The following is a 60948-nucleotide window of genomic DNA, read 5'->3' as shown; positions in this document are numbered from 1 at the left end:
AAAGTACATTTACTTTGAACCTGGTATTCACAATAGCCTGTCACTTTGGATTCAAAGAGCTTAAACCGTCGCCTCCTGTTGCAGCAGATTGAAAACATTCTCGACACTACTCTGCCCCCTGCTGCTCAGTCGGAGTCATTGCAGCGCTGTGGTGACTGGTCGTTGCAGTACCACGCTGCGACCACTGGGTGGCAGGCGACGTCGACTGGTCGTCTGCGAGCAAAGATGGCGGTGCGGAAGAAAGACGGCGGCCCGAATGTAAAATATTTCGAAGCGTCTGACACCGTCTCTCAGTTTGATAATGTCCGCGTCTGGCTGGGGAAGAATTACAAAAAGGTACCGAGCGCATGTTTCGTAACCGCACACACGCACGCAGACACCGTGAGTGTGTGCTCTCTCCCGCCGGGCAGTGACAAAGAGGAGGGAGGGTGCTGCTGAGTCCAGCTGTTTGATTCAGTCGAGCCGGGGATACAAAAGGATGCTGAGCAAACAGCTGCGCCAGATGCTGCCGAGGACGGCGGCGTCCCCGTGCGGCAGCGCGGCTAAAGCGAGAGTAGAGCAGCGCACAGTCCGACCCGGGCGGGCGGCATTCTATGCGAGAAGTGGGTGACTTTAGCCGGGCAGCCTGCTAGCGAGCTAGTTAGCAGGCGGGCTAACGGCGCTGCAGCTCGGATCCAGATGTTGGCGGTGTGGCGCGCCGCGCTCACTGGAGCCGCGGAGCGTCTGCATCAGCCCCGAGCGCTGCGCCGCGGTTTAAACACACTGATGCTTCTAAATACAGTTCTTCTTAAAAAAAAACACACCATAATACTAATAATATAAAAATAATGATGATGATAAAATGGACGATATTCAACCCCCCCATCCCCCCACCACCCCCAAATCACATCAGATCACGTATTGCATTACAGCACTGTCTCGTGCTCTCAGGGGCAGAACTGAAAGCTGTTCAGATAACTACACACTGTAGTTTATTTCTGTGTGTGTGTGTGTGTTGACTGCTCCTCTGTGTTGCCCTCTCAGTACATCCAGGCCGAGCCCCCCACCAACAAGTCGCTGTCCAGCCTGGTGGTCCAGCTGCTCCAGTTCCAGGAGGAGGTGTTTGGGCGACATGTCAGCAACCCTCCACTCACCAAACTGCCTGTATGTACACTTTGCCCCTCCACACACACACACACACACACACACACACACACACACACACACACACACACACACACACACACACACACACACACACACACACACACACACACACACACACACACACCAATACAGCCACTCAAGTCAAGCTAAGCTCTTACTTACAGTTGCATCATTACCGGGGTTTGAATAAACTAACTTTTTCAGTCAGTGCATTGCCGTCTGTAAAATGGTGTCTGCTACAGCGTGAGCGATTTAAACAGAGTTTGAATTCACTGCTGTAGGGGAATATCTGGCTGCTGAATTGTCATCACATGAATCAATCCCCAGTGAGGAAGCATGAGTTAACATAAAGTGTAAAGCAGAGAGGGAGGGAGTCTCTGTTGCATTTCACTTTACTCCGATGGGAAACCTTGCATCTGCTGTGTTCCGTGTCTGCAGATGAAGTGTTTCCTGGACTTCAAGTCAGGGGGTGCTCTCTGCCACATTCTGGCTGCTGCCTACAAGTTCAAGAGTGACCAAGGATGGTAAGACTTTTCTTTCCAGCTGGTTTAGATGCTTGAGAAATAGACACAAATGAAAGTGATCATTTTGGAAGTCACCCGAGCGCTTAGGATTTTAGCTATGTTGCCGTTTCATGTGTAACTCCAGTCTAATTTCCTGGTAGGCGCAGGTTTGACTTCCAGAATCCGTCAAGGATGGACCGAAATGTGGAGATGTTCATGACCATTGAGAAGTCGTTGGTGCAGGTGAGTTTTCCAGATTGTTTTTATTTATACGTCAAAAATGGGAACAACGTGCACATCCAGTAAATCCTTTGATGGGTGCTGGATCAACAAAACAACATAAACCTTTCAAAAAAAGAGAAAATCTGCACATCTAAAGCTCATGTTACACATTATTTTGTATGCAGCTTAATCATATTAGAGAGAGTTCTCTCAACTCTGACTTTGTGAAATTGGACAGAAGTAATAACATTTTTATACATTTTCCAATAAATTAACATACATTCAGACCCTGCTTCACTCCACAAAACAATATTTCCACAGTTACCAATATTTACTGGTATCAGTTATTTTTTTGTGCGATTCATTTTCAGTCAGCTACATGTTTTCATGTCTCCTCTCGTCACGAGTGTCTGAGAATCAGGCTGCTTGAGCTTTTACAGATGGAAATAATGAAGGGCACCCAGTCATGTGACTTGACCAGTAATCCTACTTGATCAGTCCTGCTCTTACAGCACGAGATCCTCCAGCGCTCCTGATCTGATGAGCTCAACAGCACCTAGCACTAACAAGATATGTTACAGAATATATCAGCATTTATTAATATTTTACTACATGTATGATGTAGCTTTCTTCACAACAAAGCAGGCACTTCTCTGGTACATCCGTCCTCAGCCATCATAAGAGAACTATATTTTAAATAAACAAGGTACAAATGAATCAATAAATCAACCCGACCTAACAAAGAAATGACAAAACATGGTGCTCGCATTAAATAAAATACAATGTACATGTAAAAATACCCCGTTGGCCGCTTGTCTTCTAAAGTCTTTTGGAAAACCCTTTATGTCAGTTAAACAGCTTCTTTGAATTCTGTCAAACGACTCGTCCCTTGTGCATCGCCTAAATAAGCTGTAGCGGCACCACAGCTGTGCTAACAAAAGTTCCACACAAACATTGACTACAATTTTCAGTCACCTTTGTTTGTTTACCAAAAATAAATCACCCTAATATACAAATCATTGAAATCACAAGTTTGCATTTTGACTCTTTACATCAATTAAATTATTTATTTTCACATGAACTTAAACTCAATTAGGAAGTTATCTATATTTATAATGAGCATGTATCCAACGTGACCTACATATGATTCTAAGATTGTGAATGTATTTAATTAATTCATACAAGTGCGGTGTTTCTTCATTTCAGAACAACTGCCTGACTCGACCTGTCATCTACCTGAGTGCGGACATAGAACCAAAACTGCTCGGGAAACTGAAAGACATCATCAAAAGACATCAGGTGGGTTTTTTGTTTTTTGACAAATGCATTGGAGTCTCTTAATTAGTTAAAAATATATTTTTGTGTTGTTAAACTTGAAAAGCTGTTAAGTTTCCTTCTTCAAAGATCACATCAGTCATATGAACATGTGTTGCAGGGCTCGGTGACTGAGGACAAGGCCTCCAGCTCCCATGTTGTTGTGCCTATTCCTACCAGTCTGGAGGAAGGTGAGCCTTCACATGTTGTCTTCGAGTACAGCAATTTGTTGTTTGTTGTAATTCAGCTGATCCACGTTGTGCTTTGTAATTTTTTTCTTTTTGATCCAGAGGAGTGGGTGCGTCCCGTGATGAAGAGAGATAAACAAGTGCTGCTTCACTGGGGATATTTTCCTGACAGGTTTGTTCTGAGCAGCCATAAAACAATATGACCGACACATGACATTATTCACCTAACTGAGACACACTCAGTAGTGTGTTTGTGGTACTTTTGTTTTCTTCTTCCCCAATCCTGGTTTTCTTCACATTGCTCTCCCTGTGGTGGTTTTACAAGCTCAAACATGTAGTCATTCCCGGGGCTTGACATTTGACCTTGCCCCTCTCACATTATAGTTACGACACCTGGATCCCAGCCAGTGAGGTCGAGGCTGCGTTGGAGGATCCTCCGAGCCCAGAGAAACCCAGGAAGGTACTTGATTTCTTGTCACACTGTCCACGTTTTGTTATTATTATGCATCTTACATTCTCTCTTAAGTGCAACAATCACGACACAATTCTTTGGACAACGATAGGGTATTTTTGATATCACAAAATCTGCCACGATTTGATTCAATGTGATTCAGCAGCCTGCAATTGATATGAAATTTATATCAACTCCCAAAAAGCAACAAAAATATGATTCGACCAATTTATTTTAGTTCAGTCTTGACTTTACCTCCATTTAATTTGGTATAGTTGTTGCTTATTTTGCAGCATTTCATTGTGTCTGTAGCAAGAGCCTTTTTCTTTTTTATCCTCTCCCTCTCTGCTCTACCTTTCCTTCTCTTTAGTGTGTGGCTGTCCCATTTTCAGGGTGTCACATCTAAAAAAAATTGTACAGAGAAGCAGGTACAATTTCTGTGTGCATTGCTGACGGATGCTGTGAAGATGTCATTTTTGAAGCGTGCAAAGATTTAGAAAAACGTCTTTTCGTTGGTTACAATTAAAGATACAAGTCTTGTGTTTTTCTGGACAAAAGGAATCAATGAAGTTAATTTCATGCACCTCAGCTTTCTGAATGAAACAAACCTGTGAGGGGATTGTGTGCAGGCAGCGATTTGGCCATTGTTAATCATTTCATGTTTTTCTCTGTTTGCAAAACTGCTGCATGTTGGCGCTTGAAGCATCAAAGAAAAGTCAAAGCAGCGTCAGAAGCTCGTATCGTGTATTCAGAGCGTCACTTGATCGAGGTGCTCGGTGCTCACCAGGACATGATAGTGAAGGCAGTGAAGCATTGAAATAGTTAGAGCAGTATTTACACAACAATGAACACACTGGGTTAGTTCACTATCATCCTCCTGTCACTATGTTTGCTCACAGTGAAAACATCTCTTCCCTCAGACCAGAACTTCAGACTGATCAAATCCTAAATCAACTCAAATCTTTTCTTCTTTCTGTGACTTTTTCTCTGTGGGTTTTATCCAAACCAGAAATATTTTCTTTTAAATAACTGTTAAATGTCTTTTTAAAACATGTATGATCTAGTTTGTGTGTTGTCTGTCGGTGAAGCTCTGCTTAACTGTGTTAGAAGTTGGTGATATTTCACTTAAGCAATTACAGCAATAGTTTTAATATTTGGGGGTGCAATATGTGGTCTTTGTTCAAAGGTCCATGCCAAGTGGATTTTGGACCTGGACCAGTATAACGAGTGGATGACTGAAGAGGACTATGAAGTGGGCGAGGGCTGCCCCAAGAGGAAGAGGATCTCTGCCAAGACCCTGACGGATGAGGTGACCACACCCGACGAGCGGCGGGACAAGAAGCCCAGCAGTGCCAAGAAGAGGAAGCGTTCGCCGTCGCCCTCCCCCACCCCTCCACCTCAGGAGAGCAAGAAGAAGAACACTAAGAAAGGGTTGGTGACCACACCCGTCTCAACGCACAGATGTTTAACAATGATGTGATGCCTCAGGTGTTTGTTTTGGAATCTTTTAATAAATATTGTCCTGACAGACCAACAACCCCGTACACCAAGTCTAAACGTGGCCAGAGGGAGGAAGAACAGGAAGACTTGAGTAAGGACTTAGATGAAGCATCACCTGTTCCAGCATCTGAAGAGGGAAACGCAGCTAAGACAAGTATACAAGTCCACATATGTGCAAAATATAAACAAAAATCACATTGAATCACCATTTAATCCTATTCTGTAAACTAGTTGTCTGTCACTGGCTGATATACTTTATTTTTGCAGATAACACTAAGAAAGATTCTGATTCAACTCCTGTCAAGGGAGGAACGGATATGGGTGAGCAGAGTTTTTTTTGTGTCACCAACAATATGTTTACCAGTAACTGCTATTTAAAGGAAATGCTCCCATTTTGTGCAGTTAGCAAGAAAATCAGTGACCTGTTCATAATATTAGGTTTTAAGACCTCAATTTAGTATGTTTTTCCATCTAAGTGCACATTGTTTTTTGACATAAGAGAGTGCATGATAGATACTGGAGCTAAATTCTTTTTATGCACTAACATACTGGCCATTAAAACTGAGTTTGGCCCTCAGAACTCAGAATAAATCCTCTGTGTCATGTTGACAGTTCATTTTCTGTTTTATTTCACTTTTCCTTCTTTTGTGACTTTAACAGACGAGCAAGAGGATGAGTCCATGGAAACAACAGGGAAGGTAAGAGACTTTCTAAATGTGCAAGAAAATATTACAGTGTGGACAGTAAATCTATATATTATCTCAACTATGTGTGTGTGATTAAACAGGAAGAGGAGGAAGGCTCCCCGGGTGTCAAGGGAGAACCGGTAAAAGGCTCTGACCTTCATGAGGACAACGTGACTGAGCAAACCCACCACATCATCATCCCGAGCTACGCTGCCTGGTTTGATTACAACAGGTAAGATCATCATTATGTTTTCTCTACTTTTGAAAGTAATTTTACTTCACAGATGTCACTTAGTGTTTTTACATTTCAAACATGCAAAAAAAGTGAGACCTAAAATGTGAACCAGCTATTGTGTTGTGTGGTTGAAGAGAAAACTAACTGGAGATTTTTGAGGTGACTGGTAAAGTCAGAAATGAGTCATCAGCTGTGAGTCCTCACACTGTCATCGTTTTCCCTCCAGTGTTCACGCCATCGAGCGCAGAGCCCTGCCAGAGTTTTTCAATGGAAAGAACAAATCCAAAACCCCTGAGATGTAAGTTTGTGGTATCTTTGATGTTTTTTATCACAGATATTTATCTGAAAGTTTTGTCTGACTTGCAAAAGCAACCACAGTACCTCCTTCTTTTTATATCAAATTTTTGTGTCTACCTCTATCCTGTGGCAGTTATCTGGCGTACAGGAACTTCATGATCGACACCTATCGACTGAATCCTCAGGAGTACCTCACCTCCACCGCCTGCCGCAGGAACTTGGCAGGAGATGTTTGTGCAATCATGAGGTAAGTGAAGCCTGAATGTGACGAACAGAATATGTCAATGGAGTTTTATCAGTTTGTATTTACACAGTTGCATGTTTCAGTTTCTGTGAGGAACACTGTGTCTCTATTCCTGCAGAGTTCACGCCTTCCTGGAGCAATGGGGTCTGATCAACTACCAGGTGGACTCAGAGAGCCGGCCCACACCCATGGGTCCTCCACCCACCTCTCACTTCCATGTCCTGGCAGACACACCATCCAGTCTGGTTCCCCTGCAGCCTAAGACCACACAGGTCAATATACAATCATACACACACGCACAAATACTCACATGCACACTGATTTCAGGGTATTTTACATTTGTGGCTCTGTCACTTTTTACCTTTAGACTCCTGCTACCCAGCCAATGATGTCATTCCCAGATAAAGTGAAAGAAAAACCAGCAGATCTGCAAAACTTTGGGCTACGGACTGACATGTACAGCAAGAAGAGTGGCTCTGTAAAGGTACAAGTCCAACATTATGGATGGCAGAATGATTCTAGTTTTTTCCCCCCATATGAATAAAGCAGTGGTGATGTTTTTGTGTGCAGAGCAAGAGTACAGCAAGCTCCATGAGGGAGTGGACAGAGCAAGAAACACTACTACTACTTGAGGTACAAACAGTTCTTCAAATCAACAGTGTTACAATGAAACTACGAGTCACGAATACCTAAGTCAAAAAGGAACAACATGAAAATGCAGAGTTAGATCTTGTATTTATTTTCCTCAGGGTTTGGAAATGTACAAGGACGACTGGAACAAAGTGTCAGAACACGTGGGCAGCCGTACACAGGATGAGTGTATCCTGCACTTTCTGCGGCTGCCAATTGAAGACCCCTACTTGGAGGACAGCCCCTCGACTCTGGGACCACTCGCCTTTCAGCCGGTACCTTTCAGCCAGGCAGGAAACCCCGTCATGAGCACAGTGGCCTTCCTCGCCTCTGTCGTTGACCCACGTGTGGCCTCGGCTGCAGCTAAATCTGCTCTGGGTGAGAAGTTGCTTTTCATGCTGTATAGACAGCTTCTGTAAAAATGTCTTCTACAGAAAATACAGTGTGTTAATGAACTCATAGCATAACATGTGAAGTTGCTTCAATAATCAATCAGCGAAAGGTTATGAAACATGAATTAATGATTGTTATATTAACACCGGTAAAATCTGTCTGTGCCTCTCAGAGGAGTTCTCTCGTATGAAAGAGGAAGTTCCTGCAGCTCTGGTCGAAGCTCACGTGCGACGAGTGGAGGAGGCAGCGAGAGTCAGTGGCCGCCAGGACCCCCTGTACGGCCTGGAAGGAAGTGGGATTGCAGGAACTGGCCTGGAGGAGGGAGAAAGACCGGGTATGATGGACACATACACACCCATTCACACGTACAACATAGATACAACTTGTGACCCGACTTCTCTCTCGACCCCAGATGAAAACACTGATGAAAACAAGAACGACACCCAATCAAGTGAAGAGAAGAGAGAGCCCAAGGTATGACACACGTTCATTATAACACAGAATCAGTTTTCCCATGGCTCCTTCAAATCTTTGAAAGTTTGTGAATTTTGGTCATTGAAGTGCTTGAATTTATATATTCTTCTGCAAAAATGAAGAAATTTAAGTTCTTATGTTTCTTAATGGTTATAATTCAACTGAGGTATTACTACGAAGCTCATTGTGCTGTGTTCACCTCCCCACGCAGGACAGCAAAGATGGTGCGATTGAAGAAGAGGAAAAACAGGCAGAAAATGGGAAGAAGGAAGAAGAGAGAGGAAGAGAACCTGAAGGAGAGAGGGAGGCCGACAAAACAGAATCAGATATGGGTATGAAAGTGCATATTGTATCGCTCAGACACAAGAAATACTGTGTTTTTGTCAAATAACTTTTTTTCTTCTATTAGGTGACGGAGAGAAGGAGAAAGAGGGAAAAGAGGGAACAGAGGAAGGACAAAGAGAAGGAGAGAGTGAGATAGAGAGGAAGGCCAAGGTAGAGCGTGATGTTGGAGAGGGGAACCTGGCCACTGCTGCTGCATCTGCTCTCGCTGCAGCTGCTGTCAAAGCCAAGGTAAAGTCTTTGATCACAAGATGCCTGCCGCCTGTGTCCTTCATCATCAACTTTGGTTTCACCTCCTCCACTCTCTTCACAGCACCTGGCTGCAGTGGAAGAGAGGAAGATCAAATCTCTCGTGGCTTTGTTGGTGGAAACTCAGATGAAGAAGCTGGAGATAAAACTGAGACACTTTGAAGAACTGGAAACCATCATGGACAGAGAGAGGGAGGCTGTGAGTGATCGCTTCTGGGATATGAATCCTCAGTAGTCAGCCTTTTTACAGTCCAAAGCCTTTAACATATTTCTGTGTGTGTTTGTGTGTGTAGCTGGAGTACCAGCGGCAGCAGCTCCTCGCCGACCGTCAGTCTTTCCACATGGAGCAGTTGAAATACGCTGAGATGAGAGCTCGCCAGCAGCACTTCCAGCAGATTCAGCACCAGCAGCACAGCCAGGCCGGGGGCCCTCATTCCACTCAGCCGGCCTCAGGCGTGCAGCCTCAGGCCGTGGCAGCAAGTCAGCAAGCTCCCAGCACACCAGCACCGCCGCCGGCCGCCAGCCCCGCACCTCCAACGTCTTCTGCCCCAGCTCCAGAGTCCCAACCGCCTCAGAGTGCTCACACCTCGCCCCCACGTCCCCCAAGCCAGGCCCCGGCTTCCCACTCCAGCTCCAGCACTACACCTGTACTTCATGGTGAGTACAGCCTCACTGTCCTGACACGGTTCTAAATGTAATCACAGTGTTGCTGCTTTAATGGCACAGATACTTTCTTTATTTATACTTTCACAGTTACTCTCGTATCTGTGCAATATTCACTGTGCTATATTCATTCATATTCTATATTCATTTGAAAACAATTGTCTAATCAAATTGATGAAAATGACAAATAAACCAAGGTTACACTGATAATTTTGAAATGTGCACAATATCACAACTTCATGTAAAATTAATCAATCTGCTTCTTTTCTTTTGTTAATTGTTAATTAACACAAATTATTTTGAATGTTATCCTGAAGTTATAAAAAGCTATTTTAGAGCTATTGTTGAGATTTTTAAGAAAAGTCTCCTTTCCCCCTCCTCACAGAGCCCACCACCCCCCTCTCCGGGGAAACACTCCACCCTGCAGCTCCAGTCCCTCCACCACAGTGAGAGATCGACACATTTCCTGAGAATCCGAATGACTCTGACCACTTTGAATCCTGCCTGTATCATCCGAAATGAAGAAGTCCTAAACCGAAGGAAGAGATACATTTTCCAGCCTTTGTTTCTTTGTTTGTTTTTCCAACAAGACAATTGAAACCACCTCTACTAAAAAAGACCTTTTTAAATTGAATGGCCCAATGAAGAGAATCCGATCATCATACATGCAGAAGCTGTTCATCGCGCGGTCGACAGGACAGCACCATCTCACTTCATCATGTTTATGTCCGACACCAGAGATCCGGTGAGGGTCTCGCCAACATGCTGGCACTCAAGGAGAAGAAGAGAAAAGACTCATCTTGTGTTTTCAGTGTTTTGGAAGTTGTTGCATTTATTTTCCTGCAACGTTTTATCACAGCTTATGAAGTCTCACGCTTCATAACGTCTCCAGAGCCCCTCTCCCTATATTCTAGGTACTAATTCAAATATATGTAATAAGAAAATGCACTTTTAATATGTTTCCCTAGGTCTCGCTGAAAGACTTGAAGCATCCATGAAATTGAACTTTAGCACTTATAACAACATAATCCTTCTGTTGTCTTAAAATAGTTTTTCATACCGAAGGATTTGGAAACTTGATTGGGAATATTACTTTTTCCTCTCTATTTTCAATTTGTATTACATGGACAACGGTCACTCTACAAGTTCTGGACTAAAGGTCACATGTCTAAAAAAATCGAATATGTAATGAATGGAAAAAGTTGAAGTCAGAAGCCAGTTTGAAATTATCTGTTTGGATGCAGTTAGAAAATATGTACTGTAAACTGGAGTTTCTGTTACAAACACATCTTTTGTTGCCCTGTAATGAAAAATGTGGGAACTATTTTAACAGTATTAGGTCTTTAAAAGACCTTATTTTAGTAAATAACGTCCCTTTTCCACAGCACTTATTCATGTGTCAGTTGAGGTGTTGCAAACCTAGATGAACTTAAAGCATCCAGGTTGTAGTTTTGTGAGGAATGTAGGGAACAAATGACTGAAGGGGACGGTCCGGGAATAATAATGATTCTGTCTGCGACCACAAATATGTTTATGAATAATTTGACTTTGTCTTAATTGCTAAACCAAAATGTTTTTTATAATCATGAGATTTTATTGTGGCTGCTCGGGAATTGAAGTTATTGCAGCTTATGTTTTCGCTGGTGCATCATGGAAGAAATGTCAATGCTGTCAAAGAAAAAACAAGGGAGCTCGCACCTTAAACGGCTGACAATGGAGAATTGTGTCCTTAATATTTGCAACAATATCCTCACTTTTTATCCTATCGATTTTTATATTTTTTACTGTCCATTTTTCCATCTTCTTTCTTTGATACGTCAACAATGTAACTGTGTATTATTACCTTTGTATCCGATATTTACCCTCTCCGCTGTTGTGTATGATTCAGACAGGTCAGTCGGATCCGTCTGAGATGTGACTGTGAGCATGTGTGTATGTGAACGCATGCCATCGAGACCTGTAAACCATGTTACCATTCAGTTTTATTTTTAGTGCCATCCATCATGTGTGACCGGGGTTTGAAGAATTTAAAAAAAGAAGAAAAGAAACATGCTTCATTCTAGACGTGGCACATCACGTCAGCGCCATGAGATATAATTCAGTCAGGTGGTGAAACTTTACAGTTAACGTCCATCCAGCCAGTATTGCAGTCCTCACTACAGTCGTGAGCAGACATGGACTTCTTTTATCTGTGTTATTACTACATTGTGTGGATTTTGTGATATGAAATATGTGTCTGTTCAGTTTCTGTATGTTTTTCACTATGCTGAAGGTAGCAGCAATTGCATTGATTATTATATAGTAGAAATTGATTTTTTTTTTTTCCTCAGTAAATCATTACATTAGTGCTGACAGTTACTCTGACAGTTTGTATGGGAAGAAGGAAAAAAAAAAAGACAGAACAAAAGCGGTTCAGGTTTTAATTACAAAATGTTGGGGGGAAAAAATAAAGATGTGAAGAGGAGTTGCTGTGTAGATTGGTTTGTGCTTTTGTCCGCTGCTTCACACACAAATAAAAATCACACACAAGGAGATAAATGTGCAAAAATACAAAGTAGTTCCACAGTTTGTCAGGATGTTTGTATATTTGTTATATCAGTTTTACAAGGATTTGCTTTTGACATGTTTTCTGTAGATGCATCGGATCAGATCAACCAGAAACAGATTTTTTCCCTGCACACATTCTGATTTATCAGAGCAGGAAAAGCAGTTATGTTATTAATAACATTAACAAAGGCAACATGTGCTTTTCCTGCTCTGACAAGAATAATACATTTGTTGTTGTTCGTATGAAATCCTCAACTATGACGCTTCTCCAATTTGAAAACTTTTAATGAAATCAGAAGATAACAAAAAAATCCCAGCTCAAAGTCCTGTTAGCTGGTGAGGATCATACATTTAAGTAAACATTTTGAAAATGAAAATTCTCAAAATAAGTACTCAAAACTCCCCACAAGTACAATACTTGAGTAAATGTACTTAGATTACATTCCACCACATTTGTGGAAACTTGTTTTTGACAATTAGTGGCACAACTTGTTCATCAGTGACTTTTTACTCACTTACTCTTTCTCAGTAATCTCACTGTATTTACTGACTTTTATATTTACTTTGTCTACCCCTTTTATTTTCATTTATTTATATATATATATATATATAACATATTGCCTTTCAGATAGACTGAATATAGTTCATGATTATTACCATGTATGATACTATGTCATCTATATTTACAAATATTCTTTAAATGTTTTTACTACTTTTTTGTCTTCTATATATTTTAATACTGTTTTCATTAATTGTTTTTTAGGTTTTATTCACACCTATATAACCAAAATTTTTTCTAATTTCTCCCTTAAATCTAGAATGTTTTACCAATGTTACAAATATTTAACTGACACACACACACACACACACACACGACTTCATGTACCACTGCGTGTGTGATATCTATAACCTATGAAAAGACATTCGAACACAGACTTTTAGACAGAGAGACACTTAGTAGACTTTTTATTTAACACTGTTAAATGTAACATGTCACATTATCATATCCATCCAAGAAAATATTGACAAGACTGACAGTGGTTGATTGACAAAGATGACAGAGGTGAACTCATCGAGGGACCATCGCTGCTGATGGAGCCTGCAACACTGAATGATGCTTGGAAAATGGGATGAAAGGGTCTCGTCACATTGGACAAAAAAGGCACTTTTTAAATAAAATGTCATCTAAAAAAAAAAACTAAAAAAACACAGACTCGTTGGAGGTAGGAATGACGTGGATGGGGGGGAATGACCAACAATACAAAAACATGTAGGAATAAAATTAAAGCTGGACGTGTGTTTCTGAACCCCTCAACCGCTCATCACCATCCGCACAAGTTCTGTCAGGAGAGAGAAACACAGAATCTGAATTTAAACCCAAGGGGAATCGGATAGATACGAGACACAAGCTCAACATAATTCATCTCTAAGCGAGGATACGAGTTCTCTCCTCACCAGCCACAGTCAGCACATCTACTCAGTATTTGGCCTGATACTAACTTTAAAGATGAAAAACAGAGAAAAAAAGAGTAGCAGGAGGTCAAGCAAAACACAAAAATATAATCAATATTAAGGTGTAGAAGGAAAGCTGGCAGCAGTAGAACTGTCGAAACAAAAGTTAAGATTAGATTTTTCGCTGGTGATCGTCAGAAACATGCAGGGACGCGCGAGCTACAGCCAGGGGAGGCCGAGGGGCGCTGCAAGAGAGAGAGGTTAAAGGTCGACAATCAGAAAATGTAACTTCAGAGAACAGCACCAAGGCTCAGAGGCCACTGAATATAAATACAACAATGTACCTTTTTTTTTTTTAAGTTTAAACAGCAGCAGCTACATATATGAAGAAATCTGAGAAAAATGAGGAAGTTCTTCGTATCTGCTGCAGTGAGTTTTTTTGAATGAACATTGTCGTTGACTGTCACTGATGATGATGATTGGATTGTATTAATGTTGGTATTTATGAATATGTTGATGTCATGTTGATGGGTACCTTGCTGCTACGCTTTTCACTACTTCCACCACCATGAGACCTGGATGATGATCTGTTGCCTGTCCTATGCCATTCAGTTTCCCTCTTGAGGGCTTAATAAAGTATCTTCTATTGTATCACATTGACCATTCTGGTCCTGCTTTTTCCTTGTCTTCGTTTGACTGTAGATTTTAGTATGACACAGTTGGTAAGGGACTGAAGCTGACTGCTGGAACCAAACCTGACATTCTTTGGGTCAAAGAAAGTGACTGTTTCTGCTTCACTGCAACACCACTGCGAGCTGAGACATGTGGAGTCTGTCTGTGCTCTCTTGAGGCCCCTAAGCAGAGGTGAGTTCCTGAGCTGTTTCTACCTCAGAATCTGGAGATAAACATTGAGGAGAGCTCTCAGGGATCTGTTTATTCCCACTGTTCAGCCGGCAGTGAGACTACTGCCATTGAGACAAAGACTTCCGTTGTTTTGTGTCAAGTATCTCTATTCAACCCGTAGGACAGTACTATACTTGATACAGTCTGGTGCTGTTGTTTAGCCATTAGACATTTGTGTGGATTTTACCTTCATAGTTAATGCAGCCATTGGCGTCTTCATGTCCTGCTAAAAGAGTCTCCACCTCCTCTTCTGTCATTTTTTCACCTGGTGCACAAACAAGAATTTGAATTAAGGCACAATAAAGACAAGAAGGATTCTCTACCAGAGGCGAGGGCAGGCTTGATTTATGTTATGATAAGAAGCATGACAAGAAAACAGACCTGGGTCAGCTTTATTTACTTCTACTGTCTTCCAGAGGTTTGAGGTCTTACCTAGTGTGGTGAGGACATGACGTAGCTCTGCTCCCATCACTGTTCCATTTCCCTCTTTGTCAAACACTCGCAGTCCCTCTACGATGTCCTCGTAGGAACCTTGGTCCTTGTTCTTAGCAATGGCCTGAAGCATGGGCAGGAACTGTTCGAAGTCCAGCATCTTGTGGTTCATCTCTGCAGGTGAGTTAGTAACAGAGGGGAAAAATTAAAGTTAGGTAAATTCTAGTTTTTATGTTTATAAGCAACTCCAGAGCTGTAACCAATCGCAGCAGATGTGTATGATGCTTGTTTTCTCAGAATTTAGACAGATACTTTTCATTCTAAGCAAAAGCAGTGAATCCTTCCTTCATACACGTTTATCCTCTCAATGAAAAACTATAAATGCCATAACGTCTTTTGGTTGAAAAAATCTCCCACATACTGGCTCCAATCCTTAAACATTTTCACTTTAACTTTATAATAGTAGCAATTGTGCATCATACACACACCTGAGTTACAGTCAATATTAGAGCCACATCTCACTTGTCCCTCCGTGTTTGGTAAGAATAGAATAAGGCTTTTTTGGGCCGTGGGTCTTTGCAGGGCTATGACTTATTTATATTGCAAAAATAATACAGCTCATAGCTATACCTTTTAACTTGTATTATAACAAACCACTGCATTGTACAAAAACCTAACTCTAAACCGAAGCGATGATAATATAATAGTGGTTTGAACATGTCAGAGATATTTACCTTCTAGTTTGGGGTTTCCCAGAATTTTGAGCACCTCTGCATTGACAGGGTTCTGTCCGAGGGCGCGCATGACATCACCACACTGGTTGTAGGTGATCTTCCCCTCACCAGTCCGGTCAAACAAGAGGAAGGCCTCCTTGAACTCTGACATGGGGACACAAAGGGTTGAGAATATTAGAGGAGACGCTTCCTACAGATATTATGTGTCGTAGAGCAGCTGATTTCCCAGTTCATATATTGTTTTGACCGCACACACATGCAGGTAACTGTGCTGATGGTAGGCAGGTATAAGATCAGCTCATACTGTTTTGGTGATAATACACTGAATCATTCACCAAGACAAAACTAGCTGTGTGTAAATGACATTTCATTATCAGAAATATTGATATATATACCACATCCCACAACCTGCAGATGTTGGAATGACCTCCAGATGTTTATACCCTGGAAATAGGGTGGTGGATAGTCTCATCATTCACCCCTTTTAAAAATTAAATATTTAATATCACACTGTATTATCAGAATGCTCCTCTGAAATTTGTCTTGCGTCCGGATACGTACACTAACAACTAAAAGATAACCAAACAACAAATCAAATACATATAAACACTTATTGTATGAAGAGTTATGAATAAGTGGCTGCTGTGAAATTGATATTACCACTCCCTATAACATGCAGTGCTTGGGCCACACTGGGACACTGAGGAGTACTTTGAAATCAAAATTTGATTTAACAGTTTAACAGACTTAAGGTTGAGTTCCACTGTTCAGCCTGAATCTTCTGCTTGATGGCAAAATAAATATATTCCTAATATAAGACACACTTTTAGAATATGCACCGTGGAAACTTGACTCATGCACTCAACCCACAATCTTTGAACAGATGTGTAGCAGTCCACTGCAGGGGTGGGACAAAATATCGATTCAGCAATATATCCTTGTCCTGACTCATGAGATATGCTTATCGAAATGCTAGTGCCAAATACCGATATTCAGCTATTTTTTTGCCAGTTTTTTTACTTTACATTGGATTGATGGCAAATGTGAACACTGACAAGTTACAGTGTGCTTGTTACGGACGAAAGAGGCACAAAGATAAGACTTTAAATCCTTTTTGTACATTCATTCATCTCAGTTTTTGTCTAACTCTGTGAAACTGATACCAAATTGCAGTGAATAAATACATTTGACCTCTTTAGGGGTATTCAGTGTTCTTCTTCAGTTAGACACAGATATCATGACTTTGTTATCAGATCAAAATCCCTGTCACATGATATTATCGTGTATATATTATCGCCATGTATCGTAGAACTGTGAGCTACAGAGTCAACCCACTCGAACAGAGAGAGGACTGTGTAACACTAAGTACTATGGATTGGAAAAAACCTCCACCTCATCACCTGAGGCTTGTCTTGTCAATCAGCGGGGTGGGGGTGGGGACTGTTGAAGCAAATACCTTCCTCAAAAAAAACAAAAAAAAACCTGTTCCCACTCCTACAACAAGACTTCTTTTATGTTAATGAAAGACACTGAAAGAGTTGCTCTCCAGCATCTTTGCACTCTCCTCTCATCTGCTGTGGTTCCAGTGAGCGTCACAAAATTCAAAGTTTCAGTGTTTCCTCTGCCACGCCTCGACACAGCTGCACCACACACCCCGACTGTCTCAGGGCTGCTGACATGTCAGTGTGGAGCAGGTTGGTACCACATGGTGACGCTTTCACACTGTACTTGTAAAGTGTGAGTCATGGATAGCACAAGAACACTGATAAGACTTCCACCCCCACACACACACACATGTGTAGTGCAGCTCAGTCCGCTGGTGTGATGCCTTCAGGGATCCAGAGGTTTGCGGGGACATGTGTTCAGAGGTGATCGATACATTTCAAAGGATGATATCACATTATTACTAAGACGTGAAATAAACAATGAGACAAATCTCAGCATCGGAAGAAGACAACTCACCCGTGATCTGGTCCTCTGAGAAGTCCGACTGGTTGGGGCAGAGGTAGATGGAGGAGGTGGGAGGAGTGATGGTGAGACACACGCAGAAGAAGAAGAAGAAGAAGAAGAAGACGTGAGTTAATCCTGATTTAACTAAAGGATTAACGTTAGCACAGGCTAGCACACACACGCAGTTAGCTTAACGTTATCTGGGTTACACGGTGGTTACATCCACGAATGAAGAGCGATGTTACTGTGGATAAAACAACACGCACACACACGAGCCTGGAACAGACCTGTACTCACCATGTCTGTTGTCGGTGTTGTGAAGGACACACACACACACACGCACAGACACACACAGGAGAGTTTATCGTGGGCTCAGATGAAGACACCAGCAGCTCCTCTACATCCCTGCTGACGTCACTGCAGCCTGGAAAGACACAGCCAATCACAGGCCCCCATTCCACACAACCGCGACCCTCACCTTGTTTTTGGAGGAAACCATCGACAGCCTCTGATTCCATCATGTGCATTTATATCAATGTTAGTGATAAACATAACGGACCACAACACTTCAGACAGATACTCAGTAGAGCGCTCAGCTCAGCTGGAGCCCAACGGGCCCGTATGAAGCCACATTTAAATTCGCTGGATTTTTATTTGGATCCGCACCAAATTGCACAAACTCAAATTAGATCATTAAGATCCATGCATGAGTCTCTGAAAAATCAAGGAAAGTGTTGAAAAACTCCCCGTCTCTCAATGTACCAATCCATGGGTTCTTACTTCGGTCATGCACCACACACCCACACAATTTAATGGAAATTGGTTGATTGTTTTTTTCCGTAATCCTGCAAACTAACTAACAATTAAAGGTTCAATGTGTAGAATTTAATGAAGTTGAATGTTGCAGCTGAACACGCCTCACCTCACACCTCCCCTTCCAAACATGAGAGAGAACCTGTGGTAGACTTAAGTTGTCATAAAAACTCAAAAGATGTTTAGTTTGTCCAGTTTGGGCTACTGTACGAAACATAGTGGCCTACGTACAGAAGACCCGCTCCCAAATGTAAATATAAAGTATTTAAATATAAACCGCCCATTCTAGGGTTAAGAAAACAACAATATGTAAAATCTAGATGAAACACACGATTTTATATTTTGAATTTCTGCCAATAGATCCCTTTCCCCAAAATCTTACACACAGGACCTTTAAATTCACTGGATTTTTATTTGGATCCGCACCAAATTGCACAAACTCAAAAATTCAACATGAATATGAAAAATGAATGTGCATGATTTTTTTTTAATCAAGATCCATGTATTAGTCTTTGAGAAATCAAGGACGACGTTGAAAAACACCCCGTCGCTCAATGTACCAATCCTCCCCAAATTGTAATGGGTTCTTCCTACGGTCCTGCCCCACCCCTCCACAAAACTTAATGGAAATTGGTTGATTGGTTTTTGCGTAATCTTGCTAACAATAGAAGAAACCATTTTTTATATCCGTTTTGGCAAAACATGGGCAATTCATTGACAAGTCTGGGAAAACCCCAGCCAAATGATAAAAGCAGCCCCTGCAGCAAACACATTAATTATAAGCTTTTCTTTAAATGTTAATGCACAGTTACATTTTTATTTCACGTCTGGTCTCTACAACAGGACGATGATTCAAATCAAACTTTAAATTCCATCATGAACTACCTCTACAAACACATGAAGCTCTTATTAATGTGCCTGGAAAGTGCTTAGTTGGATTTGAAGGGATTTGAGAGGGTGGGATTCATCACACGCATGAACAATTGCAGTTAAATGTTTTTTGTGTTTATGCACCGTGCGTTAACAAGTGAAGAAAAGCTCATTTTCATCTGTTTGCTGCAGGTACTTCTGTTACCTTGGCCCAACCAAAACTGTAATTTCATCATTTGTATGAAAGGTATCAACAAAAAAAGCTGGACTCATAAACTTATCACCACCTTTCACTTAAGCAACATCTCCTTCAAATTTATCTGCAAATACATGTAAGGAGAAATCTACCAGAGAATACATACAAAAATATGAAAATGACATCCCGGTGGGTTGTTTGATTTAGAAGTTCATATGGACAAAATAATTAAAGCAGAGTTCACTGATTTAAAAAGAATGTATCAAGTAAAAAACATTTTCATTAAAAACATTTTATTGATGAACTGTTTGTTACAATGGTTGTAGTTCTTTTAAATGCATGGTGATAATCTGTGACTGTCTGAATGTTTAATGGTAAATTGACACTTTTCATATGAAATAAAGACACAGGACAAATCCCATTGGATAAATAATTTCCCTCCTCTCATTCTGTTTTCTCACTGGCTGCCTCTCCACACTGAAATCGGACAAAGTCTAACACCCGAGCCTGTTGACCCCTGAGGAACTGTGCTACTGTCCTGCTTGGGTCTCCCTGAAAGGTCTGAGGCAGCAGACGTGTCTCGCTTTCCCCGCAGGGCAGGTCATCCATGTTGCCCAGGGACACAGGGGCCTCTCCCACTATGTGCTGTCCCAGCTTCCGACCTAGGGTTTCACGGTCTGCCTCCTTTCCACCCTGGAATACGATCAGGGCACCGTACCTCCCCATGGCCACCTCAGTCTGGCTGCTCACACCGCCGTGCACATACGACCCGATGTGCCACTCAGCAGGGACACCAACCGTCACCGCCCGTTTCACTGACATGTTCTCGCCAAGGCGACCTGAGACGGAAGGAAGGGAAACGTGTTTTAACCATGAATGTCACAATAACATAACATGGAAAGCATTTTGATTAACAACCAAGTTGGCTGCCACTGATGTGGAGAGGTCTGTTGAATCCAAGGTGGAGAGAGTATTAAACAAAATGGACAAAGTGGACAGCAATTGATTAACTCATGTCTTCTTCTTCTATGTGTGTCTCACCATTACTCCTCCCACCCCCGACCTCCTCCATTTACCTCTGCCCCAACCAGTCTGACTTCTCAGACGACCTGATGATATCACGTATTAATAATGTGATATCATCATTTGAAATGGCTCAATCACTTGTGACCTTGTAGCTCAACACGTGACTGTTTACATCTCCCTGTCAGTCAGTGATTTGGGACGTTCCATTGCTCTTATTGGTTACACATCTGTTCTGATCACTGATAATAACCCTTGAGAATCGAAAAATGAAATGCTGCCTAGCAATTGTTTTTATTTTAAAAACACAAGCTTGGAAGTGCAGTGGACCAAATCAACTTGATTTCGAAAAGTGTTAAGTTACATCATCAGTGTTGAAAACCCAGTTGAAAAAAATGCTGTAAACGGAGCATGAGGGATTCAGGTTTTAAAACAAATAGCAAAAAAACTGGAGTTTTAGAGTGAAACTGAGAAGCTTCACTTTGAAGAAAACATTTTTCTTACTGACCTATGGTTAGAGCCACCTGGTCTGCAAGTGAAGCTCCTTCATTCGCACTGAGTTTACTCAACTCTTCTCCTGGCAGGACACTCTGAAAACAGATGCAATACGTTAACATTCACAGCGTAGGAAAAGTTACTCTTTTGGATATCAACTCGATATAGATATCACACTGACATCTGTTGCATATAAAAGCAAATCACACACTGTGAGCTGTGATCAGCTCTACTATTGTATATCTAGGATATTTCAGTATTGACATGAATATTCAGACACTTTGCTACTATGCTTTAAACAAATGCCTGCATCGAAGGTTCCTTAGAGCCACAGTGGCCCCTGTCATTCATAACTTATTTGAAGGTAAGCAAATAAGCATTTCTTTCAAAATGTCAAAGTTGTGCAACTGCATTGAGCTGCAGGCACTGAAATAGTAATCTGAACCTTCCCCACCCCACTAAAGCACCTAAATCACTTTATGTATGATTAACATTTAGAAAAAAGGGTTTAAGTACACTACCGTTCAAAAGTTTGGGGTCACCCAGACAATTTCGTGTTTTCCATGAAAACTCACACTTTTATTTATCAAATGAGTTGCAAAATGAATAGAAAATATAGTCAAGACATTGACAAGGTTAGAAATAATGATTTTTATTTGAAATATTAATTTTGTTCTTCAAACTTTGCTTTCGTCAAAGAATGCTCCATTTGCAGCAATTATAGCATTGCAGACCTTTGGCATTCTAGCTGTTAATTTGTTGAGGTAATCTGTAGAGATTTCACCCCACGCTTCCTGAAGCACCTCCCACAAGTTGGATTGGCTTGATGGGCACTTCTTGCATACCATACGGTCAAGCTGCTCCCACAACAGCTCAATGGGGTTGAGATCTGGTGACTGCGCTGGCCACTCCATTACAGACAGCATACCAGCTGCCTGCTTCTTCCCTAAATAGTTCTTGCATAATTTGGAGGTGTGCTTTGGGTCATTGTCCTGTTGTAGGAGGAAATTGGCTCCAATCAAGCGCTGTCCACAGGGTATGGCATGGCGTTGCAAAATGGAGTGATAGCCTTCCTTATTTAAAATCCCTTTTACCTTGTACAAATCTCCCACTTTACCAGCACCAAAGCAGCCCCAGACCATCACATTACCTCCACCATGCTTGACAGATGGCGTCAGGCACTCTTCCAGCATCTTTTCACCTGTTCTGCGTCTCACAAATGTTCTTCTGTGTGATCCAAACACCTCAAACTTTGATTCGTCTGTCCATAACACTTTTTTCCAATCTTCCTCTGTCCAATGTCTGTGTTCTTTTTCCCATATCAATCTTTTCTTTTTATTGGCCAGTCTCAGATATGGCTTTTTTCTTTGCCACTCTGCCTAGAAGGCCAGCATCCCGGAGTCGCCTCTTCACTGTAGACGTTGACACTGGTGTTTTGCGGGTACCATTTAAAGAAGCTGCCAGTTGAGGACCTGTGAGGCGTCTATTTCTCAAACTAGAGACTCTAATATACTTGTCTTCTTGCTGAGTTGTGCACCGGGGCCTCCCACTTCTCTTTCTACTCTGGTTAGAGCCCGTTTGTGCTGTTCTCTGAAGGGAGTAGTACACACCGTTGTAGGAAATTTTCAGTTTCTTCGCAATTTCTCGCATGGAATAGCCTTCATTTCTAAGAACAAGAATAGACTGGCGAGTTTCACATGAAAGTTCTCTTTTTCTGGCCATTTTGAGAGTATAATCGAACCCACAAATGTGATGCTCCAGATACTCAACTAGCTCAAAGGAAGGCCAGTTTTATAGCTTCTCTCACCAGCAAAACAGTTTTCAGCTGTGCTAACATAATTGCACAAGGGTTTTCAAGGGTTTTCTAATCATCCATTAGTCTTCTAAGGCGATTAGCCAACACAATGTACCATTAGAACACTGGAGTGATAGTTGCTGGAAATGGGCCTCTATACACCTATGTAGATATTTCATTAAAAACCAGACGTTTCCACCTAGAATAGTCATTTACCACATTAACAATGTATAGAGTGTATTTCTGATTAATTTAATGTTATCTTCATTGAAAAAAACAGTGCTTTTCTTTGAAAAATAAGGACATTTCTAAGTGACCCCAAACTTTTGAACGGTAGTGTATCTTAAATTAAACTGAGTTAGAGGTCCAGTGTGTAAGATTTAGGTGAAATTGATCTATTGGCAGAAATTTTAAATATAAAATAATCCTTGTGATGTTTTCACTAGTGTGTTTCATCTAAATTTTACATGTTGTTTTCTTTACCCTCGAATGGGCCCTTTATATTTAAATACTTTATATTTACATTGGGAGCAGGTCTTCTCTAAGGAGGCCACCATGTTTGTTACAGTTGTCTTAACTTGACAAATTAAATACCATCTGAGTTTTTATACAACTGAAGGTGACCACAGGTTCTCTTTCATGCTTGGAATGGGATGGGGAGGTGTGGGGTATTCAGCTGCAACATGCAACTTCACCACTAGATGTCACTAAATTCTACACACTGAACCTTTAAATAACTTTGTGTGACCATACCTTGATATATCCTGTCTGGCTTTTGGTTTTATTCTGATGGTGAGCCAAGGTGGCAAATGCCACATCTTTAACCAGCTGCTGGAACTTCTCATTGCGAGCAACAAAGTCTGTCTCACAGTTCACCTGCGTCAGAAACACAAGAAGAAAAACAAGAAAAATCAGAGTCTGCCAAAGTCAACCCTGATCAGCTGAAATGACGATGTCAGTAACAGCTTCTAGCAGCCTTACCTCCACCATAACTGCAGCTTTATCTCTTATAAACAGACCGATCAGACCCTCTTTGGCCTTGCGGCCCTCCAGTTTGTTTGCTTTGCTCCAGCCCTCCTTCTGAGCCTGCTCGTCTAGCCAGGTCTCTGCCTGAAAGTCAGAGAAATCAGTCACACACTCAGGAAAGCTGGTTGTTTCCACCTCTCCAGCCACAGTTATATTGTCTTATTGTCGGACACCTGAATTGTGAGAGCGGAGGGTGATTAAGAAGAGAGGCGTTACCTGTGTTATGTCATAATCAAACTTCTCCAGTGCTTTCTTGCAGTTAATGAAAGTGTAGCCGGTGTTTTTCCTCAGTTTCATCAGGAGGGCTTTGTCTACAGCCAGGAGCTGACAGCCGCTGTGTAAGGACTGTACATGTTGGCACAGGCTGACCTGAGGAAAACAAGATGTTACCCACAGTGTCACAAGCCTAGGGACAGAGGTTCAGTGTCTGTAGAAGACTCTGAGATGAACCACACCTCCTGCACAACTAATAACACTTGAAGACAAATATATCGCAGAGATGTCCAGCCACAGTAACGTCACATAAAGTGAATGAATTAGCAGGACACCTCATTGAAAGTGTCCCAGGAACGTTGGCTGGTAAATCCTGAAGTACAGCAGCTAACATGCAGAGCAGCTACTGGCAGATCAAACTGTAGATACAGCACAAACACCAGGACACAGTTTGAACCTGCTCACCTTCGTAACATCACGAGCTACTCTTCTGAATAGAAAGGTTAACGACATCATCACACCCTGTGTAAGTGAACGGGCTCATGTAAGATCAGTGTCATTGAAATCCACGCTGTGTCAGGAAGCCGTGAAGGGACAAACAAGACGATGTGCGGTGGTTTATTATCACTGCTTAGCGCCCCCCGCAGCACCGGAGGGAGTATAACTCTCAAGCACCTGTCATGTCCTAAAAATAGAAATATGAATACAAATCCAAATAAAAACGATAAATTAATTGTGAATATTAATATTGTGTTAGAGGCCTTTTTGTTACTTAAATACTTTCTTCAAATAAAAACATTCACGTCAAAGTGTTGCAGGTCAGTCTATGTGAAATGATTGTGAACCACTCTTCTTTGGGAACAACCTTTTATTCTTGCATTTGTTACCAGCTCTCAAATTACAATTAACAGAATCTTTTAACAGTGACACGGTGGTTTAACCTGAAATGATCCATATGATCAGTTAAAATGTATTAAAAAAAATGTATGATTAAAATGTGCCCTGCTTTCTCCATCTTTTCTTACTTGGTACAAAGTGTATGTGTGATTTTGAGATAGAAAAACACAACAACTCTGACAAACTGCACTGTCGGCTAATGCCAAGAAAAATGTGTAGTTTTCTTTTGTGGGTTAGAGAGAGAAAAGCACAGATAATTTCAACATTGTACTTTTTTCTTACATCTAAAGTCCTCTGAAAATATTGTGTCTTTGCATCTTGCCGCGTGGTATTTGTCATTCTACGAGAAACATGTGATCTCAACATGCTGGGACATTGACGCAGGTGAGCTATTCTGGGTTATCTGAGGTATCTTGTACAAACCCTGTGAAATACAACATCTGGGCAATGGGCGCCGACAGACTATCATTTTACTTTGAAAAACGGTCATTCTATGTTTGATTTCATTGCTTTACCATAGAATGCAATATGCTGTTAAATACACATTTTACTTTGATTTAAATGGATACATATTTATTTATGAACATAAATCTATTTTTAAAATGTAAAATGTCTGAAAATGCATTTGTTATCACAGCTCACACTTTGTCTTTGATCTTTTATCGATATATTGAAGCACCATCTGTTGCTGCAGAGCAGCTGTACAGTTTCACAGTGAAGACGCTTTTTTTTTTAACAAGTTTCCACCTTGTTTGGGTTTTGTTTCATGGATCCATAAATAAATAAACAGCAGCTTATGATTAAGAAATGTTTCACCTTATAGAATATTTTTTGTATTTTATCCAAATCAACTCTGAAGTTACTCAGACCTGTGGGCTGGGTTTAAGAGTCTTGTGTTTGCATTGGTCAGGTGAAAGTTGCTATAAAAGGGAGACCACAATAACCATCAGTCTGCCTTGTTTTCAGGATTGGCTGAGTCAGGATGAAGGTCATTGCTCTCCTCACACTTTCTGTGACCCTGATCAGTCAGGGATATGGCAGTAAGAGATTTATTCTGTTCTATTATCACCATAACCCATATTACAGGTTCATTAATAACTATTTAACATATGTAGGATATCACTGCATTGCTAACGTATTCAAATCTGCCCTCGCTGTTACCAGACTCCCTGGACTCGTGTCAGGGTCGGTGTGGTTATGGAACGGACAATAACTTCTCCTGTCAGTGTAACACATCCTGTGAGCGCTTCGGAGATTGTTGTGCAGACTACGCATCACAATGCAAAGGTGAGAGCCAGGAGCAGATTCCCGCTTTGTAATTACTCATTAACAAATTTTAGACTCCTGTAGAAAACATTTTATTTACCATTGTGCATCTTGCCTCTCATCATGTCTGCTTATTTTCTCTCCAGCTGGAGCCAGATCTTGTAAAGGCAGATGTGACGAGAAATACAACTCTCAGAACAAGTGCCACTGCAACTCCAAGTGCGGCCAGCACAACAACTGCTGCAACGACTACACAGACCTCTGTGAAAGTAAGACCGACCACGTTTCACCTGTTGCCCACCCCGTCCCACGTGCAGTCCTGTATCCTATCACTGTCACCGGGCCTCATAAGACACCTGGTGACTTTCACATGGTGGAAATCTGACCAGTCAGCAGTTTAACAATGAGACCAGTCTGCTGTTTGTGAAAATAACTTCAATCTTTAGTTTGTTTGTTTGTTCATTCAGTTTATCTGGTCATGTCACGCTCTAATTAATGTATATGTCTTGTCTTGGTTTGCAGCGGAAAATACATTTACAAGTATACATGATAAATATGAACACTCATGTTCTTGAGTACAATTTTGGTAATTTCTTACCATATAGTTGTACACCACTAGATTTCAGAGGGAAATATATGTAGTTCACACTACACATATTTGTCATTTGTAGTTACTAGTTATTTAAAGATATTTTCACATAAGAGACATGAAATACATTTCTAAAATATCCAATATTATCAAGGATTAAACTAGTGGTCAAGTATAGGGGTCAATTGTCATATTTCAGATGTCTATGACTTGTTAGCAGCAAAGAGAGATTCTCCCTCTCAACTTCTGAAATGGTTTCATCAGGTAAACAATTGTTTTAAGCTCAGTGAGGTAAAATTCACCAGTATTTAACAAAAAAAAGAGTCAAAAAAAGAAATAAAATTATCTCAAATTTGATCAGAACTTTTTTTTCTCGTCGCCCATCGTATTTACCTTGAGTATCTATCTCTTTACTTTAAGTGGACTATTTTTCATTGTGGTATTGGAAAATGTTATTAACTCAAGGATCTCATTACCTTCTCCACCACTGGAGATTATGCAAATAGCCTCCACTGGTCAAAACTTCATTCACTATGTGACCAGCAGGTGCCACTGTTGTACTATATAACATGTTGAACATATTTCTTGTTCCTCATCTTCACCTGCTCCCTCTGTTTTTAAAAGTAGTGGTAGATGCAATCAGATCTTTTTCTACAGTACGTAACATGGTTATAATGCACAGTAGTTAAGCTGGAGTGTTAGAAAAAAAACTTACTTAATTTAAGTGGATTGTTTAAAAAGCAGAAGTACTCAATATAGAGAGTGGCCCCTTTTAGTGTGTATTATAACTACCATATTACTGTTTTAGTGTTACTTTCCACCACTGGTAATTCCACTTTGGGTACAGAAAAGCATAAATCACCATCATATTTAACCTTTTTTATCTTTATTTTCCACAGGTGATGCAGGAGGTGGCAGCAGTGTGATCACTGATGCTGATATCAAGTCCGTCTCTGAGGTGCTTTATGCTCTGGACTCAAACAAGGCCACAGCCTCAGAGCTGATCATTGACCCTCAGGCTTTGGTGCACAACTCTCAGACAAGCTCGCAGACAGATCTCTCCTCTCGGCCGTGAGCAGACAATCTTATTAGCACAGCATCCTCTCATTGGTCCTCTTGTTCTTGATCTAGATTTATTTAGCTTCGTTTCTGTGTCATCTGGGGTTTGTGCTTGCACTTCCAGCTTCTTCCGCTACGTGGACGGGGCGCTCCTCTCCAGACCCACATATGCTGCTTTCCTGGCTGTCTTGGACAACTACCTCAGGATGACGGGACAGGCCGAGGTCTTCGGCCCGCAGCAGCTCACTGAGCAGAAGACTTTCATCAAGGAGGCCATGTCCAACACTGAGCTGGGCAGGGAGCTGTTTGCCTTCCTTTACACAAAGGGTAATAGGTCCATGTATAATGCTGATTCAGCACTGCTCATATGGTGCAGGGTGATGTTATTGCTGTAGTATTGTGAAGTCCAACACTATGTGGCCACCTTCAGACGAAACTGAGAGTGCACCCCCCAGCCCAGTACCTCACATCACCCATACTACTGATAAACTAAAATAGCACATAGCAGAGTCAATGTCAATTTTATTTATTTGGACACACTTAAAACAACTTGATTGACCAAAGTGCTTCACAAGTATAAGGTACAACAAGAAGACAGTGACACGTAATACATCAGAGTACAAGTAGTAAAAATAAAATAAGAAATACAACAATAAAATAAAATCAGCTGAGACATAAACGTTTTCAACTCGAGGAGAAGGCCAAGAAGAACAGATGTGTTTTTAGTAAGGATTTGAAGTGTGCTAGAGAGGGGGCAGATCTAATGTGGAGAGGTAAGCTCTTCCACAAGTTTGGTGCCACTACTGCAAAGGCACGATCACCTCTGGTTATGAGCCTCGTTTTAAGTACATCCAGGAGCAGCTGAGTGGCTGATCTCAGCTCTCTAACTGGAGTGTGAGTATGGAGAAGTTCAGCCAGGCGGTGCCAGTCCATTTAGAGATTTAAAAGTTAACAATAACATTTTAAAACGAAAAAAAAGGCTGCATACCTCTGGCCCAACAGTGCCCTTCAATTCAATGAAGCTGCACCAAATTGTACACAATCATAGATATCAGTCCTCTTGATTTAATCAAGATCCATGAATTATTTTATCTGGGAAATTAGTGAAGACATCAAAAAACGTCCTATGTCCCAATGTTAAAGAAAGGTAAATTCAATTCCTTGATCCACCCTCTGATCTGGATCCTCAAGAAAATGTCATATCGCATCCTTCCACCAACTTCCTCGGCTTAAAACTCCAATAGTGCAAGAAGTTATTATCAGTTTGGTCACACCTGTTATTATCCTTCGTCTTACTACTACTTGAGGGATGTGAGTCAGTGAGTTAACTGAGAAATGAAATTTAATCCTTGTTTTTATATCCTTTATTTGTTCACAATTTGCCACATTTAAATAAAATACTGGTCACGGTTTGTAACGAACCCATGGAAGTAGGCTACAGACAACTTCAGTACTGAACAATATTCTCACGCAAAATCTGACGTTATGTTTTTTGTATTACTGAGCTTAATGTCTCCACAGCCTGGTGTAGTGCTCTAGAATAACATTCTGCATTTTCAGGTGTCTATGCATCGGAGGAAGAGTTCCTCCATGATCTGAAGATGATGTGGTTCGGTCTGTACTCCCGCTACAACGGCAAGATGGACTCCAGTGGCTTCGAACACATCTTTGCAGGTCTGTCTTGGAAACACCACAGATGTCTTGAAAATACGTTTTTTTCATGCGTGCATTGAAAAATACATTCTGCGTGACAGGAGAGATCAAGGGAGGAACAGTGTCTGGTTTCCACAACTGGATCCAGTTTTATCGTCTTGAAAAAAGGGGGCAGCTGAACTACTACAGCCACAGCTTCAATGGGCCTGTAAGCATACACAATAAAGACCAGAATATGGTGTTTACGTTGTGATATGTAAAGCATCCCCTTTACTTCTGCTCTCAGTGGACGACATTCCCTGATGTCATGGGGATGCAGTTTAAGTGGGATGGCTACTTCAAGCAGGTCGGATCTGCCGTCATCGGCTGCAGCCCTGAATTCGACTTTGCCCTTTACAGCCTCTGCTACATCACACGCCCCGGAAAACAGTGAGTAAATCTACGTGTCCTCCGACGTCCTCCAGCTCCTAAATCGTTTCTGATTTTTATCAATGTCTGACATCCTCAGGTGTCGTCTGAGCCTGGGAGGAAAGGAACTTATCATCCAAACCTACACCTGGGACAAAACTTCCTATGGGAATGGGAAGAAGTTCATCGCCTCTGCCTTTCCTTCAACCCCCTGAAACGGCCATCTGATGAACAATGAAAGTCTTTCTGTCAATCATTAGACTCATCATATAAATGCTTTGAAATAATATTCCCAATAGAAGCATGTATCTCAGTGAAGTATGAAGCATATTTCATTTGAAAAGTTAAGAGCTATGGCCTGATATGAACATATAACACATGCTGATATTCATTCCCAACAAGCTGTAATAAAGCAATTTACCTAATAATTCAACAAACGTTTGTCTATCTATCTGTATGTGCAACACATATCTCACGAACCATTCAACTTATTGGCTTCCCGCTTAGCATGTGTATTTTTTATGGCCCTGGGAAGTGCAGCGTCAAATTTGGTGCGAGGTGGACGTGCCATTTTTGTTAACTATTGATGACAATTGAATAAAACAGGTGACCAGCGCTCTATAGCAGTCGTTGGGGCCGGGCGGTGTGCCTTAGTTCGCAAAGCGAGTTGTAAATGACTTCTTTTACATCCTATGATAAACCGCAGCAGTGATCGGCAACTGGGTCTCCGGCAGGTTATTTTGATAGTTTGAATATTATTTCACCGTATGAGACACAGACACAAAGCACAGGTGCTGATCCCCGTCATGGCAACAAATTCATAGAACCACTTCCTGTTTGGCAATTTGTCGTCAAAGTAAAAGCGTCTGAAGATTGAGTAAATTGCTTAACAAATCTCTGAAAAATTTAATTTATGACAAAATAAAACCAGCTGAATAAATCTTTCAAAGTTATATATAGACCATAGACAATAAATCTAAATCAATTTCATTTTATTAAAAAACATTAGAAAATCTTCTTTGCAGATAAACAAGGTAGATTGAACACAAAGTTTTTTCTAACTTCACTGACCGAAACCATATTGACAATAAAAAAGTGATATATTGTAAGACTGTTTAAGGAGGACTCACTTATGACAAGGAAGAATTCTGAAGTAGCTACAGACGATCATCACAGGAAAAGAGAACAGAACATTCCAAACAAAAAGGTTTAGAACAGACTTTCTCACTGGTAGAAAATAATATGTATATTCTGTATATCCTCAAAATATTCTTTTGACACCTGCCTTGACTATTGCATAAATAAAACAGTAAACAAGACATTTCTGAGCAGTCGTACAGAGCATGAGAATGTGGTGCTCTCCCAGGGGCACGATCGAACGGTGCCTAATGGGGCAAAAAATGGGCGTTTACACGCTCTATGCAGGCACAATACTGACACCAACCCTTCAGTGGCAAGGACATGTGTGCATTTGACACAATCGCTTATTGTCTTACTTAACAGCAAAACAAAACAAAACACCACACAAAAAAAAATCAGTCGTATGTGGTATGAACCATAGAAACAAAAAGACATAAACAGATCCTGTTCTGCTTGACCTGCTCTGAACAGTGGCCACCAGCTAAACCTGCTCTTATCAGCTGTCCATAAAGCTGTGTGTCTAACTCCCCAGCGTGTGTGTGTGTGTGCGTGTGTGTCCAGCTGGGATGGGGGTTGATTTTACTCTTTCATTCATCTAGGGTGACTAACAGGATAAATTCTAGTCTGCCGACAGAACAGGGGGACACACTCGCAGCCCTGTTTAAAGAAAGTATTACAGGAGATGGATCTGCCACTGATCCCATTGTCCACCGATCTGTGTTCATTCATGCAAAACAAGAGCACAAGACCAGTCAGTTTGCAGGAAAACTCCGGCGCCTTCAGCAATTCATCTGAATCCGGCCTCACATGCAGCCTCGAGTGTTACGGCAACATGACAATAAAGTTAGCCCAGGGAGGAATTTCTCTTGCAGTTTTTGTTAGACAAGCGTCGATTTTCTGAGCTGGTGACTCCAGAAATTAGAAGAGTAAATCTTCCCTCTTTTCACTCTGCCCTCGTTTTTAAAGCCCCAATGGAATCAAATTAAATCACAGTGGGGCAAATAAAAGAAAAAAAGATCCAATTGTTTCTTTTGTCACTCACACAACTTCATAATCGAATTATAGCTGGCCACCCGCCAGCATGTCCTCGCATCTCCCCCAAATGGGCTTCTCCCGGCAGATCTCGTGAGCCACCTGACTTTTGTTTTGTAATTATATTATCCCGCTCTCCCTTTGGCGTGTTGCGGCTAATGGCTGCGCGGGCTAGCCCAGCTGCACATGCAGAAACAAAGCTGCTTATGGGGCCAGACAATGGACCCGTGGAAAAGGGACGCCTGAAGGCGGTCAGCCAATGAGCACGCACAACAGGGGGCCAACAGAGGGTTTAGGGCAGGGTTAAGGGGGTTTAGGGGTTCAGGCGGAGTGGGGGGTATCTATTTTACCCACTAGTGAGGTCCATCAATGAGATGGTTAGCAGGAGGACACATGGTCAACATCAACCCTCTCTCCCCAGGGTCGGTGCTGGGCTGGAGGGAGGTTCAAGTTTGGCTTATAGGTGCCGGCCATTTGTAAAGTTGATGGGGGACCATGAAACCCAGAGCAACGTTCATTCTCTGGAGGTTTTTGTTTGCTTTCCAAACAATTTGATGACGGCTTTGTCACTGTTGTTACAATAGAATAAAGTTTGAAGTGGATCCAGACATGTGCAGGCTTGGTCTGTTGTAGTGACCTTGTTGGACTATTGCTGCAGTCAGAGTAAAACCAAGGCTCCTGATATTGGAGGAAGTAAATGTTATCTATCCTCATCCCCACACGTGAACACACACCCACACACGAATACACTGACAAACATGCCCCTCATGCTCCAGTGTTGGCATCTCTCTGAGGACTTCCAGTATGACAGATGGACAAAACCATCTTTTCCCCACTACCACACACAGAAACACTGGGGATTCAGAGGAAGGTCATGTTTGTGTGTGAACTGGAGTGAAGTTTTATCTGTCCTTCTTTTTTTTTTTTTATAAACTACATCCCCACCTCCCAAACATACCTAGATAGGGCGAGGGAGAGACTGTTGCTCCTCTGAGCAACGCGACCATGCTGAGTGAGCCGAGCAGCCAGTGGAGAATAGATGAGCATCTGAGCCTCGGACCGTTAAAATAGGAGACGTGTTAAAAAGAAGACCATCTGCAGGACGGACTCATCATGTGTGGCCTTCACTGAGGGACCTGGGGACATTATGACACACGTACACTTCTGCTCAGCACCACTTGTAGAACATGAAGAATGGACGACATGCAGTAAGTGGGTCAAACTGGAAGTAAGAACGATGAAGGGGCAAAAATTATTTTTTAAAAATTGTTATTTATCCGATTCGGATCCAACTCGTACATCCAAAACAATATAAAGAGCACATTATATTGTACTTAAGTATCATAAACATTGTTGTGTGTGCGTATATATGCAATGGGGACGCAAGGCCTCAGCAATCATATTCCCCTGCTAGATCCACTCTGGGGATGGAAGAGGCCAGGCTCTGTATTCCCATTTCAGGCTGCAGGTGTGGAATAGGAAAGGCAGGGACCCAGGGGGGGGGGAGCAGTGGGAAAGGTGGTCGGCCTGGGAATGAACCGGGAATGAGACACACATACTTTGGGAGCACAGGCAGATTACCTTGTAATGTACCTCAAGCCTCTCTGTTAGAGCTCAAGTGTAAATACTAATTCATTTAATTCAATTATTTTAGATAGTGCATGGTCATAAAATGAACAAAATAATCATTGTGACCTTATATACTATTTAAAACTCATGTGCTGTGTGACAAAGTTTGAATGACACATTACACAGTTGAGACTTTACAGTAACTAGAAGCTACTACTCAGCTGAAGCTCAAACAAGCTGCTTAAATCACCTAAATTAGCCCATTAACTTGTGGATATTACAACTGATTCTTGCTCCATTGTTGCTGCGCTTTGGTTAAGTTACACATCTTGTAGTGCATGTTAGTGTTAGCACACGTTTTGCATTGTAATTTATTTATATCAATGCAGATTATTTTATTTTTTATTACTGTTACTGTCGTGATAAAAATGGTAAAGAGTTACTGTAATTTTTTCCCCCCAACATTTCATAACAGCCTGCAGCTTTAAATTCCGTGACATAACAAAGCACAAACGTCTCATATCATGGTGTCTCTGAACTATCGGGGCCTGAAAGTTGTGCAACTTCAAATACTGAAAAAACTTCAAATACTCAAAATAGGCTATCGAAATATACTAAACATTTAAAGGTCTGCACCTACAAATATATATATATATAAATATATATCAAGGGAAAGTATGATTGGAATATCACAGCATTACTTTAAGAAGACATGTCTTATAATGCTTAACTTATAATAAGTAAATAAATCCATTGGTGTGAGATTCACTGGGTAATCTAAAAAGGACATTGACTGAATTTTTGAAAAGAATCACTGATGCATATAGGACATAGAGTGGTCTCATGTAAATTATACAGCAGTTTCAATATTTTGCTTAAAAAAACAAAATAAATCCTGATATTATTGACCTTGGAAACACTGGGCTAGTTGTAAAAATACTGGAAATGTTTTGAGCTTTATGGAGTCACTTCTTGTGGCCTATGAGGTTATTTCTATTTCTAAGGTCCAACAAACACTTAATCTCAAGAACTCTAACAGGGCAGAGACATTCCAGTGTTGTTTTTGTGAAAACACTAAATCATTGACAAACAGTGAGATTTGTGTGACAACGTGGACTTTCCAGCTTAAGTACTTGCTTAAACCAAGTTATCATCTGAAATAAGCAATACATTTTACAACTTTTAAAACTGAAAGACAAGTGAATACATTAATTCAATGTGTCTCCTTGGCCAACATTTAAAAGGGGCATGAGGCTTTAAGCTCCAGAGAGGAGGGGGTGAAATGAGTCCCAAAGTCATATTACCCATGTCTCTGCACACCTCCTGTGACCAAACTCTAACCGTGGGGTCAGTGCTTCCTCCTGGGTGACATGAACTTGCTCAGCAGCCTGTGTATCTCGGCAGTGCAGAGGGATGGATGGCTGGAAGAGGGGATAGAGCGAACACCTGCTCACACGCAACTTCAAGCTGTCACATACAGTTAGGCTCAGCCGACTGAGCGCGTCTCGCCTCTGCTCCATGCAAACGTATTGCGGATTTGGCGGCCGCCCCCGCAAAGCAACAAAGACACAGCACGCGCGCGCACACACGCACACACGCACACACACACACACACACGCGCAAACACACACAAATACACCTTAACCATAGTTACTACTTGGCTAAACCTTGATCTGAACCTAACCTTAACCTAAACCTAACGTTAAAAAAAACCTAACCTTAATTTACCCTTAACTTAATCCTTAACTTAAACCTTACCTAAACCTAGCACAACCCCTATTCTTAACTTTAACCTTAAACATGTTTTCACGTTAACATTTTATGATTTACATTATGGGGATTGTTTCCCCCCCACAAGGAGGACATGTCCCAATTGCGTGTAAACAGATTTAGGTCCCCACAACATGAGTAATACATGGAACACACACACACACACACACGTACACATACGGGCGGCACACAGCGGAGCCTCGAGCGCCACGGGCCGGCCACGCGCGCGAGCTCAGGCGCGTCATCCTCGCAGCTGAGGGGGGAGGAGCTTATTTAACGCGGAGGTTAAAACCTCCCGCAGAGTGACCCGCACTGACACAGTGACAGCAGCAAAGTGCGGCGCCACTTCATGGACACAGAGAAAACTTCTTTAATAAGTTCTGGAACTCATCAGCTCAGGTAAAATTGACCTATTATTCATTTATTATATCATCTACTATTTATATTAAAGAGAGGATGGAACTTATAGCTATACATGTCTTTAACATTTCAGCTTTATTAGTTTTTACATTCTTCTTTACTTTTTAAAAAGCCTTACAGCTTTGGTTTCCTAAAGTCAACAGGCCATGAATGAATTCATCTCATGAAAAAAGAAAAAATGCATAAAAGGATTATCTTAATATGCTTCAGACGCCATTTAGCAAATAGCTGCTCACGCACGCAATCTGTGGCGAGACATCATTTTTTCAGGCTCTTTGGAAAAAGTCTATTTCAATTCAATCTGAGTCCTGTGTCACTGATCTGGGGGATGTCGATCTTTCATTTAATCCCATGGTCGCCGCTTCATCCGCGTAGCAAATCCTGCGATGGCCCAGATTGGAGTCCTGTCAGTGACTTTATCCCGCAGGGGCATTACCATTTCACAAGGTGACCGGGATTACCCCCAGAGAGAGGGTGGGGGTGGGGGGAGCAGAGGGGACCGCAGATAATATCCATATATAAAGAAAAACACTAAAAACAAATAGATAAAAAGGTGAAAGGTTTCGACCAATCAGAAGTGCCTATGGCTGAGGAGGGAACTGTCCGGTGCTGAAACAGAAAATTGAATTAGACTCCAAGTCAGACTCTATATTACATACTATTATTTAGTTTAGCACAATAGTTTCTGTAACTTTCCTGTATCATGAAGCTCTAACTCATTGTCTTATCCAAACGGCCTGCAGAGAAATACTCAATCATGTCCTTTTCCATTGGCCTCAAAATATTCTAGTCAAATTTAAACAAATTGGGTCTTAAGATACTTTATTCTATAAAATACTCAACTAGTGTAAGTTTTCAGTTACAGAGAGCAAACCTTATGCACTTTAATAACCCTACAGAGTCTAAAGTTAAGGAGTTAATAACTTAAGTGCAGATTTTATAAATCTTCCAAACGCCTTTTATAAAATGACAGACAAATGATTCTTATAAATTCATTATAAGTAACAACCCTTCACATAAAAACCACTGAAGAATATTTATTGTTGTTTGATTTATACTTAACTGAACACCACTGGTGCTTCAGCTTGGTGTAAATTTACATTGTGATATTTGACCTCATTATTGTATCATCACACTAGATTAAAAACAAAACTTTAGGACAGTTTGTAATCAAAGTTTTTTTTATTATTTCATATTTCATCAGCATCATAAGACATGCTCTGTGCTTTTTGTGAAATCTAACTGAGGAAGGTAACTAGTACCTGTCAGATAATGTAAAAAGTAGAGTAGAGGAGAATAATTTGATTGAATTGTGCTTATGTGAGACCAGCTGTTGGAAAGTTGCAAAAACCTGCATAATTTTTATGGTATAATATATAAGTATAATAATACAATACTAAATTTACATCGTACCACTCTGCACGGCAGATATCCTGTAACACCATACAACTAAATCAATTTATAGTGGGATATGCATTTTTCATATTGTCCCCAGCAACTTAATCCACAGATTAAGTAAATACAGAGAATACAAAAACACAAAGGGTTTACTGTGCTGATAGAAACCTTGAATGACATTTATGTCTCTAGATTTTCTAAAGTCTTAATCTGTAATGTTTTCTCTTTTATTTTTTAGATTACTATGATGATTAAACCGTATATGAGACAAGGTGAGGGAGAGGAGGCCGTCAGCCCTCTGCAGTGGACAGATGAAGACATGAGCTCACCTGATGGAGACGCGTCAGTCTCATCACATCACTACAGAGAATGTGAAACAAACCAACAGGACAGGGAGATGGGGAGCGAAGATGTGGAGGAAGACGATGATGACGAAGAGGAAGGCCAGGAGGATGAAAACAAGTCCAAACGACGAGGGCCCAAGAAAAAGCGCATGACCAAAGCTCGGCAGGAACGTTTCCGTGCTAGGCGCGTAAAGGCTAACGCCAGGGAGCGCTCACGCATGCATGGTCTGAATGATGCTCTGGAGAGCCTGCGCACCATCATGCCCTGTCACTCCAAAACCCAGAAACTGTCTAAGATCGAGACGTTACGACTCGCCCGCAACTACATCTGCGCTCTGTCCGAGGCCCTGGAGGGGGGCGTGTCCACGGAGAGCAGGGCTTTCATGGAGACGCTGTGTAAGGGCCTCTCGCAGCCCACCTCCAACCTGGTGGCGGGCTGCTTGCAGCTGGGACCTGGTACTGGCGGCGGGATGAGGCCTGAGGACAGACATGGTGTTCGGGCACCACCTACTCCTCTTGGTGGTGTGGTGAGCTACTCCTCTCCGGGTCTGCCCAGTCCGCCGTATGGCACTTTTGACTCTGCTCACCTGCTTCACCTGAGGGCGATTAAAGGAGGAGCGTACGAGAATCACTCGCCACACGAGTATAACGGCGGTGGTGTGGGGACCCCTCCGTATGACGGCCCTCCTACGCCACCTCTGAGCATCAGCAGTAACCTGGTGCCCAAACAGGAGCCTTCACCTCATTACCCGCCCACACACCACTACTCCCCGTCCCCTTTGGACCAGGGCCTGTATCAGCCTCAGAGCAGCTATGACGTACACTTAGAGGGGGCATACGACGCCTACCATCCACCGCACATGCCCCCCCGACATATGACCTCCATCTACAGAGACTGAGGAGGGTCAGCAGAGTCAACACATCAGTACACCCTGGCTGATCGAGTCCAGTCTGAACACTGACGTCTCTTGGACGTTAACACAGAGGGATCCATCTTGACTGCTTGTTGGTTTCAAATGTGTGGAGAACTTGTTCTGCTGAACCTGACCCAAACCAATAATGGTTTTTAAAAACTGATGACCAAAAAAAAAAGACTCCACAAGTCTAAACAGGAAATCTTGCTTCGGCCATTTTGACCAGATGTTCTGTTACTGTAATATCAGCACTTCTTCTGTAGCTTTGGTACCATCAGATATTCTACATAAATTAAAGTATTTTTTATTTATTCTCTAATTTAATAATGTGTATATGGAATTTTGTTCTGATGTGTCTGGTTTTCCTTTTGTATACGTTTGTGGTCAGAGCTTCTTTTTTCTTTGTTTCTTAGACTGAAAATGTGTCTCTTGCATTATCTTTCGTTTGTGTCCACTCTTCTTTGTTAGGTATTTTTATTTTGCACTCTACAGGTAGATGCCCTAGCATGACGTAACTGATTTTTGGAAGGTGTCTGCTGGAGGGATGGAGAGAAGTTTAAAAATAGCATTCTCAGGATAACACTGTGAAAATCGAATTTCCAATAGATTTTGTATTGGATACCATGTCTTTGTCTTTTTCATTTTGTTTCTTTTGGAAAAGTTGATGTTGATTAAAATATTAAAAATTCAATTAGTCCATGGATTCTTTTGTAGATAGATAGATAGAGAGATAGAGAGATGGAGAGAGAGAGAGAGAGAGAGAGATTTTTATCAACCATCAACACTGAGGGATCCTGTTTACTCGCTTCATTCTTCCTCTCCACAGATCTCCGGGGTTTAACTGCACTAATCCTTCGCCCGTCTTTTAATGAAAGGGCGGATGTGCGAGGCAGGATTGTAAGATAAAGATTTATGATTAACATGGCCGCTCGGTCAGACAGACTTCCTTCTTCACTGACACTGGGGGTAGTATATTAATCCTGATCTGGCATCCACTCAGACCACAGTTTAGTTGTCACACATGTAATAAACATGCCTGTACATTTATATGCATAACCTTTCAAACACATGTAAAGACAAATCAGGGACATGCAAATATTTTACAACTAAATCAAACTGCATAGGAGATGCCAGACTGTCCCCTTTATTTGATTGAGAAGCAGCATCTAATGATTAAAAAGTAATGGGGAAACATTTGACAGAAACAGGTGAAAAAATTTGCAAATAATAAAGCTTGAAAATGTACTGTAAAAGTAGAGAAGACTAAATGTAAAAGTGGAGAAGACTATTAGAAAAAGTTGCAAAGATCTCACCCAATTGAGAAGAGCCACTTGTTATGATCGATGGTGCACGTTGGTCAGTGTGAAGGCCACCCACTGAGAGGTCAGTCCGAAGGGGTCACAAGGTCACACTGGGTCAGGGCTCTCTGGTGGGAATGGTCTGAAAGGGTCATGGTCATCAGTTGCATCATCATTTAGTTGGTATAAGTTTACATTTCTGTACAATCTGTCCATGTGAAACAGTGGATGTTGGGTGAGCATAATGTTAGACGTTGTATTCTGGATAAAGTGGTCATAATCCTGATAAACATGCTGATGAACATCCCGCGCTTGACCTGCAATGGGAGAAATATACAGCTTTGTTTTCACAAGGATTAGTATAAGCCAGTGTGTGTGTGTGTGTGTGCAGTGCATTTGCACTACTAACTTGAAGCAGCAGGATGAATAACAAAAACAGCTCTTTGGAGACCCTCGATTATTCCCCAGATACCGTCTAGCATATTGTTTTTGCAGCCACATGATAGATAGCGGAGACATTTTTTTAGGGTGAAAAAAACCCCATTTGTCTTTTGAAAGAGGGACTTTTGCACCCAATACAAAGAGAGGGGTTTATTTGGCCTTTTTGACCCTTGACCCCTGTGATTGTGACTCTTATCTGAATGAGCCCACGATGGCAGCAGAGCTATATATCTCATGTGCTACTGCTATGTAGGCCAGGGACACTTATGTAAAAGAGATAGTTAATCTCAGTGAGGCAGTTCCTCGAATAAACACGAGACATTTGGAGCATCTTATCTTATGGATCTGTAAAATTTTAAAGGACAATAATTATTTGGGAATTGGTACAGTGCCAAATACCTGCATTTAATAGCTTTGGTCTTTCAGTTAGAGCAAAGCAGGTAAATTAAACAAGCAAAAACATAAAATTCGTCCACAGGCAGGGATATAATTCAACATATAAGGAGAAAAAAGTTTCCAAAAATAAATAAACAAGGAAAAACTGTTTACTTGGGTTTAAATGGAGCAGATCTCTCAGGGGAAATGTATGTTTATGGAGTGCAGTCTATATGTGTCTTTTATCTTGCATGCATCATGTGCACATGGCCATGTAATTTGGGATAAAACATTATTAAGCAGTTGATCGGAGCTCAGTGTCTGAATGGATGCATTAAGTCACTAATCCTGAGGGGAGAGGGGCAGCGGGGGCAGCACTTCTTCATCTCTGATACTCAAAAGCCTGCAGTTATTGTGCTCTTAAAACAAAACAGAGCAGCACGCAGTGCTTAACACTAAGGTAACAATAAAAGTCAATTAAAAAAAATGCTAAATCAAGTTCAGGAAATTGGGCCAAAATCTACGCGTGACCTGACTGTCCGAGGAAGCATTCGTCAGAAATAAATCTGTAGATTAGGAGAGTGGAATCACACTGCCACCAAGCGGTGAAAGTAAAACCACTGGTTGGATGAAATATGAGCATTTAGCCACTAGGGGTCCCCATAACACAACCATACCGCAGTTGAGAGGTCAGACTGAGGCCTTCTGTATTGGAAATACAGTGAAACGCTGCTTTATCGGTCTGGTCGTCTGCAGATGATATCTGATTAAGATTCAGTCTGTTAATCATATTTCACTGGAAAAACCCACAGGCCTCACAGAGAAAATCACATGTCTGTCATGAATGTTGCAGTGTCGTGATGGTGCCGGTAGAGAGTGAATGAAACACCGTTTGCTGAGCGCTCATCTGTTAAAGCAGTGTGAGTGAGGAGTGGGAATAGAATTAACCTATTTACATGTAAACTGGTTGATGGAGTGTGTTTGGATGTGAATAATCAGGCTAATGAAGGTACCTGGGGACTCGGCTCCATCAGAAGTCTGCATGCTGTCCTCTCCATCCAGCCAGCGATCGTATCAAACTCTGTAATTATTTACCGTGAAAGGACATGAAAAGGGATTAATCAAGGAAATCTGACTGATTAAATCTTCAAAAGCAGCACTGAAATGCGAGGCCTAATAGGGAAGAGGGACGGAGGGAAGATGGTGCTCTTATCCTTGAGATGGAAAATGGAAGAACAAAAACAAACAAGCCTCATCAGGACTGCTGACACAAAGGGAAGAGCAGGAGCCAAACAACACAACTGGCACCATATGGAGTAAAACTCATGTTGGAGTTTAACGTTATTGTTTGCTAAATTTCTCTTTGAGTCTGTGAGACTCTACTCTCTTTCATAGATTATGAGACAAATGATGTGTTCAAGGACGATGTCGATGTAAAACGTAGAATCCAACACTCAATTGTTTTAGTTGTACAAGAAAAAGAAAGAGCTTAATTGTTCGTACCATCTGTCAACACAAAGTTTATTGTCAATGCGACTTCTTCAGGGATCAGATATGAAACAGCAGCAGCTTTATATTGAAGCCACACACTGTAACGACTAATTGAAAAAGAAGTCACTGATATAAACATTCATAAAATGAGAAAGACAACATATCAATGGAAAACTAGAAGGGTACTCTGAGAGGCTGACTGGCCATTTAACACCACATTGTATGCATTGTGATCTCTCACACACACACACACACACACACACACACACACACACACACACACACACACACACACACACACACACACACACACACACACACACACACACACACACACACACACACACACACACACACACATATATATATATATATAATTTCCATACATAATATTTGCTTCATATTAACACAAGAATGTTATTGATTGTAAAGAAAACACGGTGTCAACTGAGGAACGACTGAAGACCATAAATGTCAGATTATTGACCTTGTATGTCCCTGCCTCAGTGTTTGTATGGTTATGTTTATATATAGTGAGACAAATGTCAACATAGGAAAACAGTGAGGTGAAGAGAGCGCCAGGAAAAATGTAACTGCGTGTTTGTGGCCCGGCAGCCGTTCAATTTGCTGCTCGAGTGAGCCGTTCTGTCGCTCCAAACTGCTCCACGTGTCGAGGGTAATGGAGACGTATGCAAACATTGATGAGCCACATATAGATCAGAGAGAGACTTTATGATTGTAATGGTGAGAAGTCTTGTAAATATCGTACTGCAAAGAGAGAGTGAGAGAGAGAGAATAGTTTAGAGAGAGAACGACCCTGAGGGTGTGTGTGTGTTTGTGTGTGTAACTGTATGCTCTTGGTGAAATGTGCTTACTACACCAGTTTGCTGTCCTTCCCCACAGTCCCTTAACTTGACCCCTATGAGGTGTGTTGCCAGAAGGTGTTTGTGTCTCTTAGTGTGTGTGTGTGTGTGTGTGTGTGTGTGTGTGTCTGAGTCCATATTATGTAAATGAAATGAACGAGAAGCCAGGACGGAGCCATCTCTGTTTTTACTGCACACATTAAACACTTGGTTTAATGTTTCATTTACACGAGAGCCCTTCACACACTGGACGTCAGTTAACTGTCCATACCGCTTTGATGGGCTGCACTTAACCCTACAGTCGCTCTCCATATTCTGTAACACAGTAGAGCTGAGGCTTCAGAGCACATCAGAATTCGACTGACATTTAGTCGACATTGCGCCATGCGTCAATCTCACCTCGGCCCTCTCGTCCTGATCCTCAACCTAATACTTTCCTACCTCTCTGAAACGACACTTGCAAGCACATTTATGATATCCGATCCCAATTAAAGCCTTAAATGGAAGCAAAGGAGGAATCAACATGTTCACACAAGAGGCTCCCACAGTATCATGTTTGTGAATTTTGTGCAACTGTGTCCATATCACAGCCTTTCACATTTATCCTCCATCACCCCAGCTATCCCAGGGCCTCACGTTGGCCATTTCGTTGGACGACAAACTGAAACACGCAATGGTTCTCTGAGTGTTTGGGACTTGCAGTGGATCAGGAGGCTGTTGTCCTCAGAGATCTGCTAGAGATTAGATAAAAAAAAGACACCAAATCACTGTGACCAGATTTAGAGGGTCCCAAACTGTTATTTGAGAGATGTCTAGAAACATCTAAACAGGAAAGAAAGAAGACAAATGAAAGGACTTCATATTTGGAGAGGACATTGGAATATATAATTAAATGCTGCACTAATAAATATTTTTATATTAACAGTAAAATAACTGTATATATATGAAGGGACTTGCTAGTAATGAAGCATTGCATTAGTTCATTCGTCAGTCACTCACCAATCACAGCCCATTCTCTCAACAAAGCGGTCCGTTTAAATACGACCTCCTCCTCACTGATCCCTGCTCGGCTACACTGCCACTCACGCCCTGCTGCCAGCAACGTTGCCTCCAAACTTGGTTGTGGTAAATGGTATTCATCTTGAACAAATATATCCTGCCTGCTACGCCCACTGGGAGGTTTTGCATGTGTTCCCTGTTTTATCTTAGCATGCTGCGTGGCTAATCCAGGGAACAGCCAAAGAATGGAGCCACCCGCGCCAAGCATAACTGTGTTCCCAATGTGCAATAAATGGTTAAATCATGACAAAGTGTTCCTGACTGAAGTGAGGAATTATCACCAAACTCTTCCCTTCAGCTCTGTGGAGAATTTCAGCGTCTCTCAGCAATTTACTTTGATTTTACAGCCCATTACTTGTATGTTAATAGAAGCAGCTGTTTACAGCAAAATTGACAGTTCTGTGTAAATTGATTTCGTGCTCAGTGATTTGCAACTTTCCCAAAAGGAAGGAAAAACACCCAGAGATATTTAATAAATAGATAAAGATACAGCCAGATGAAGTATCTGATACTTGTCTCACAGTATCTGTTATTCTAGATAAAGGTAGGGCAGTGAGGGCAGTGGAAACACCAGGGACGATTCATGATTCTAGGTATAGGTTTATACATCACCAGAAGTCAAGGCTGATTGGGTGATTGGATAACTACAGGTGTAGGTGTCCCCAATAAAGTGCTCGGCCAGTGTTGATTGTTAAATAAAGCCATTTTGGTAAAACCTAAAAATATTTTTTTCCCTTCAAAGTTTTGATTAAAGCTAATTGCTTTTTCCGACCGATCAAAGTTACTTTAATTTTGTCTTTTACTCTGTAATTGTAGTATTGATGAGTTGTTAAATAGTAGAGTAAATAAAACAATAAAAGCACAATTGTAAAGTAAAAACTGGCCAGATTTACAACCACAGGGCTAAACGATTATGAAATCATCCATAGAGACAAGTTTTCCTGATACATACATTCCCACATGTCTGTTTGTTTGCAAGCAGAATGACACAAACACTACTGAACAGAATACTGGGAAACTTGTGGGTCAGGAAAGAAGTCATCACATTTTGGTGCGGATCAGGGGGCAGGATTTTCTGTCCACTTTAAATGCTGTGAGATTTTCAACATTTTCATTGATTTCTTTGGGAATAATTCATGGATCTTGATGAGGCATGTTTAGTGGACTGATACTTATGAGTGTGTGAATCCAAATTAAAATCATGATCTAGTTCATTTAAATGTGGGCCTTGATGGAGATATGTCCTTTACTGAGAGCCATTCTAGTTGAGTCACGGTTTAAATGGTTTCATGACTACGGCACATTTCACATTAGAGACACAGACTGTTTTACACAGGCATAAGAACACAGTTTCAAAACAAATCAAATAAAGGCACATGTTTTGCTTTACCTCACCATATCAAGATATTATTCCTCTCCTTCGTGTTGCTCAAGTTTCCACAACTTCCTCCTCTTCCTCAACAACACAAACTCTCCAACCTTCTGATCCGTCACCGTGTCCCACCCCCCGCCACCCTGCCCCTCCCGCTCCTTACATTCTCTCTCCGCCTGCATCTCCCTCCTTCCACAGTTGTCCTCACATATTAAGTTCCCCCAGTCCTGAGAAGCAGAACAAGCCTGTGGAATCTCGTGCACTTGTTTCTTTCAGTTCCCTGGAAAGAGTTGGCAGCATGGGGGAAAACGGAGAGAGGAAGTGATTGTGAGGAAGATGAAGAAGCTGAACATCCAGACGCCTGATGTTTGATGCAGCTGCTGTTGTGAACATGTGGCTGCCTGCACAGAGACTTTCCCTCTCCACCCTCCAGCTGACTGGTCTGAGCTCTGCACTCATGTCGCTCTGTGCTTCTTCATTCATCTCTCCCCATTAACGTGCGCGTACGGTTTCCGTTCAAAGAGGACCTCTGCCTGTTTTAACTCAACGCTGGCTGACACACTGACCTCTGGAGTGTCTACTGGACAGGGTATCTGGATCATCTGGAGGAGAACAGAGGAGACCAATGTGGGGCTCAGGTAAGATCATAACCGACTACTGAGCAAAGCACAACCACCCACCACTGTGAGCATTCCCCCTTTGATCACTTTAAAATGAAGCGAGGAGCCGGATAATCCCTGATCTTCTCATTATTGCAATATTCAGAGCAGAAATAAAGAGCGAGTGACAGTCTTAACATGGGGCTTTGAAGGCTTCTCTCTCTTTGATGAGAGTAAGGGCAGTCTCCTGCAAACATCAGCACTCAGTCAGTCAGATAACACTCTGCATTTAGACCTGGCCTGACCCCCGACCTTTAACATACATCATCGCTCCGATGCAGGGAAGGAATGATGGAATGAAGGGAGGGGGAACAGGGGAAAATGGAGAAAGAAAGTTATATTAGGCCTGAATAAGGAGGGCATTGTCTGTCCACTTTAAGGCTAGGGGAAAAAAGTGCAAGAACGTAACCTCAGTGGGATTGCTGCTGGATTCAAAAAACACAACAAGAAAACTGCAAAATAAGGAGCAAACTTTCCCTGAGGACTTGTAGTTGGTTGAAAACCTGCCAGGACAGTAAAGGGAGCTGTGATTTCATTGTGCAGGTCCTTACACTTTAGGTTTCAAATGATTGTGCAGTGTCAGCATAGACTGCTGATAAAAAGCAAACGTTTTTTTGTTTTTGCAGGTTAATTAGTTTGAGGTTCTTTGCCTCGAGCATGAGGAATTTTTATTAGGTCATATATGTTGAAATGTGTCTGGTTATAATAAAGAAGCAACTAATTTGAGCAATAACATGGTCATATGAGGTTTGCAAAGGAATCCATCAGGCATCATGATTAAGTCATCAGTGGCTTTCATGAAACATTCATTTTGTTAAATTGCTTCCTGTAAAACGACTCATGTGGAAAATTATTTTGAAAAGTTTGACGAAACAAACTTATAAGAAATCTTGATTCAAGGTCACTTACTAGCGTTTCGATGAACTTTCAACCACTCTCCCTGCTTTCCTCAGCAGATGGAGTTGACTCCCCTCATGAAACCACATTTAAATTCACTAGATCCATAAATTATTCTCACATAAATCAACAAAAAGTCCCGTCTCACAATGATAAAGAAATTGAAGAAAAAATCCTATATCGGCCCCATGATCAGGATCTGCACCAAAACTTAATGGGTTATCTCCTTCCACTCGCCAAGTATCATAGAAATCTGTTCAGTAGTTTTGCATAATCCTGCTAACATACAACTGATTCTGATGAAAACATAATCTCCTTGGCAGCAGTAAGTATTTATATAAAAAGATAGAACAGAAACTCAGGGAAATTTAATTCATTTTTTAAAAAATGTGCCAGTTTTAGCGGAGCCCTAAACCATGACCAGTAGAGCCCATTCTCCAACAAAACCCACTTTTATATGAATTTCTGTCCTCACAATACCGAGACGTGTTTAGTCCAGTGTGTGAGTGTATTTGTGTCCAGACAGTCGTTCCCTGCCCGCATTCTAGCGACACCTATTTTAATCTCTGAGGTGCAGTTCACAGCCGCTCTGCGCTGTGGCTGCAGTGCACTCGCAGTGTCAAATTGATTTACAAGCAAACACAGCTGGCTGCTTCTCAGTCAGTGTGTTTGGGCCTCGGTCCTCTTCAGCTCTGAACAACTGAAACCTCTGACCTCAATGCAACTGGTTGAGGAACACAGGAAACGTTATAACATTCGCTATAATCAGGATTTCTCCGGAAGTTCTTGATCCAGTTTGACCGAGTCATATCGCAGGATAGAGAAATGTTAAATCTTTCATAAGTAGCTCTCATCTTCATATTTGTCTGTTTGACCTGTTTAACACGTAAGTGGAGAAATTAACACATGCTTACAGTCATTTCACATCAGATGAAGACTTCATTAAAGATTGGCAGGACTCCTCAGAACTCACTGCTAATGATCACTGCTAAAATTAGAGTTTAACAAGCCTGTCGACACAATTATGACCTCCTGGGGCTGTGCGAGAGAGTGATAGGATGGTAAGAGATCATATGCAAATAATCATACACACAAGCGTGCGCTTGTGTGTATGATTATTCGGGTACCCAGAAATGAGTTCATATTTTAAAGAAGAATTATCACAAGTTTTAACATGAATCTGACCTTTATTATTAAACCAGATTGTAATTTGTTGTAAAATATCGTACTATAGACACTTATCCCAAAGAGCTAGTAAATCCCTTCTAGTGGAAATCTGTTTTTTTTTGTCTTTTGTCTCACGAAAAAGTCAAAGTGTAAGCAACAAAGAAGTGGTTGGCAACTACTGCAACAAATCGGATCCTTTAAACATAATTGAGCCTCTAACAAAACACAAAAGGTTTTTCCTTTTGTAGTTGGAACAAAACATTTTAAAAGAGAGGAAAAGAGGAAAGGTTTCGTGGAAAATACATCAAGATTATTTGGTCTATGTTAATAAGGTCATTGTGGTTCTTCATATCAAAACAATTCAAATACATTTTCTGAAATATACTATATTATAAAGATATAAATTAAAAATGTCAGTTGTTGAAGAGATGGATGTTAAATTCTAAAAGGAATTAAAATCATACACAAACTAGAATTACCACTCTGCGGTTGTTTGCCTTTGCCAGCAAAAATGTGTTTTGTGAGGCCACCGCTACCTTGGACCACCCAATCCCTATCAGTTTATCTGAGTCTAATTATATGGACTATAAATATACAGTGCTTTTCCATTTTTAGTGATCTTGACCTATCTTGACCTATCTTGACCTATCATTCTTGATTACCAGTGAATGTTTGTGCCAGATGTAATGCAGGTGTTACTGATGTTCACAAGAACATGAGGTCACAGTGACCTTGACCTTGACCTTTAAACCGTTGACCACCAAAATCTCATCAGTTTATTCATGAGTCCAACTGGATGTTTGCACCAAATTTGAAGGAAAACACGTCAACAATTTTTTTTTTTTCTAAGGGCGCAGTGACCTTGCCCTTTGACCAAGTAATGCTAAGTCCAATTGAACATTTGTACCCAATTGTAAAAAGTTTCCCTTTGACATGTGTCTGAAATAACACATTCACAAGTCAAAAATTATGTCACAGCGACCTTGACTTTTGACCACTCGAGTCCAACTGCAGTTTGCACTACATTCGAAGAAATTCTTGAGATATCGTGTTCACATGAATGGGACGGACAAACGAATGGGTGAATAGACAGGATAATTCCCCTGCAACCTTATAGACCAACAGCTCCACTGCTACGGTAAAACCATTGCCCTGACGGCCACTCACTAGTTTATTAAAAGCTCATTCTTTCACAGCCTCAGTTGAATGCACTATATTCAGTAAGTCCAGCAATGACACCCTTCAAGTCCAACACAGTGTTGCTCCTGCGAGAACCAGTTTTAGTTTTACCATTACCCCCCAAGAGACTGACACACACATGCAGGATGGTGTGTCACCTGAGTCCAGAGGTCCGGTTTCAGTTTTCCATGGTGACATCCATTAAAGTCATGCTGTGTCTGCCCTGCAACCTCAGACAGCCACATTAGCACCTGGCCCATTGACCACAACAATACGGCTTACTGCATTATTCAGCCAGAGTCTACTAATGAGGAAACCTTATCTGAACACACACACACACACACACACACACACACACACACACACACACACACACACACACACACACACACACACACACACACACACACACACACACACACACACACACACACACACACACACACACACACACACACACACACACCTTATGTATATATATTTTGTTGTGATGTTTAATCATGTCAAATTAATGACCTGGTGTCATGTGACATCGCTGCATGATCTTGTGGGAAAGAGTTTGGTGACATGTTTAAGTTTAAATAGGTAAATATCACGACAGATGTGCATGCAGTGCGCTGAGCTTTTGAGGTCATCCAGCGCTCTCTGCCTCCGCCTGTAAACAGCTGTCAGCGTCCTCCTTCATCCTGTCGTTTCCCCACGTCTTCCACATTTCCTCACCTCACACTTTCATCCTCAAGTCAGTCTGCGTTAAGCTCAATCTCTCCTCCCCTCCCGCCAACGCTTCATCCAGTCTCTAGAGCTGTCAGTCTCCCTCCGACCTCATGTGTCTGCCTTTCTTTTTGTTCTTTTCTCACCCTTGTCTGGGACGGCAACCGCAGTGTAAACTCTGTCAGCTAATTTTCTAAGTATTCCACTGATCTCTGTGAAAACAGGTAGAAAGGCAGACCAGAGGGGATACCAAGCCCTGATTTAGGAGGGGGGGAATGTTTGGGAGGGGAGACATTAATGTACCCAAGTCATGATTCAGATGCCGTCGATGTGAAGCACGAGGCAGAGAATGAAGTGAGACAAGCAGAGACATGAGAGAAGAAAGGGTCATCAATAGTAAACGGCAGAGAAGGCTGACGGAGAGAAGGGGAGAGCAGAAGCGACAGCAGCATTATCACTCTGCCTCCTTATTCAAACACCCCAAGAAAAAGATCAGCACCGTCTGCTCTCATTGGCCGAGCCCGCAGCCAATCACTGGTCAGGAATGCAAGGTGCCTTTAAGTTATACCCAACCCCAAAATATGAAAGAGAGAGAGAGGGAGAGAGACACACAGAGAGAGAGAGAGAGAGAGAGAGAGAGAGAGAGAGAGAGAGAGAGAGAGAAAAAGAGAGAGAGGGTCTCTGCTGTGGTGCAGAGATTCCTCCGGTGAGGCAAGCCTCCATCTCAGCTGTATTCTCTGGTGTTCCTCCTGCTGGAGAGAACACATACAGTATCAGTGGATAAATCACAGGCTGCCTTGCAGAGGATTGAGTGCTTGTTGTGTTGCAGTCACGGTTGCTGGTGCTGCTGCTGTACTACTACTCTGCTCCAGCTGGCCGAGCACAAGCTCTGAAGGAGAAGCAGCATCTCGTGTAGATGCAGGCAGACGGAGCAGGAGAAGAGGCACAGGGTAAAGGGATGCAAAGTGAGGGGGGTTGGTGTTGGATGTCTTTCCCACATCTGCACTTTTGAGTTTTGAGAGGCAGAGAGGTGGGCGCCAGAGGTTTGAGTCACCTCAGTAGCTGATCCAGGAGGAGAAGAGTCCAGCGTGCAGATAATAACGTGGGGAGGAGAAGTTGACAGTGGAAGGATACAGGATGATCTTGGGTAAGAAAGCGCTGGATGGCTTTTTTCTTTGCCTTTGTTTGCTCCAATTGATCAATTTTGTTTTTGTTTTAAAATTACCTTCTACTGTTAAGGCGATTACTCATGCCTGGCACAAACTTTTGGCTGCATGTGCGGCATGTCTCCAACTTAGATATATCCTAGATCCCTTCACTGTGACACAGTATGTGATAAAGGGTTTCCCTCTGAATTTGTGGGTGTTTTCATGGATCCAATTACGCATTTTTTATATTTTGAGTAGGAAATAAGAATATGGAAATACAGGAGAAGACAAGAGCATCCCACAGATAGCATGGCTGAAAAACTACTAACTGAGCAACACACACATTCACACAGAGACACACAGACACACACACGGACACAAACGCACACACACACACACACGCTTGAGGACAAAAGCACAGAAAATGTCCAAAGATGGTGAGAGATTAGGTCTTGATGAGACCTTTTGAAAGGTCTCATAATTCTTTCATCCTAAAACTCACTGCATTGAATTATTCAGTCTCTAAATTAAGTATGCCAACATTATATGATAATTATATATATATTAAACTATATGAAAATATGATCAGAGGTGGTCATATTTCATTTCAAGTGCTCTAACCTGACCCTAACCTACGTAGTTCTTGAGAGTTGAGTCAATAATATCTGTCATCTCAGTTTAATCCTGTGCTTCATTAAACAAGCTTCATTATGAAGCAGATTCCGGACATCAGACAGTAGCTCAAAGTTAATTTCTTCATTATGTTCAAGGTTTAAAACAACTTACTATTATCTACTGAATCAAGTGAGACACATACGGTACCAGAACGTATACCAAGCCACTAGTAAATTGAGACAACTTGAAAGTGGGGATAGGTTAGAGTTTACAGTATACAAATATTTATGTGCAAATTATATTTTAATTATATTTTGTAAACATCATTTTAATCAGTTTTATTACCTTGTAGAGTTTAGAAAGGGACGTTTGTTGTAGATTCAGCAGAATAAGATGTACGTAATTTTTGTTAAAAGAGTCAAATGCAAGCTCTTTTTTTCTATGTGACACAATCAACCTCTTCACCTCTGGTTAATTTATAGATTATGATGCTTACTTCTAGGCTCACAGTAAATTAGATTTACCACAATGACCTTGTTCCATGTACACGTGTGTGCTGACTAAATATTGACCACTTTATTTTTGTTTGCTTGCTCTCCCCCCTGCTTGATTCTTCCTGTGAGCCGAGTTTAAACTTGGGCTTGTGGTACAAACCCGATCCTGGTGCAGACGCTTTAGACACTAAACACACTGACACATAATCACAACAACTTGGGGTGATGGGGTTTTATTCAATGTATTAGTTTTCCCCTCTCTAACATAGGGATGTAGATCCACAGACAGAAATAGTCTCCATGAAAGGCTACAACAGGGACAGTGTTAAGCAAAGAAGGAGGGATGAACGCTGAAACTCTGCACTCACCATCCGTGACCAACAAAACCTTTCCTCGCTGCATCTCCAGCCGCAGCCACTGCCGTCTAAATGCAGTATTTTAGTCTTTTAACAGAAGGAAAAATTCAAATACGTCAACACAATCAGTGGTGGAGAATGAAAGAAATGTGCTAAAGCTGGCTCATCTCCCTTGATACAGAGCAGAGTGGAACGCAGTTTAGTAACTCTTGTGTGATTTTTAGGATGAATATTTCAGACCCAGAGGTTTGAGGTCTTTATTTATTTAAAAATGGGCCAAGGCTTCCTCTGACGCAAAGACCTCACTCGGCACTATAAAAAAAACTTAATGGCTTGCATCACTGTTCACTCAGCCAGTATCCCTCCTTCTCTCTCTCTCTCATATATATATATATATATACAAATGTGTGGTGTGTGTGTGTGTGTGTGTGTGTGTGTGTGTGTGTGTGTGTGTGCGCCTCCGCAAATAAACAGTAAAAATCTCCTCACTCTTGAAGAATTACGGAATCCATGTTGTTGCTGAAAAGCAATGTGACCTTTAAATCGAGGCTTTGCGGTGAGGGATGAAAAGTATTGACATTTAAAATGGAGAAACGTGCGTGTCAGTCTGTGTGTTTGACAAACTGACACATATCTCATACGTCTGTGAAGCCTGAACCTAATGCACACAAGAAAACCAGGACTGGAACACAAAGACCAGAAGGTTGGATAACTCCAACAGTCGATAGTCTCAGTATTGTATAGCCCTCAAAAGAAAAATAATGCTGTTTGTTTAAATGCCAACAAAAAAAGGTGAAAAGGACCACATGTATGGACTCAAAACAAATAATGGAAAATGTCATGTAATAAGGTCGTGTGACCAGACATCTTTAGGAGAAGACTGGAGTGATTTTTGGGGAAACAAAGCTGGCGTAGTTTCAATATGGGTTTATTCCCAACCTCAACATGACATCAGACTACATGACATCTGCCTGATAAACCTGAGCTAGGTTGATTGATGCTCTCAAAGAGGTGGAACACGTTGACCGTAACCCATTAGCTATCAGCTTTTTAATTCATTTGCAACCACATGCAGATCACTGATAGAGATTAGCCAAACTGTGGTCTGAACCTAAAACACCTTCAAAAAGTACCAGTGTTGAAACCAATTGGCCGGTAAACAGTGTATGGCGAACGGAAGATGTAGTCTAGGCCCGGATATCCGCTGTCTACACCGGAAGCCCCAAAATATTTGCCATACTCCCCAGAGGATAGTCCATCGTCATGCCATAGCCGATGTGTTCTGATATTGAGACTAAGTCAGACTACAACCATACTAGCAGCCTTGTGAGGCTACACAGCATAGTGTGTGCTATGAGCTCAATGCTACTACAATCATGTTAGCATGCTAACATTTGCTAATTATTTTAAGGTCTTGACCTTCAATGTAAAATGCCTTGAGATAATGTATATTATGATTTGGCGCTATACAAATAAGATTGAATTGAATTAATTAGCAATAAACATGAATAGTAGGCAATTATGTCATTTTTTTGCAACTATTTGGTCAATAACTAAAGTGTTAATCAAATGAAACTTCTCACCTAATGATGGCGCGAGAGGTAAATATATGACAATACATTATGTGTAGGACATAATAATCAAACATCCATTATCTATGGAGGTTAGGTGGAGACAATCCTGGCTGACATTGATTGAGAGACGGGGACAAGCCTGGCCTGGGCCATCAAACAGATACAAACAACCATTCACATCTATGGACAATTTAAAGTCTCAAATTAAGTCTGTGGGAGGAAGCCGCAGTCCCCAGAAAAAACCCACGCAGGCATACAGTAGTCTCCCTATGTCTGTATGGGTTTTAAATAACATGCAAACTCCCAACAGAACCGAACTGGCAACCTTTTTGCTGTGAGGCGACCGGGGGACACAATTGTCTGCAAGGAAGTGGTGCTCGCAAAACAAATAGAGGATTTCCAAAATGTATAGGATGCATAGTCTGAAAACCATTAAAGTCTGTCACCACCATCCCTTGAGTCAGGCCAGTAGCATGGGAAATAATCATTGTAGAGTTTGATCTTAACCAGCAGTTTTTTGGTTTTTTTTGCCAGTAGTGACCGATCAGCAAATAATCACATAAATGATTTTTGTAAGTTGTTCAATATTTAATTGTTTTGTAAGGAAGTCTGCTGATGATCAGGAAACCTCATATATGCCTGTGGATAGGCTTGTTTTGCTGGAATTGTTGACCATCAAAAAAGTCCACGGCCTTGAAACTTACAGCACAAAACATTTACATCTGTCATTTACCGGTTTTAAAGATGCCCAAAATAGCCAGAAGGGGCTACACAGGCTAGGCAGTCTGCAGAGTCTCTTTGTTGTTTGCTGTTTACTGTCCTGAAGTGCCTCAGACCACAGTCAAGCCAACAGCATGACTCTTACCCAGTATAGCCCTTGCGTGTCCTTTCATGACTTCCACGCTATAGCATAAAACCAGACTCCAAACCAGTCCAGAAATATAGCCTGTAATTTCCTCTTCTGTGGACACAGCAATATGATATATGTAGTACGGCTGCATGGGTCCTCAATTTGTTCTATTATAATTTGTTTGTTGAGGTGGTGTGTACTCTATTGTACAGAAATGACAGGGAGATGCACCTGGCTCCTGTATGTCTGATGCCATTGTTTTGTGCGTGTGCGCTCATTTCTTTTAAGAGTGTGCTTTTGTGTGTTTGCGTGCTTCGTTGTGTACTTTTCATGCTCAGGTTTCTGTAGGTCTGTATGTGCAGCACAGTGTTCTTCCAGTTCCCAGCAGGTGTGTAAATTGTTTTACAAATAGAGTGATAATGTGGGGCAGGGCCGGCGGTCATGTTGACACGGTGGATCTTCTGACGCTCCTCACCCTGTGTAGTTTTTGTTCCATGAAGCTCTCTGTTTGACTCAAACTGCGCTACATCATGAATGATATTGGAAGAGAAAGTTAGCACCAGGTTCAGGATCTGCCAACAAGTCCCTAAAGATCTGAAGCCTGAGAGGAGCTACAGAGCAGGCAGATGCTCCTCTATGAAAGAAAAACCCATTAATATCCAGCATGTTAACATTCATACAGCAGAACTCACAGGAGGATAAAATCTGTGTAACTGTGGTTCATAAATATGCTGTTCAAATCAAATCTTCACTGCCTACTGTGCTTTCTGTGTCTTAAATTGTAGTGCTCGTCAATTTGGTCACGGATCATTGTAATTTTCTGTATTATAACAATTGGATTCAATATTATTTTAAATGTTGAATAGGAAGAGATAAGACTCCATTAGATTTCGGTTAAGCTGTTTTAGGGACATGTTGGCCTTTCACATGTGAAGAACGCAGCAGGGTCAGAGTCAGACGTGTTCACAACAACAGGAAAGTGTTCGGACATTTCAGATCTTACTCAATCTTGTGTTCTCGTTTGAAGCACATCAACACTGGTTCCAGCCCTGATCACAAAAAGCTCTCAAACCTTGTTGCCTGATCCAAGTGGAAATCTTTGTCGTCTTCTACGTGTCTAAAACTTTTTCATCCAGAGATATTTGTATTCTTTTTGTGTTTGTTTTTTCCAGTTTCTCGTCTGCTGTATGTTAGACACGTCCTCAACACGCCCCCTTTTTTCGCTGTCAATTTTCCAGCTCACATGGGCTCACTCATTTCACTAGGGAGCTGACAGGAAAAGTTCCCCAAAATGTCCAGAGCAACAGACTGACATCGGTGTTCTCACATACTCCGGATCATTTCAGGAAAATGTCCAGACTTTAGTGTACGTCTGAAAGCAGCTTGTGTATGTTAAGACCATGAAGCAAAATTTAGAATGATTACATACAAATCCAATGAAAACCAGCTCTTAGTTTAAACAGAGGCAAAGACACATCTGTATTTGACATTTTTTTTAGTCCTGAGCAAGGAATTTGCACTTATCCAGATTCCACTTTAAAAATATACACAAATATGAGAAAAAAGACATCAGGGAAACTCATACCACTGGGGAGGGTCTGAGCTGAACACAACCCAAATGCGTACATTACTGGCTATAGCTACAGCCAACATCTGCAAAGCTGTCATGTGCAATGTCTGTCTGAAGAAACCAAAAGCAAACAGTAATATTGATCCTTTTGCAAAAATATTCCCAGGTGCTAACCCGACAAATTGCCTCAATGCAGAAAATCCACCCCATTTTGCCTCATGTGCTCCCAACAAAGAAACACTGATGCAACACAAAGACATAGTTTGTTACATGAGGTGTAGTTTGTACTAACACAATTAAAACAACACAATATCCTGCACATCAGAAATGTAACATACATGACCCATGTACCAAATGTCATGTGTCAGGATTTGTGCAGATGCCAAAAACAAGACATGACGTGGCGACAGCCCAGGAGGAGAGTAACCGGCAAAATAACCGAAAATGTTTTCATGCGTGTGTGACATTTTGCATCTGACAGCCAAAGGTTAAGCCTCACATGCTGCTGTACTGACTGGCCTGCCTTCACCACAGCAGGAGCAATTTCAGTTGTGGGGAGTATAACCGCCTTCCCCTGTAAATTAACCTGCAGGTTAACATGGCTCTTTACCTCCTCTGAGTCACCTTGGACTCACCTCAAAACATGCGGCTCCCTCCCCCTCCTCTGGGGGTTTCCTACACCTCATCTCCCCTTCCTCATTCAGACCCCCTTTCCGCACTGAATCAACTCGACTCACTCAACCCCAATGCCATTATTTATTTACCCAGCTCCTCTCGCGTCGCCTGACAGTCATGGCTTTTTTTTAACCTCTTAATAATAATAATGTTTCCTAATCAGTCAATACAGAGAGACAGACAGAATATTGCATCGGAAAATGTGGAGGAAAAAAGTACAAACAAAGCAATGTACAACCATCATTACATAATGACTTTAATTTTAATGAGAGCAGAGCGAAATCTCTTGGGAAAATTAAAGTCTTCAATTATTACAAATACAGCATAAAATCAGAGTGTGGGGCTGCAGCAAGACTGGCTGATCTCAAGAGCACTGCGTACACACACACACACACACACACACACACACACACACACACACACACACACACACACACACACACACACACACACACACACACACACACACACACACACACACACACACACACACACACACACACACACACACACACACACACACAGAGAGAGAGAGAGTTTCCAGTGAAAGAGGACTTCTGAGAGTGTTCGGGGAGGCGGCATTTAAGCCTGACCACTGGGGCACAGAGCATCTATCATTAAAACAAAGTGCAGACTGAAATCATCTGTGTTCTCCTTCACTAGTCCTCAGCTCTGCTCTTGACTGTGTCCTCTCCTCACTGTCCACATCTCACACTGTCCAACACAGCCTTAATCAGCATCGAGCCTTTAAGTTGCTCCTTTCAGAGCATTTTATTTTCAGGCTACAAAGGGCTGTGTGTGAGTGTGTGTGTGTGTGTGTGTGCGTGCATTGTCGTCTGTCCCTGCTTAGGTTGAAATAGCTGCCTGTGACTCGAGGGTAAGCCGAGCTGCAGTAAATTGGATTTCATGCTCAGTCCTTCACAGTAGCAGCATGCGACACTAAGACACAGCTATCTCCCCGCTGCAATTACCACAAAGTTTGTGTGTATGGCTCTTTAAAGGTTAGACCCTCAAACACAAGCCACACGGGAGAGAACTCAACTAAATTGTGCGACATCACTTTGTGTTGACTATGCTAAAATGTGGCAGACGACAGCTCAGCATTCCTGCAACGACACAACAAACAGGAGGGATAAATCATTTACACTAATGATGATCAACGACACACCTAAAGTGTCACCTGCCACCGAATGTTGGGTCATTGTGTGGCTACTTCCTTTTTCAAAGTGTCGTGTACGGAAAGTTAGGAGAAAGAAAAACACAAACACAGTAGATCCACTGGTTTCTGCTGCCACTATAAACCGTGGCTACATCCATGCTGCCAACGATCTAGTCTGGCCGGGCAGAAACAGAGATGTTTGGAGACAATGACGTAGACACGACGTAGTCTTTACTGATTCGTCAGACTCTTAACACATTCCCCCCCTTTCTGGAAGAAAACAACCTGGATTAGCTTCAGCTACCAGTGTAGAACACAAAGTGCATAATCAATGTCCTGTTGTCTTTGCTAACAGCTGTATTGCAGTTATATTTTGTATTTTACAATGATACAATTCCTGTTTGAAATGGCACACAAACCCAGTGTACGTGACTGGTCAAGTAATATGTGTTTTTGGGCGTGTTGGTATGGATGGGGATTAAAACTGATAAGGAGCCAAAATGCTTGTGTGGACAGAGATCCTTTTGAATCGAAAACATATAGTATAGATGCAGCCTGTATTTGTCCCTTAGAGAGACAGCGGGGGGGGGGGGCTCATTTCAGAGTCATCTGTGAACAGCAGCCCATTTAGATGCAGATGTGAGGCGCGGCTGACATCATGCGCCAAGTGTGGAGCTGAGGGGATTGCAACTAAACATGGCTGCATTTCTTTTTTAAATTGTCCCTTTTTTTCTCTTTCGAGGGCCCCTGCTGTGTTTCTGCCCCTCATCAGACGACATTCTGTTCGACAGCATGTCACCCAGTCACTCTCCTGTCCCCTTCCCCCCTGGTCCCATCGCGGAGCACAAAGATGGAGGCACAGACAGGGAATGCTGAGAGGCTTCAGCGGCGCCACTGACATTGACATTACCTTTGTGATCATTACGCCTAAATTGGCTAAATGAATTGCCAATTTAGGAGGCCTTACTCACAGCATATTGGTGCGTGCACGCCCGTGTGCACACACACAGGGGTTTGTGAAATCTACTGTGATGATAAGATTCTGTCTCCGTTGTCTGTTTTTCTCATTTTTACCCCCTCCCTTCTGCGTCTCTTCGTTTTCTGTCCAACTACCTCTCTCTCTCACAATCTACACAAAAATTCAATAAGCTATTACACAGACATTGATCTTTTTCTCACCCAAACATTTGCATTAGAAAAAAATGGGCAGTTACACGAGGGGGTTGGGTGAGACAGCGCTGTCTGTTCATTTTAGAGGAGAGACGGAGCAATGGACGGCGAGCCCTGGATTTATAGAGTTTGGCAGCACTTTAACACTTTAACGCTCCTGAGAATGTGTCCAATCAATGCTCTCCGTTCCTGCGTGGTCGCTGTTGAAGAGCCATGGCGTTCACTTATCTGATGTCATTGTAAATCACTCAGGAGGAGGATAGGTCGGGGGATCCTGCTGCTGCGCTCACACTGCACCGCTGTAGGATGGTGCAGAATATGACGCTGAAAACCCTGTGTGCCAACTTCACATACATCACTCTGTTGTGAGTGTGCGCGCGGCAAATGCAGATTTAGAAGTAACATGCTTTGACCTTTACATTGTAATGTGGCGCAAAATGAGCTGCGGTTTTAACAGAGGCGTGACACAAATACGCTTCACTAACCAAAGAGGAAACAATAATTATACCTCTCAACCCATTTATTCTACTGATACTTTATTGTCCCATTTTTTTCACTGTTAACCTTGTGTTTAATTGCATCTAAGAAATATTTTTTGTTCTGATTAAATAACCAAATCAAACAAAGAATCCACAGAACGTAAATGGTAACCTTGAATTTTGAAGAAGGTTGAAGAATAAGTCTGGTGAGGCTGTATATTTATTATTGTCAACAAATGCTGTGAAAAGACCAAATTCAACTGTGAATTCATAATTTTAACAAGTATTGCATACTAAGCTTTATTCCTCTTATCTCCATTAAAAACATGTCACTGAACCCTCACACTGGATGTCACCTTATTATGGTGATCATGGGTACTATAGTTTATTTTGTGCAACCCTGACAAACACAGTCCTACTCCCATGAATACATAGAGCCTTGTATTAATCCACGGCTGAAAGTAGGCCCCAGTAAAAGCCCCTTTTACTCCCGTTTGACTAATGTTTGATACAAACTACAGTTTCCAGCTGTTTTAGGAATTTATAGTCTTTTTTTCATTAGAGGTTCTGTGTGTAGGATTTAATGACATCTGGTGGTGAGCAACCAACCAATTACCCTCTCCCCATCCAAGTGTGTAGGAGAAACTACAGTGGCCTTTAGTTTCCACAAAAAAGAGCTAGTGTCAGGTTTGTCCGTTCTATAGAAACATGGCGTACTGGCCTGAAGTAGATATAAAGGGCTCATTCCAATTCTTGGTTCCAGGTGATTGTGCATAAGGAAATCATCCATCCATTATCTATACCCTTTCTCCTTTGAGGGTCGTAAGGGGGATGGAGCCGATCCCAGTTGACATTGGGTGAGGAGCGAGGTACCTGACAGGTTGACAGTGTATCACAGGGC

At 41.7% G+C, this 60948-nt stretch overlaps 6 protein-coding genes and 1 long non-coding RNA gene across 10 annotated transcripts in view; 4 read left to right on the top strand and 3 right to left on the bottom strand.

Moving 5' to 3' along the window:
• Positions 1–201: 201 nt before the first annotated feature.
• On the top strand, positions 202–12001 carry smarcc2 (SWI/SNF related, matrix associated, actin dependent regulator of chromatin, subfamily c, member 2). Of its 3 annotated transcripts, none has more exons than XM_035152960.2 (26): positions 202–336; positions 1024–1143; positions 1585–1670; positions 1817–1892; positions 3078–3170; positions 3307–3376; positions 3476–3545; positions 3758–3833; positions 5011–5255; positions 5354–5478; positions 5592–5645; positions 5985–6022; positions 6112–6242; positions 6472–6543; positions 6676–6789; positions 6905–7058; positions 7154–7270; positions 7357–7419; positions 7536–7794; positions 7982–8143; positions 8222–8283; positions 8495–8615; positions 8693–8856; positions 8939–9073; positions 9168–9531; positions 9923–12001. In XM_035152960.2, exons 1-26 carry the CDS (start codon positions 226–228, stop codon positions 9985–9987), a joined length of 3147 nt encoding a protein of 1048 aa, XP_035008851.1. In that variant the 5' UTR covers positions 202–225; the 3' UTR covers positions 9988–12001. The 3 variants fall into 3 exon arrangements, with proteins under 3 accessions (XP_035008851.1, XP_035008850.1, XP_035008848.1); XM_035152959.2 differs by having other exon boundaries at positions 1811–1892; XM_035152957.2 differs by having other exon boundaries at positions 1811–1892; positions 7982–8283.
• Positions 12002–13033: 1032 nt separating this feature from the next.
• myl6 (myosin, light chain 6, alkali, smooth muscle and non-muscle) lies at positions 13034–17997 on the bottom strand. Its single transcript, XM_035153388.2, has 6 exons — positions 17853–17997; positions 17568–17595; positions 15606–15749; positions 14872–15045; positions 14627–14704; positions 13034–13424 (listed from the first exon to the last, which is right to left on the bottom strand). The coding sequence occupies exons 1-6, from the start codon at positions 17853–17855 to the stop codon at positions 13396–13398; spliced, it is 456 nt and encodes a 151-aa protein (XP_035009279.1). The 5' UTR covers positions 17856–17997; the 3' UTR covers positions 13034–13395.
• Positions 17998–19710: 1713 nt separating this feature from the next.
• On the bottom strand, positions 19711–24603 carry tsfm (Ts translation elongation factor, mitochondrial). Its single transcript, XM_035147914.1, has 6 exons — positions 24452–24603; positions 23990–24142; positions 23729–23857; positions 23501–23623; positions 20966–21047; positions 19711–20273 (listed from the first exon to the last, which is right to left on the bottom strand). Exons 1-6 carry the CDS (start codon positions 24500–24502, stop codon positions 19879–19881), a joined length of 933 nt encoding a protein of 310 aa, XP_035003805.1. The 5' UTR covers positions 24503–24603; the 3' UTR covers positions 19711–19878.
• Positions 24604–25846: 1243 nt separating this feature from the next.
• endou (endonuclease, polyU-specific) lies at positions 25847–30291 on the top strand. The gene is made up of 9 exons (XM_035150272.2): positions 25847–25923; positions 26048–26170; positions 26296–26418; positions 27638–27809; positions 27922–28124; positions 29358–29471; positions 29552–29658; positions 29737–29879; positions 29959–30291. Exons 1-9 carry the CDS (start codon positions 25866–25868, stop codon positions 30071–30073), a joined length of 1158 nt encoding a protein of 385 aa, XP_035006163.2. The 5' UTR covers positions 25847–25865; the 3' UTR covers positions 30074–30291.
• Positions 30292–35614: 5323 nt separating this feature from the next.
• LOC118105507 (neurogenic differentiation factor 4) lies at positions 35615–39136 on the top strand. Its single transcript, XM_035153363.2, has 2 exons — positions 35615–35768; positions 37426–39136. The coding sequence occupies exon 2, from the start codon at positions 37432–37434 to the stop codon at positions 38428–38430; it is 999 nt and encodes a 332-aa protein (XP_035009254.1). The 5' UTR covers positions 35615–35768; positions 37426–37431; the 3' UTR covers positions 38431–39136.
• Positions 39137–39174: 38 nt separating this feature from the next.
• Positions 39175–45464, bottom strand: LOC118105508. The gene is made up of 3 exons (XR_004695127.1): positions 45368–45464; positions 41573–41640; positions 39175–39885 (listed from the first exon to the last, which is right to left on the bottom strand). It is a non-coding gene; the product is annotated as an uncharacterized LOC118105508 (long non-coding RNA).
• Positions 45465–45547: 83 nt separating this feature from the next.
• LOC118105505 (zinc finger protein 385A) overlaps positions 45548–60948 on the top strand; it is a 31824-nt gene continuing 16423 nt past the window's right edge. The window contains exon 1 of one of the 2 annotated variants that reach the window (XM_035153357.1): positions 45548–45982. In XM_035153357.1, coding sequence (XP_035009248.1) covers positions 45970–45982 — 13 coding nt within the window. In that variant the 5' untranslated portion in view covers positions 45548–45969. Of the gene's footprint in view, positions 45983–50571; positions 51105–60948 lie in introns of those variants that run through there. The other variant, XM_035153358.2, reaches the window with a different exon arrangement.

Source organism: Hippoglossus stenolepis, chromosome 3, assembly GCF_022539355.2.
Source record: "Hippoglossus stenolepis isolate QCI-W04-F060 chromosome 3, HSTE1.2, whole genome shotgun sequence".
Classification (NCBI taxonomy): Eukaryota; Metazoa; Chordata; class Actinopteri; order Pleuronectiformes; family Pleuronectidae; genus Hippoglossus; species Hippoglossus stenolepis.
This window is presented reverse-complemented; position numbering and strand designations above follow the sequence as displayed.

What these genes read in the sequence shown, in the direction of transcription:
- smarcc2 (XM_035152957.2), top strand. Translation starts at nt 226, where the DNA reads ATGGCGGTGCGGAAGAAAGACGGCGGCCCGAATGTAAAATATTTCGAA. An exon ending in GCCTGGTTTGATTACAACAG is followed by an intron (nt 6,243 to 6,471) that starts GTAAGATCATCA and finishes TTTTCCCTCCAG; the next exon opens with TGTTCACGCCATCGAGCGCA. An exon ending in CACTACACCTGTACTTCATG is followed by an intron (nt 9,532 to 9,922) that starts GTGAGTACAGCC and finishes CCCTCCTCACAG; the next exon opens with AGCCCACCACCCCCCTCTCC.
- myl6 (XM_035153388.2), bottom strand. An exon ending in CTCAGAGGACCAGATCACGG is followed by an intron (nt 15,750 to 17,567) that starts GTGAGTTGTCTT and finishes TCCCCATGTCAG; the next exon opens with AGTTCAAGGAGGCCTTCCTC. An exon ending in GGGAAACCCCAAACTAGAAG is followed by an intron (nt 15,046 to 15,605) that starts GTAAATATCTCT and finishes ACTCACCTGCAG; the next exon opens with AGATGAACCACAAGATGCTG.
- tsfm (XM_035147914.1), bottom strand. Translation starts at nt 24,502, where the DNA reads ATGATGTCGTTAACCTTTCTATTCAGAAGAGTAGCTCGTGATGTTACG. An exon ending in GCCAGACAGGATATATCAAG is followed by an intron (nt 21,048 to 23,500) that starts GTATGGTCACAC and finishes ATCTGTTTTCAG; the next exon opens with AGTGTCCTGCCAGGAGAAGA. An exon ending in CCAGGTGGCTCTAACCATAG is followed by an intron (nt 20,274 to 20,965) that starts GTCAGTAAGAAA and finishes CTTCCGTCTCAG; the next exon opens with GTCGCCTTGGCGAGAACATG.
- endou (XM_035150272.2), top strand. Translation starts at nt 25,866, where the DNA reads ATGAAGGTCATTGCTCTCCTCACACTTTCTGTGACCCTGATCAGTCAG. An exon ending in CTTCGAACACATCTTTGCAG is followed by an intron (nt 29,472 to 29,551) that starts GTCTGTCTTGGA and finishes TCTGCGTGACAG; the next exon opens with GAGAGATCAAGGGAGGAACA. An exon ending in ATCACACGCCCCGGAAAACA is followed by an intron (nt 29,880 to 29,958) that starts GTGAGTAAATCT and finishes TGACATCCTCAG; the next exon opens with GTGTCGTCTGAGCCTGGGAG.
- LOC118105507 (XM_035153363.2), top strand. Translation starts at nt 37,432, where the DNA reads ATGATGATTAAACCGTATATGAGACAAGGTGAGGGAGAGGAGGCCGTC.